At 36.6% G+C, this 51,058-nt stretch overlaps 2 protein-coding genes across 5 annotated transcripts; one reads left to right on the plus strand and one right to left on the minus strand.

Annotated features, from left to right (window-relative positions):
• Positions 1-5,693: 5,693 nt before the first annotated feature.
• Positions 5,694-30,523, minus strand: C1H12orf4 (chromosome 1 C12orf4 homolog). Of its 4 annotated transcripts, none has more exons than XM_032187620.1 (14): positions 30,473-30,523; positions 29,977-30,174; positions 29,553-29,698; positions 28,146-28,327; positions 25,090-25,189; positions 24,875-24,996; positions 23,373-23,479; positions 22,559-22,756; positions 18,897-19,004; positions 17,691-17,759; positions 15,949-16,151; positions 10,805-10,862; positions 9,515-9,582; positions 5,694-8,490 (listed from the first exon to the last, which is right to left on the minus strand). In XM_032187620.1, the coding sequence occupies exons 2-14, from the start codon at positions 30,152-30,154 to the stop codon at positions 8,398-8,400; spliced, it is 1,632 nt and encodes a 543-aa protein (XP_032043511.1). In that variant the 5' UTR covers positions 30,155-30,174; positions 30,473-30,523; the 3' UTR covers positions 5,694-8,397. The 4 variants fall into 4 exon arrangements, with proteins under 4 accessions (XP_032043511.1, XP_032043491.1, XP_032043501.1 ...); XM_032187600.1 differs by having other exon boundaries at positions 18,876-19,004; XM_032187610.1 differs by lacking the exon at positions 30,473-30,523 and adding an exon at positions 30,389-30,433 and having other exon boundaries at positions 18,876-19,004.
• Positions 30,523-39,699, plus strand: RAD51AP1 (RAD51 associated protein 1). Its single transcript, XM_032187641.1, has 9 exons — positions 30,523-30,624; positions 31,042-31,085; positions 32,522-32,663; positions 33,453-33,562; positions 33,884-33,964; positions 35,413-35,565; positions 36,891-37,046; positions 37,968-38,108; positions 39,014-39,699. The coding sequence occupies exons 1-9, from the start codon at positions 30,593-30,595 to the stop codon at positions 39,139-39,141; spliced, it is 987 nt and encodes a 328-aa protein (XP_032043532.1). The 5' UTR covers positions 30,523-30,592; the 3' UTR covers positions 39,142-39,699.
• Positions 39,700-51,058: the final 11,359 nt, after the last annotated feature.

The following is a 51,058-nucleotide window of genomic DNA, read 5'->3' on the forward strand; positions in this document are numbered from 1 at the left end:
CCTACACCAATACACCATAAAAGGGAACGTAGTGAAGTATATACTTGAATGGTGAGGAGCTGTATATATTGTTACCAGAAAACCATGTGTCTACATGACCTTTAAGTATATTATGACATTCATCCAGCAAGCTTTTGCTGTGTATCTCCGTTTTGCATTGCTGAGTTTCATAACTCATAGTTTTAAAATGAAGGAGCTGAAAGGGGATATGTTCGCAAAATATGCCATGAGGCACTGGTGACACTGAGGTCTCCAGTCCAGATTTCGAGCTGTTAGATTTGGCTTCTAGACATCTTTTGTTTAGAAGAGTCACAAATATTTGATGTATTACACATTTTGCACCCATTCCTCTTACTTAACCACTGTGTGTTTCTAGAGCTATATTGGGAAGTGACATTCTGGCCTTACTGAAGTCAATACCAAAACTTTGTCAAAGTTCATCAAGGCAAGGATTTAACATTACTGTTGCATATGAAAGCCCTAAATTTGACTTGAGCATGCAACTGAGTGGAGAAGACTAACTGCAAACTCAGCATGTACAATGCATCCAGCAAAGATCCATCATGTGAAGGCTTTGTGCTTTAGCTTTCCAAATTCTGTGGTTTCAGTGTAAACAGCTTTGATAGTGCTCTTTACAGAGGAACGAAATTTAAACAGATTTTCTAGGAATAGTCGGGTAAGATTGTTCTCTGACTTCATCACCCCACATTAAGTAAAGGCTACTTGAAAGTCTTCCCTTAGCATTTTGAGTCATCCTCTTGAACATAGTATTTTATTTTTTATATGCATTATTCAGCTGATCAGCAATCAGCAGAGAATTTTCATGTCTTCACAAGGTTTTTTTTTAAGAGGGAAATTAATCTTAAATTAAACTCCCCTTTTAAATTCCCCTAGATTGTATTTCATGTATGTCAGAATTAAGACAGGCTCATGAACTGAACTGTAGTTAATCTGGTAGGTCAGAGATAATAGTCATGACAGCAAAAATAAGCAATTCAGGTTCAAATCTTGCTCTTTCTAGGGGGAGAGAGAATGGCTGCTTAAGTACATGGTTTGACTGGAAGTCTCTTGCAAAGGTCTTGCTTCTGGTATGGGACTGCAATTATATGTAATTAGCTTAATTTGTCCTGTAGGTGCTACTATTCTTTTCTGAGGCCTTATCAGAGTTTGGACATGTTACTTACTCTACTGCAGGCCACAATGGCCTAAACACCAGTGATAGCTGTTGCTTTTTGCTACACAGGCATAAAGGCCAAGGTTGTGAGGAAAGTTTGGCTAGACTGAAATGTATTTATTAATAAAGGTATGCTATTTCTCTACTGAGAATTTTGATTTTGCTCTGGAGTCATTGGCTTTTCATTTTCACTAATTCCAGTGCCCTTTGAGTGAGTACTTTGGTGTCCCAGAACATGTAATGGACTCTACTGTCACAGAATGTGGTGTCCAGCAGACAGTGAATTAAACATTAGAAACAACCAACTAACCAACCAACCAACCAATCCAGAAGCAACAGGCAAGCTTCCTTCCTGCTCAGAGTACCTGCGATGTGGTTGACATGAATGTAAGGCTCATGAGAAGGCTGTGGAAATGAGGAATGGCCTCTAAGTTTCACAGAGAGGAAAATGCTCTTATCTCTGTATGACATCTAGTCCATTGGCTATGTGATTTTTAATGCCCAGGTGATTTTAAATAATTTTAACTTTTCTATAGCCTGATAGTATTCCCAGGCAGTAAAGTTTTCCTGGTAGGCTACATTTTGTCCTCAAATAATTTATTCTACCATTACCTGGCACACAGTATGTAGTTTCAGTGCCAAAAATGAACCCTTAAAGTCTGCTGCCTGTCTTCTGTGTGACTGTCAACTAAATATCATTCAATCACTTGAGTCCTCATTTAAAAAAAAAAAAAAATCAATTTAGTAGAATAATTTGCTTGACCCAAGCTTTACAAGGAGTAGATAATTTGACATGTAGGGAGTTTGACTTCCCTGGGTCTACATCCATCACTTAGCTTTGCTTGCACACCATCATCTTGGTTGGGATTCATGATAACTTCCAGCTATCAAGTGACTCGCAGGCAGGAAGGACACAGGACTTTGCCTTTCATGAGGACTCCAGGTAGTGCCCGTTATTAAAGGCAGAAATGAAGAATCAGTAGACTGATCTGCACAGTAATTCCATCTGCTGAAGCACAGCAGAAACTGACACTAGTAAAAGCATGTGCACCAAGGAAAGTTAAATATCCTGTATTTTTAGGTGGCACTTCCCTGAATTATTGTGAAGGTTTAGAAATCAAGTGAATCTTGGAGAGATGCAGCAATTGTCAACAATTTTTATCTGCATATTTTATCTCTTAACGGGAAAGTTCAGTAAACAGAGCTGAACAGGGCTACCTATCAACACAAGGGTGGTATGTACCATTTTCTATTTAGTAACATGAGTTTGCAAGACTTGCCCATGATTTATGGACTGCTTAAAAGAAAGAACAACTTCCACAGGCAGGGAGAATTGCCCAAAATTGCTAAAAACATATCCAAGATAACAACTGGTTGTCAGACAGCGGTTTCCAAACAACTACTCAACAGAAGCACTGACATCCTCTTGTATAGCTTGTCAAGCTTGAGGGAAAGCTCATGTCATTGACCCACTGCAATTTCCACCTTATATTGTTGAATGAGGAAAGATTCATTTCTCAAAAAAGGAGGCTTGGCTGGCTTGTGCTGGTAGGGTTTCCGCTTTGGAAATAGGCATGCAGAAGACTGATAATGTGGATGCTGCACACAAAGCATGGCGGAAGGAAGCGGGCCCCTGTTTGTGGAGTGATGCTATTTCTGCCTGGATTTAAAAGTGTTCATTGGAACAAAGTCGAAACAGTCACTATAAATTACTTGTATGAGTGAGTACAGAGCATTTTGGAGGATTATAATTTATGCCGGGCAGATGCTGTTATGGTTCAGTTTAAGGCACTTAAAATAAGACTTTTGGGAGCCAACCAAACCAGCTTCAAGTCTGGTAACTTCCCAGTTCAAGACACTAAATTTATACGTACAGGGTCCATTCCTGCACAAGGGCCATAAGCCCTGAACTCCTATTGAAACTACCAGGTTTCAAAGATGCTCTGACAATATTTGACGCAAATGAACTAATGCCCATTATGAAAGAGCCAACAACGTCATGTAGCATGTGACTTTTCTTGTCTGAACCTGAATTAATCCAACTAAGTGATTTGCTCTCCAGCGTTTTGTCTTTCACAGGAAGTATGTCTTGAAAGAGTGGGGAATTTTTCTCCATGGCATGCTTCTTCACACACATTTGAAATGAGCTGGCATATTCAGCCAACTGGGACCAGACAATATCTGCTGGATCCAGATGGTTATGCATGTGTTTCCCAAAGATGGAATGGCAGGAGGAAGAAATTGGTTTCATCTGAGCAGTCAGAAAGGCAGACATGAAGCCCCATTTTGGCCTCTCACAGGCAGCTTAAGAGTACATTTTAACATAACAGCATAGCTGCAGCCTCACGTCATTTTGTAAATTATAGTGGATGTCACTCCATTCACTGACAAATTTTTATAAATTATGAGACTGATGTCTAAGTTTTTTAGAAATATTACTTCCACAATTCTTATGTATTTTTCTTTGCTCAATTTTATCCCTGTAGGCTAAGTTAAAACCCTTCTTGGAATACGTAGTACAACCCCGCCTCCTCTTTAATCTTTGCACCCGTTAAATATTTACAGATGGTTTTCATATTCCCCTTCAGTTGTCATTTAGACAGTGTTACTCTGTATCTGCTCAAACTTAGCACCCTTGGAAGGGCACACAAGGCCAAATTCTGCTCTCAGTTGCATCTGTGTAATTTTGGAGTAAGTCAGTGAACTTTAGTAGACTTAATTTACACCAGGAAAACACAGAGCAGAGGGTGACTCCTAAATAAAGGTGACTGCTAAATAAAAACTACGAAGAATATTAAAGTTAACATCATATCCAGGCCCTCCCTGGACTGCAGCAGCTTTTGTATGACAATAACTTTTGCTGTATTTCCAGTGATTGGAATGAAGATTTAGGAGACATGAACTGCAACAGCCATCTGAAAGATGTCAGTACCAACTATAGCTCTTCAAAGTGCAGATATAGTGCATTAGTAGATTAGTAGTCTGTTTTGAGTTATTTCATGATTTAGTGCTGCTAGCTTTTTTTTTTTTTTTTTTTTTTTTTTTTTTTTTTTTTTTTGTGTTGCAGATAATATTTAATACTAGTTATATCCATAGCTATATGTTACAAATATGACACAAGAACCTTGTTTTGTTCTGGGACTTATTTTCCCCAGGGGGTATTGATACTTATGCACACTAGAGAAAATTTATCAGACTTTTCTCAAAATTGTATAAGACTCGTTGAATGCACTGTTCCATGTCCATTCTGAAAGTCAAGAAACTGATGACACAAAACCCATGTATCACATACTTTAGTCATTTTCTGATTTAAAATAAATAAATATTAAAATATTATATTAAAATAAATAAATGAACATATATATAAATCTACATGGGGAGAATGTACCCAGAGGAAGATTGGCTTGCTAACTTGTTTTTTGTTTGTTTGTTTTTCATCCATAGCTTATAGAGGTAATATCTGTAGGTTCACCTTTCTTTTCCCAGAATCTGGACTAATCTCCAGGACGTAATCTTGGAAAGAGCTTTGGAGGCTTCTTATGGGTTCCTCTATAACCTAAAGTCACCAGGGCAGCCTGGACCACGTGCAAAGTTAGTACATTCCAACTTGGAAATAAGTTGTAATATATATGCCTGCTTCAGAAGATGAGACTCTACCATCCATGCTTAGCTGCTACCCATCTACAGAAATATTTGGGAATGTAAATTTTACCAGGAACTTAAAAGCACCACTTATGAGTATTCATAAATCAATCTTAATTTCAAGAATAACAAGCTCGTAGTCTATTGGTTATCTCTGAGCTGATTCACATCATCAGCTGGGTTGTCTTCACCACACATGCTCTCTGGGGCCCAATCTGGTTCATGTGGTGAGACTTCGACAAAGATCCTGACAAACATGGTCACTGTTTAAAGATTCCCACAAAATATAAAAGCACTTGCTTGCCCTGTTCAAGACTCAATTCATTTTTTGTTTATTAATATCATTTATTTATTGTCTGTAGGAATTCAAAGTCACATTTCCTATCAAGCTACAGACTTCACCAATCTAGGGGTATTACCCCATTCTTCTTGTTGGAACTGTTTGTTGCTAAAAATGAGTAAGGTTCTTTTGCCAACAGAACGCAGCTTATGACAGATGAACTGAACCCACCTGCCTGATGCTGCTAACTGTAATTACAATGCTTCTTTGCTTTCAGGGTTTAGCTGAGCTTTCCAAAGTATTGAACTATTGTAGAAGGAAAGACCTCTGATGTAATTCTTATCCCTCCGGGCAGTACCAACACTTACATCTCTAGCAGTGTGAAAAATATATATATTTTACAGCAGTGTAAAAGAAGTCTGGTCTGAATTACAACTCTAAATCTGTTCCTCAACTGCCTGCATTCTTTGCCTTGATTGTCATCAGTGATCTTGTAAGCAAACTGCTCCAGATTGTATAGCTGAAGACAATGGATATGAAAGTCAGCTAGGGATGTTCTTGACAAACTAAGACTTTAAACCTCAGTTCAGATTTTGCTAAGGGTATCTGCAGTTTATTTCAACCACCATAAGCACATTCAAATATCTGTACAATGTCATGTCTTCCACATTTCTCTTCAAAGCAATTTACTTAATACAAGCACAGCCACATACACAATTTTATACAACATCTTTAAGGTATTCAGCACTGTCATCCTTCCAAGGAATGCTGCTGTGCATATACAAATAGAAAACCTCATGCTGATTGAGTCATTTTCCTCTTAATCTCAAATAGCTTCTCACAGCCCCAGTAGGATTTCTCAGATGGCTTTATTTCATAAATTGCAGTCTGTATACTACTGGTCTGTACAGTTGCCAGGTACAGATCAAATAGAAAGGACAGCCAAGGTCATCTCAGCTCTGTATTCTGTTTTTCTACAAAGAATGACAGCTAAAACTTGCTGTTAACACTACTTCCTGGAAACAGATATGAAAAGCAGGAATAATAGATGATGTATCAAGAATTCTTTTGACAAAGTCTGGCAAGCCCATTCAGTGCTTATTAGGGCCAAGCTTCAGAACAAGTTAATCATAAATAATAGTTTAGTACCATTTCTTCCCTTTATACTTTCCAAAACCTCACCCCTGGAGTTTATTTGCTCATTTTTGTATCAAAGAGGAACTGGTTATTAGGGTGAAAAGCTCATATATAATCCACTTTCTGAGGACTGAAAAAACACAGCCTCAGAAAATGAAAGGCAGCAGGACTTACCACAAAAAGTAAATAATTATTTTTTTTTTGACATTATTTGCAGTTTTACACAAGTGTTACTAAATTAGATATGTCCTGAGGTTTTGTCATAATAAAAGTATTTGTGTGGAATTTTTATTAAAAGTCTGAAAGTATCAGACAGATAACTTGCTCAAGGATTTTTGGTGTTCCACGGGTTACTTCGTGGTAGATGTACTGACTGGGGGGGCAGGGGGAGGAGGCAATTATGTAACACACATCTCTCTTATAAAACAGATCGAGTCTTACAACTCACAAAAAGGAGTACTTGGGCTACCACATCTTTCACAAACAGAATCTTGGTTAGAGCACTTGATTTTCTAGGACTAGAGTTTAACTTCATCTTAGGAGTAGCAATGAGCTTTAACAGGATTAATCCAGATCATTCTAGATTAATTTACATCCTTCTATTCTGGAACACCAAACAAGGTCACATTGCTTTCATGATTCTTCTTTAGAAGCTGCTGGCACAGGAAAAGAAAGCATTGGACAGTTCAGCAATAGATAGTTGCTGTGTCACTTAGGTGGATTCCGTACAGCATGAAGGATTCAGTAAAAGTATTAACTTCAGAGTTTATGCCATTTATAAACATCACGAGTTATTAATATTGATTCTCCACGAATTTTATAGTTATAATTCATATTTATTTTTTATATAAATTATAGCTATAATTTTTAAATTAGAGTTTCCCCAATACAAAGCTTTACACTCTTCGCATTCATCAAACTAAATAAAACAATAATAAAGTCACAATGAAGCTAGTAAATCATCTAATTTTTAGCTGTTTTTCAAGCGCAGAACTTGGGCAATCTCTAGAAAGATATAGAGTCAAACCCATCTCTGCCAGGATCCCAGTGTATCCTACAGAACAGAACTGTGGGCTTCAAAAAGCTTCCTGGGACTTTCACTACCTCAGCTACTTTCTCGTGAGCCTAACTCTCCTGGGAACACCGAGAATACCAGCTTCAGACAGGACTTTCCCTGTGACTGGTCTCTACACTGATTGCTTACAGCCTCTTGTGCCCACAGACATGTTCAAAAAGCTTGACTGTCCAAGATGGGATAAAAGCAGTTTCTTTCCTAGTTTCCCATCAGTAGGAGGCAGAAGGTTATGAGATTTGAGTGGATTCAAGTTTGGCCTAAGAAATTTCACACAAGCATCTTGATTACTGATAAAGACCCTTTAGCGATAAAACATTTTGACAATAAGCAGCAAAATATACCTGTGCATCAGATTTCAGAACATTGTAACGTTCCTACTAAGTTGTACATGAGACTTGTCAATGTGAAATCTTCAAAGAAAGCAGAAAGATAACATAGTAAAAAGGTAGTAATTAGAAGAACACCTAATCATTTTCACAGATACATTAGCTTGATTCTTTTTCAATACTTCCAGTGGTTTACAAAATGCAATATGCTTAAGGATTCTCTCATGTTTTTCATTTTATTACAGTTAATTGGTAAAACGAGGCATTATTACATTTTATTTTGCAGTCACTGTGAGCTTGGAAAGACAACTGAGAATAATTTTGATATAATTTGTCAAAGAAGACATGTAACATCTTTTTCTTTTTTCCTTTAAATGTCACCAAGCCAATTCAGAAAATGTTTCTAAAACATAAGCAATCTGAAGCCCCTCACTCCCCCCGATCCTAATTCTACTGTAAGTCTTATTCCTACCAAACTATGTGAATCATTTCTGTGGATTACATAAGACTAGTTACATTTCATGTCTTTCAGAAAAAGATGAGGAATTCAACATAAATGCTGTGCTGAAACAGAGAGAGACAAAAATAAAATGCTAACAACCAAATGCAGACAGCATGTATCTTTTATTAAGATGACATTATTCTTGAAATTGCAACAAATGCCAACTCAGGGTCATCAGGCCTTGGAAAAGAGACATTTCCATAAAGAATCTCCATAGCTTCTTCCTCTGTCAACAAGGTATGTCTTACTGCTGCACAGAATTCAGTGCTTAGAGGTTAGAGTCAATGTAGAGGACACTCGGAAGATTTGGGGAAGCATGTTACTCAGTTGGTAAAACATTTCCTCAGAAATTGTCTGGGGGGAGGAGAGAAAAAGAAAACAATAAAGAGATACACCAGTAAGCTTTAGCTTTTTGCTGTAGTTTGGAAGAACTAAATCTGTTTAAACTGTGTTTTTTAACATTTAAAAGAGTGTTGCAGTTTTTCAGAAGGCCAAGAAGATTGTTTTCAAAATGTACATTATAATTCTATTTAATTCAATCAAAAGAAAAAGATTGACCTAAAAATCATGTTTGTATATTTATGGGATATATCTCTTTCCAGTACATTTCCTGTTCTAATAATTGATCAGTTCTGGTAAGCAGAATCAGGACAGTGCTGTTCATTATCTACAGGACTTCTGCTGTCTGAATTCCAACGTTAGAGTCATCTTCAATTTATTTATTCTTTGCTTCCTCCCTGCTCAGCAGTTTAGTACTTTGTCAACAAGTATTTGCTATTTCTTTCATACCACAATTCTGATTTTTTACAGAACTTCTAGCACCACTTTTTAGAATAAAAACAAACCAAAAAAATAACAGCACAAAAACCACCTCAGTGTTGGTTACATTTGCAAAATTTCCTGTTTCTGCAAATCAGTTAGAACTCCAAGTTAAATCATTCCAGAATCTTTATTACAATTAACTTGAAACATCTAGAGTAATCAATTGTTTTGTGGAAGCATGACTGAACTCAGTACATTGCAATTTTCCAAGATGCTCAACAGTATGACTAACAAAAAACTAATGTTATATAATGCAATGTTAGTCCCAACTCTTCAGAGAAAATAGGAGAAAAAGAAAGAGTATCTTCTTTTAAGGTTATGTATTAACCATTCATAAAGGTGAACTTCCCAGTTTGCATTTTCAGCATCCTCAGAAGATATTACAGGATACCCAAAAATATAAAACCCTTTTATTCCTGTTTTGTAAGCAAGGGATGAAACTAACAGCAATTAGGTTTAAGCTCAAACTAAAAAACAGGGCACAAATCTAGATCTGCTGACATTTAACTTCTTGTTCCCAGTCTCCCAGTTTAGATACAAACTTGATTTAACCTACCTGCGGTACCAAGAATTGTACAGTCCGAGAAATTCCTCCATCCCATGAAGCCATTTCCATCATGAAACCTAAAAACCAGCACTCATATTATATTCATTATATACGTACACTCCTCCCTCAATTACACTGTTATCAAGCAATGAGGAAGTTTTCACATACAATTAGGATTTTAACCGCCTGAACTAGGGATATCGTTAGTCACATTTAAATCAGACTTGACTGATCGACTGAAATCTGATTTAACTGGAAAATCTAATGAGGAATTATTGAGAAAATTGGAATACCCTTAAAGAGCAAAATAACCAGGTCTATGGTACAGCAGAGTACTAGCCAGCGGAAGTGAGAACTTTCTCCGAATATGATTATTAGGAGTTTTTTCAATAGCTTGCTTTCATTGAGAAGCAGCTTTTTTCTTTTGCTCTGATGTGATCACATCCAGATGAATGAGTGCAAGACAATATCCAGTTGCCAAAAGGGTTTTGGCCATCTGGCAGGGACAGAAACTACTTGGACTTACTTACATAGAAAATGCTTAATGCTCAGTGCTCAACTTATCATCATTTGGCATTTTTATGCTAGCATTTCCTAACTATAACCAATGAACTACAAGGTCCACAGAAATACATTAGTGACAAATAAAGATGCTTGGAAAAATACTTGTATAATGAAAATGGTTACATGGATGATATTTCATCGTGAACCGCTGAAGTTCACAACAGCAAGAGGTTTCTTAAGTAGGTGGTAGAAAGAACATAACTACTAGCATTTTAAATACTCTAAATGACTGTTGCGAGTGTTTAAGTGCAGGACACAAGAATGCAGTAAGCAGTAACACAGTTGGGAAATATAGGAAATGACAGTCAAATCATGATGACTTTCAAGCAAAAAGGCGAATTAGTGTATAAACTAGCCTTGAAAACGTATAGGGAATTGTCACTGAGGAAATTAAAATACAACAGACACTGGGAAGTATACTGTAGGGAACCACCTTCTCCTGCCCTCCTTCAGAGATTGCTCAAATGCAGTAAGGGCTTTTTCTTTCACTGTCTTTGTAACAGTTGTGAAGATACTTTCAAAACACTTTTAGTTTTCATTCTAGTGTGAGATTATTTCCTGATGCTTAAAATAGTCCCACAATAATAGTTAATATTTTTAAAGAGAAAGCATAAGTGTTTTAACAAGTAGTAAGTTACTAAAATGACTTGTTTTGGGGAAAACATACAGCTTGATTTAAGACTGGATGTCATCAAATGCAACACTGGAAATGAGCTGAAGCATTTACTAACATACCTTTAACACACTTGAACACAAGCTCTGCTCTCTTTAAGCACCATGGAATGGTCATTTCCTAAAAATAAATAAATAAATGAAAAAGGTCCAATGCCCATGGATCTACCATCAAGAGAAAAAAGGAAAATTATTAAAAATAATAAGTTATTACCATAAAACCATATTTTTCCACCAGGTATCCACGCAGCATTACAGGCCATGATGAGGGATTCAGTTTTCTGAAGTACTCTAGACAGGTGGTGTGTGTATATGTGTATGGATACATAAACACACGACCCATATATACAAATATATTTTTTATATATATATTTATATACATGTATATGAGACCATAAAAGCACAGCCACTGCTTATTGGTATGAGAGCCTAGTGTCTGAACAGCCTATATATTTTTGAGATCTTGAAAAACAAACACACACCATCATACTGTTGATAATAATCCTATTAATGTCACTGGAAAATGGGTCTACTTAATTCCTCTGTGGAACTTCAGAAAAATGTGCAATAACCAATTGTAACTATCAGATTTGTGCTTCAGTTAGCTGAAGAGAGGCTCCTGACCATGTCTTAACAGCAGTAGCTGATGATTAACAGCTATTTTTGATGACTCTGGTTTAGGCTTATTGGCATACCCATACACCTTCAGTAAAATATCTCTAATACTGAAATTGGTAGAAATAATTTTATCCTAGAGGTGCATTTTTATTAAGAACTAAAACAAACAAAATCCGGCTTCATCCGATGGGACAGGTTTCAGATATGACCAGACAGCAAATTCTTACCTGAAGTTAAACACCAAGATGGTATATGAAAAGCACCTGTATAAACTACCTTACTGTATGGCAAACAGGCCCTGGTCTAAAGAATTTAAGTAACAGTTCAAATGCATTAGTACATCAAGCATTCTTCAGCTGTAAACTATAAAATGAATTATATTAAGATGAACATTCCTAGTTAGAGGCAGAAGGAATGTCATTGTAAACACTTCTCAGGAAGAAAATAAAATTTGTTCTGATGTGCCCTCCAACATCAAAAAGTGCACTTTCTAGTATGAACATAGGAATATACACATGGAATCAAATTTATCATTCCATGTACCTTTTAAAATTTATGCTTTACATAATTTTGTATTCAGTAAAGCCAGCATTTATTTTGCTATGTCAAGCAGTGTGCAAGCTGTCATTTTCAAAAAGCTTAATTTCAGGATTTAACAAGATTATTTGAGAAGCAAGGTTGTCCAAGAATGCTGACTGATAATGTTGAGTCAATATATTGAATGTCTCTACACTAAGCAACAACTAAAAGCTTAATTTTTTTCTTAGGTGGGAGCATCTCCCTATATTCTCCCATACCTGAAATAGTAACAGCCTTATAGTAACATAAAAACAGCCTAAGTTAGAATAACTTTACAGACCTTTTTTTTTTTTCATGAGGTAAATTCTTGCATCAATAGATGCTGCTTTTAGACTATACAACATGTGAATCAGAAACAACAATATTGGACAATTTATTTTTTTTATTTTCTAACCTTTCTGGAAGAAATAGCTGGTCTTTGTTATAATTTATCTGCCCACATTTGCATTCTGTCACAAGCAATGTAGGAGTTTATTGCTACTTTTGATCACTGTTTTGGCTTAGGTTAAAAATGAATACCTAAAAAGAACGGTCCTGTTGCTCTGAAGGCAACTTACGAGCACATTATATAATCAATAAAAGAAACTAGCCTTAAAAGGACTGATTGAGACAGCAGGATATGACTCTACTCCTCAGACTATTTCAGAGAAACATAGATGTTAAATCTTGTGGTCACTCAAGGAAATAACAGGTTGAATCTACAATGTCAGTGCATGCAAGCCACAAGAACAGAGAATGACGCAGTAATGATTTGATTTTAATTCATCTTTAAAAACTTAAGTTATCATGATCTTGACACGTTGTCAGGACTTTTCCCTATATGTAAATTAAGTAACAGTTGTGGAAATTAATAGCCAGATAAGTGCCAATTCAAAACACAGCACAGGAGACAGGAAAATAACAAACACCTCATCAGATATGGTAAGTTTTCATTAACAGCATTCTAGCAAGTAAAAAAAGCGTCTGGGACTTTTGGTTTCTATTCACTACAGAAAGCACACACCATTCCTTTTCAGGATGAATAGATCTTTTGTTAGATTAACATTCCTTTAGCTGATAAAAATAAAAAAAGGCCAATCACTGAAATTTGTGACAGAGTCACTGCATGGAGTTGCTGCTTTTTTGAATCTAGAAGACCATCCTTAAGTCTCTGCAGAACCGTGTCATAACCAGGTAATGAAAACACTAAGTCCATACACTTCTTATGGGACAAAGGTTTCAAACCGAAATTCAATGGTTAATTTCAGTAAGTTAAGAATTAGCAAGGTGTTTATTTAAAGTATATCTATGCATGTTTCACGGTATGAAACAGTAAGAGAAAAACTGAAGGTTAATACACTCTTTGATAATCTCTCTACAAGTATAAATGGCATTCACAAATATTTGCTGCACACCTTATATTCCCTTAATATCAACTTTTTTCAAACATTTTTTTCTTAACTTATCATCACATAGGCAGCTGCCTGAGAGCTCTCAAGAGGTCTGTTTTCTTCCACATTGCTATATGGATGGCAGCATACGATACCCCTTATGTTGAAACTACCAAGGAAGTATGCCAACTCCAGCATTTTTAATGATTCCATGTAACCATTTCATTCCCCAGTTCAGTTTATGTTAGATTCAGTGCAATGATCAGACATTAGGACCTCAGTTGTCCTAAATTTGAACTTGTCTATTTTTGTCTTTCTCAAATATCAAACACAGTTTCCTTCCTTTACTGAAATTAATGATCAGAACAGGAAAAAAGAAAAAACAACAAACACAAAACTGTTGTTGTTGTTGTTGAAGTAACAAGAAAAAACAAGGAAAACAGAATTCTTTATTTTTTTTCTTGGGGGAGAGGGCCAGGAGGAAAGAGTAGCTTAATACGAAGGCTAAATGATAACAAAGGGTAACAGCTTCACTGAGACTGATACACTCATCATTTTTGTGGGGTTATAAACACTACTCTTCCATCCATAAAAGAAAACCTTTGGGAAATACACAAAGCAAACTCATGATGAATGCTTGCCACAGCGAAGCACGCAAACATCTCTGCAGCTGTGCTCCTGGTTAACCACTTTACAAAAATGTTTTTTTATGTAGGTGGTAAACGCAGATTCAAAACTGGAGTTGCTGAAGGCACCAAGTTCAGGTTAACCTTCGGAAATCTGTTGTTATTCACTCTTCCCTCAACAACAAGTTACAGACTTGTGTGTTTCAAATGAGGTCAGCCAGCTGCAAAACACCGTAATAAGTGATGCTGCTAATGCAATTCATGCAGTTCAGTTTTGGCTCAGTCTATGCTTATCATACAGGTCACTTTCAGCTTACTCCACAGATACTTAAAAAGCTTAATATTAAAGATGAATCATTTTACCAGGACTTTTAAGAATTCAGCATCAGACAAGTAGATGGTTCTTCAGTTTCACACATTTCAGCAACAACACCTTTCTAAAAGCATGGTGAACACCTGGTCTTGTGCTCTATTTGTATTTTAAACATGTTATTTTTAGCTTTCATTGTATGTATGTATTTCAAAGGGAAAAAAAAAAAAAGTTTAATGGGGTCACTTGCCAACTTGATTAAGAGAAGAGCTCTATAAACTTCTGAAACACAGTAATTGGGTCCCATTAATAACTCAGGTTGCTGTCCTGCAAGTTGATTACTTGCATTTGCATACAAAAAGTGTTAATACCAAAGATGTAAAAATATATTTCTGAAATAAAATCTATTACTAAAAGTTCACATTTTTGGGGCACATCCTTTAGAATCTTCATTATTGGATATTTTTAACATTGCTTGAACTGTATAGACCCCTATCTTGCAAAAGGGATCCAGTTCTACATGGTGTTCAGATAAAATTATGTAAAAAAAAACAACAACAACAAAAAAACAGTTATTCCACCTATTAAAAGCAATCCAATGATGAGCCTCTTTCTTGCTATGAGTCAGGCACTTTCAAAGGAGAGGCAGTCTTGAAATTGGTGCCAATTTTTTTAAAAGAAAAACAACAACATAACAGATTGCAAGTAAACATATGCAAAGATATAATTAATAGCAGTGTTATCTTATTCTCCTAATTTCTTTTAGTTTGTAAGTTTGTCACCTAAGGAAGTGTGGCATGTGGCTGTACTTTCTGTCTGCTGGATCTCTCCACACCTCCATTTTCTTCCCTGCCAGTTATCTTTTGAAGCTGATCTGACAGAGGAAAGATTGTAAATGGTATTAAATTATAAGTTTACTATGCACTGTAAAAAAAAATACAGTTGAGTAAGAGAAAAGTTCTACACACTAGTGTCCCACTGAAGAAAAAAATACAGCAGTTCTGCAGAATAAGCACACTTATGTCACCAATGGATGTGACATATCACTTGAGTCTCAGCAGTATGCTACTTCTTCTCCAGCTGGTATGTGGGGGGCTCTGGGGCAGAAACTAAACATGCAAGTAATTAGGGCATGAAGGAGACCATTCAGAGCAAAGGTAAAATTTTGTTACTGCTGCACAGGGCTGAGGTGATAAAGAATGGTGTTTAGGGGTACAGAATTCAAATTTTCTAAGAAAACAGGCTTTGCTAGTTCTGCTGCTCATAAAAAGTTAGTTTTAATTTTTTCTAGCTAGAAGCAATTATAATTTGCATCTGCTATTACTATTATATCAGCATCTTACAAACTATAGTTTCTAAGCAAGAACTGCTGCCACAAAACATCTTTTTAACATCTAAATATGTAGTCCTATCACCTCTTTCATTAATACCTCTGTAACCGTGCACTGAGCTGGATCAAGGAGAGATGGAAATAAAAATGAAGAGGTTCAGCTGACTGAAAAGCTTATAACTGATTCAGTTCCTTAACTCACGTCACTATACAGATACCAATGGTAGCACAATGATGTGGCAGGAGCATGTGACTAGGATAAATTGCTCCATTTGTCTTAAACAAGACTGAGACATATCCTTTCCAGAAAAAAAAAATAAATAATTGTTGCACCTTAGAAGCTAAGAAGAAAACAAAACTTTAAATTTACTTACTTCTGACATATCATGTACCAACAGGAGAGGAATGCTAATGGTAGTAATGTCATGCGTGCAGCAAACTTTGAGAATGTTTCTGAGTCCCATGATCGCAGGATCCCGAGCAGTTATGTTTCCAGATCTTACATTATCATCCACACAAAGGTGAAACGCAACATGAATTTCAGAAAGATTTGAATGGCGTGTTATGTAGAATTCCCCTACAGGATTACATAAACCAAAAAGGCAAGGTATCACAGTAGTGACCTATACTGAAACACAATTGTTATGAAATGTAAGAATAGGGTCAGTAAGTTAAGACAAAAGGTAATACAAGCAGACAACAGATCAGAACACGTACATAAGGAGATACATAAAAGTTAGAAACGAACTGATCTAAAATCTCTTGGAGTATGATTGTTTTACATTCATCCTACACACACTTCCCTGCTTTGATGAGTTTCACAAGCATCAGGGACACCTGGTGTAATAAGATGTAACAGTGCCAGAACAAGCGGATACGATCTATATATAGCATGAAACAAAAAAGCAAACACAGAGGAGGTGTAATACTCAAAATATATAATGTAAGCACTGAATTGCAGACAGATGTGGGAGGCGGAAATACCAAAAATGGATGCATTAAAATAAAGTATGCAAAAAGTCTGTGGAAAAGGATAGTGGGTTATGCAATAACAGATACATTCTAGAAGACAGAGGTATAAACGATCTTTAGAATTTAAAACAATTCATAACAATGGGAAGATTAGTTACAAAGCTGCTTTCAAGAAGACATCTTGCCAGAGAGATTTTTAGGCTTAGTTTTCATTTATCAAAGATAAAGAAGCAGTAAATGGGCAGTGAAATGCAGGTCTCTGCACCTTACCTTTCTGCTGGAGAGCAAAACATCTATACTGGAGTCAACAAAAAAGCAGGTATACAATACCACTACTGTTCCAGTCAACAGATAAGCATCTTCCTTCAAACCTATTTTCACTGGCAATTCCAGTTAAGACTTCCTTTGCACTGGATTATCTGAAGAATGGGTATGTACTCCTTCCTGATGATGGCTAAGGTAATCCCCAGCAATGTCCATCTAATAATAATGATACGCTTGCCACTGCAGCAAGATTTTACTGGGATTTATCTATTAAGGATCAAAGCGGATTTATAATCCACTTATATGACCAAGATCTAAGACAATCTTGAAAGCAATTTTAAGAAGCCCTCCTATCACCCATGGGTTGTATGAATTTGTCTCCTTCCCCTACACCTCCAACTGTGCATTCATCTTCAGACTCCACAGCAGCTTTCCATGGTAAAAATCAGAGATTCCCTCTTTTAGAGAAATGCATTCTTACATTCTCAAAGTTAAAATACATTCTAAAATGCTTTACTGGATCAGCACAGTGACATATATAGTTATTTTCACAAAGTTATTTGATATTATTTATGTTTCATTTTTCTTCCTAGAATCCTCAGAGATCTTTTTATCTCCCCTCAAACTCTGAAGAGAAATTTTAGGCATAGAGAAGTGATTTGCCCCACAGTCATATGACGTGGTGGCAAAGCTGGGAATAGAAACCAGATGTCCTGACACCCAGTTCTCTGCCTTAGCCACAAGAACATCCTTCTCCTCTGATTGAGGTCAACTTAGGTTTAGTTTATAATTTATGTTCTGAATTTAGAGCTAAAAATGTGCATCTATAAAACAAAATTTCTTCTAAGAAGAGGGGGGAAACCTCTTCAGTGGAACTCACCTGGTAAAATATTTGACTGGTTTCGTTCAATATTCTTGGATTTGTCTTCAGTTCCACTTTCTTTATTTCCTGTATATAAACAAATACCACAAGTATGAAACATAACATGTATTAATCATGCTTTGTCATATAAAATGTACTGAGATGATATCCAGCTTGAATTTTCACCATAAAGTTGGATAAATGTGAGGGTTGGACAAGAATTGCTTCTGCCGACTTCAATAAACGCTGAACCGATTATGAAATCATAAATGAACTTATCAAATCATAAGCTTTCTTTTTTGATCATCCTATGATACCTCTTTACTCAGACAAACGGAAACACAATGTTCTCAAATGGAATGCTAAACTTTCTGAATTACCCTCACAACTGCATAGTACCTTGCTATTGCTTTTTAAATAATGCATATATTTAAAGCAAGTTTGTTCCTAGTATTGCAAGGAAAATTTTAACAGAAATTTACATAAATCACCAATATAAAAACAGCTTTCAGAATTCTCCTTAAGACTACAGCAATATGCAGATTCCTAAGAAAACTTGTTTCGCCATGTACTCTTATGTATCTATTCATGTTACTGATGTATTTAAACCACACAAGTAGTTGTCTGCAAGAAAAACAAAGCTTCATGATGTACAAGTACTGCCTTAACACCACGTGGTCAGAAAATTTCTATGCCATTTGTAAAAATAACTGCGAAGTAAACCATTCACAAGGATTTGGTCAATACTAAAGAGTATACACATACAGTCAATTTATTACTCCATTTTTAGTACTTATTTATATGGAGGGGAATAAGTTGTAACACATCTGCAATTTTTAAGGCTTTGACTTTCATTTTCTATATAAATACAAGTCAGGTAAGTCCATGTTGTCACCAGCAGTTTAAGCTGCAGAGGAAAGTATAATTACCCTACATATTTCCCATGCTGCTAAAGTGCGATCAGAACTTAAGGACTTTTTTTCTCTAAATTTATGTCTGTTATGGAATCAAAGACATCATGTGGACATACTGTCAGTGAACACAGGATTTCATGCAGATCTCTCTGAGTTAACTGACAAACCAGAACATCACATTTTATTGATTTGTAGATATGAAGAAGAGTGAAATCAAGTCACCCCTAACCATAAACATTCTACTGACCACTATGCTATTTCAAGGAAAGTAATTTTGGTTGTCACTGACCATGATGTCTTTTCGACTTACTGCTACGCTGTGCTCTGGCCTTAAGTACAACCTTCTGGACAATTTCAAGTTGTTCTTGAATTCCAGGAAAATGAAAATCTGTGCATTCTTGGCAAACAGTTGCAAAATCTAGGAAAAAAATAAAGATTTAAATCCACGTCATAAGGATGTGCTTAGTAACATTACATAATGCTGTTATACAGTTTAAGCAAAGACAGATACAACAGCAAAACTAAAACAAAACAAACAAAAAAGCCCTGCTGCATTTCACCTTAAGTCCTAAAAAAAGCATTACATCAGAAACAAAGTTGTTTGTTGTTTTTTTTTTTTTTTTTTTTAAATAAATGAATTCCTTGGAAAAAAACAACTTGAAACAGTGCTGTTATTCTTCAGACAAAATAATCCATGCAAAAAATAAACCTGAAAATAACAGCAAGAATCACAGGATCACAGAATTCTAGGTGTTGTAAAGGACCTCAAGAGATCATTGGGTCCACACCCCCCTGCCAAAGCAGGTAAAACATACATGCATTAAATGTTACCATCCTTAAAGTGTTGATGCCTTATTAATAACAGTCCCTTGATCTGTGATGCTTTATTGAAGCATATATAGTAGATATTTCCAAGAGCAGCTATGGCACCCCAGTGTGTTTTGCAAAACAAGAGCTATTACATTCATAAACAGCATATCTGGAAAGTTGGGATTACAGTTGTTTCCTCTTAGTTCTCAAAACAGAGATCTGAAAGCTAAAGAAAAGTGCCATCAGCTGAAAAGAGCTGCCAGTTTATTTTCCTGATAAGCAATGTCAGACTTGGAAAAATTAAATTAATAATTAGGATCATAACATACTGCCCCTGTAATGCATATTCTAAGCGCAGTATCCTGATGTCCAGCCTTTTCTCCGTTTTTAAAAAATGCATGGTTATCACTGCCAATGTTAAGTTAATGGCCGCCAAAACAAGCAATTATCAAGAAGATGAACTATACTAACCAATCGTGACTTACTTCTGAGGAACCTACCTGGATTAGATCCCAAAGTACTTAATGTATTTTGATTATCTGAGGATCACCATGTAATCCTGTGAACAGGCTATAACAGGAATAGGCAGGATATAAAGAAAACCTTAATATCCTTTATCTTTTTACATCCTCTGTATCATGAAGTCTATTTTCAAAATGCTTTATTAAGTTCTGGTTTCCAAAATCAAGGGAAGAAGCAGCTCATATTCTAAAAGATTGTGTTTTCTGTGTTTATCAAGATAAACTAAGGCCAGGAAATGTTTTATTTGAAACAAAAAAAAAAGGAAAAGTCTCTTATTTAAATCAAAATTAAAGTTAGTTTTAGTTTACCATTTGAGTGTGCTATACCTACTTAAAATCTGAGTCATAGTAGCCCTACAAAGTCCTAACGTAAGAGGCTCATGCTAGGTAATGCATAAATACAAAATACATGAGAAGACTATTCCTCTAGCTTACAAAAAGGAACCTGAATTAAATCTGGACATTGGAAGATCATAAAAAGTTCAACTTCCTGTTGAAAGCTGTTTTCCAGAGATGGGTCCAAATCCAATTTCAAAGGTATATTTTACTAGTCATTGTTTAGATATCGTAAGAGATAGTGTACCCAGAAAACACTGCAGTCATGTTTTTCAGTCTTGCAAATACCTCACATATCCTGAACTTTGAGGCAAACTGAACCATCTTTGGATAATAGATTCACCAAAGATGCAACATCAAAATGTTTGTAAGACAACTGAGCTAGCAAAATATATACTAAACAAGAAGGACATTCACTAGGGTCCTCAAGATGGATCTAAACAAATTAGGTCAAACAAGTAAGTTGCAAGACTTTGTAGGACTGTACCCACTTTCCATTTAGCGTTTGCTGAGTGATTGGTCTTGCTCAAAACAACGCAAAATACTTGAATAAACAGCATACTCACATGAAGCTCATCTATATCAACCTTTGCTAATCTCGAGATTAGAGAGTGATTCTAGTCCATTGCCAAACAACAGCTATTAGGTTTGTGTTTTTCCATTTTAGGACAGAAGCACTTCTACACTTTTGTAACCCAGAAATTTAGACTACACATGACATTACCTCCCTATTTAAACACAAACATAAACGTATTATTTAAATATCTTCTATTATAACATTTTTTGCAAATGTTATGAACCTTTGAAGCCCCTAGCACATTTACATGTATTTTTCTTTAACAGGCCTTTTCGTACGGAGAATGGTTTCTGTGTAGTGCTCTTGCAACAGATTTAACAATTTTAAAGCAAATTTTCTTCTCAAAGGTATTTAGTACTGACCTTTGCCAGAAGGTATCACTCTCACCAGACAGTAGATATAAAGAAATGTACCCAAACCTCTGTTGCTGCCTCTAGTAGTTTGAGGTCTTAGCACAACCAGATGTTCATTGGTGGTTTAAAGTAGCATATTTGATTCAGTTGGAGGAACAGAGACAATTTAAATACAACATTTTAAAAAAGAATGGAGGCACAGACAGCTGTGGAAAGTGCTCACAGTTAAGTTTGCCAAAGTCTGTTTGGAATTAAGAGGAATCAAAATTTACTAAGGATTATATTTTATAGATTATCCTATAGTCCCTTAGTTCCCCCCTCTACTTTCCCCTTTGCTGAGGCTGCAGTATCTAATTTTGTGTTTAGTGGTATTATCTGTATGTCCATTTTCTCTTGATCATCTAAGATTTATGCACAAATTTTCACCGTTAATTTAAATATTTAAGCAGTAATAACAAAAAGCAATGGAAAATGAGTGCAAGAGTGAAATAATACTGTTAGAATTAAACTTGGAAACTATATACAGAACAAACAGAACTGGAATTTTAATAGATACACTTCCCTCTCCTTATTACAAGCCTGATTCCACACTATTTTCAGAGTGCACCAAAGCCTACTTTCCTCCCCTTTCCAAGAAAATGCATATTAGAATGATGAAAAGTAATACTGTCTCTAGTCAAAAAGACATTTCATATGTAAATATTTAGGTATTAAATTTCAAGAGGAAGATGGCAAAGTCTACAAAGTTGTTCACAGAGAGCCTGGGTGGCCAAAATTCGAACAAGAACAAGCACATGTGTCGTTGGTTAGGCTTAGAACACCCTCACAGAGACCAGTTAATCAAAAGATGTGCACTTAAAATGTCTATTAATTAAACTTTCCAAGAGTAGGCAATTAATACTCCTATTATACTCCCATTGTTCCCTGTTAATGGAAGTTATGGTGATACAGATATTTAAAGTAAATGTATAAATATGCTACATGCTTATCAATTTTAAAACTTCAGTTTGAGTATTTAATTGTATGGCAAATTAACATTAGAGAGTTAGAAGACCCTACTGATTATCAGCTTGTGTAAGGCAGGCAAATTAACATTAAAGTGTCCACCCTAACACCTTACTTACTCAAATGCAAAACCTAGTACAGAGATACAAAAGTTAACAGCATATCAGAGTTCAAGTTACTTAGCACAGCTCTGTCCCCCATTCTTATCCATTTCTTTTTGCTTTTCCTACCCTTCTGTAATACCACTTGCAAAACATTTACTCTAGTAAATTTTAATTTTACTGTGAATACTTTTTGTGAGAGAAGACAGCAAGTCTCCAAGAGCGATGCTGGCTTTCACTGACCTGATATACTCCATCAGAGGACTCACCTCTTTTGATGCCACTGTATGAACTGACACGATTATCTACCAGTAATACCAGGCCACAGAGGGAAGTTGAGTAGAGGGACATCGCGGTTTGAAGCCTGTGAAGCTTTACTCCACTTCGATGATTACGCTTATGTTTACAAAAATCCAGCATATCAGCTCTCAGTAATCTCAAGTTATGCATGGTCTTCAACTGAGCTCCTGTACCAGATATAAACGATACAAACAGTATCATTAAATACAGTAGTATTTAATACAAACAGCAAAAGATGAAACTCATGATTATTATTAAACTGACCAAAATGTTCCCCTAAGCTTTGTGAAAAAGATATAAGGAAAGTATAACCAATAATACTTGCACAAAGTAAGTTCTTAACCATATATGCAATTTATATGCATATCAGCAAATTACAAAATAAAGAGTACTTGAGTGCAGTCAAAACAGACAGCATAAGAAATCTCTACTACATAAACAATACTAAAAGAAAAAAAAAATCCATTTTTCTGTTAAGTTTTCTTGGGAACTAAATAAACACCCACATTTTAATTTATTAATCGCTATGTGTATTGATGTTAACATGTTTTTCTATATTAGTCACCTTGCTAAAGTGGATACAAATTTGTTTTTAAAATGTTTTCCATTGAGTATTTTTCAGGTAGGTAGACACTGTTTGATACAGTTTATGCTGTATTGTACTTCTCTCCCAAACTGGGAAAAATAAATATATTATTAGTTAAGTACTGTAAATAAAACACGGTTAGATGCATAATTTATTAGTTACAATCTTTGGATTTACTGTGAGTTTATTTTACTTACCCAAGTGAATAGTAAAACTTTCTTCTAAAAGTCTTTGCTCTTCATAAATTCTTCCATTTCCTTCCACAGATTCTCTCAATTGACTGGGCTGAACCTTAATTTCATCACTAAAATAATGAGAAACCTACTGAAAAGTTTATACTAGCTTTTGCTGACAATGAACAACGTATTGCAAACTCTATCCAAAATTTCCTCAGCTAGTCTGTGGAAGCCAAGAAACTAAAACTATTTGAATGAACTCTACTCCTCTGAAGTTCTGCCTTTCTGGTACGTAACACTTCATCCTTATACCAGCAGGAAGAGTAAACTTCACTATTAGACTTACATCATCAGGCTTCTTTGTAAAGCATTTTGCGATTGAGCAATAAGAACCACAATACCTAGTTATAATGAAATGAACATATAAATAAATGGGAAAAAATCTCAGTCTATTTAGAACACAAAACTTTATTCATGAAGGTCCTGGATATAATATTCTTTCTACCTGCCTCCCCCCCACACACAAAATGGGAGGTTAAAAAAAACAGTCAAGCTAAGTTTGCCACACTGTACAAGCTCAGAAGCTATGCAGTCCTAGGAACATATTCTGGGACTAACCTGAAAACTGCAAAAGACTTCCAAAACACAGAAATTCAGACACAATCGTGAGGAAAGTAGTGAGAAATCTACATGTATATTATCTTCTAACATATTTCCCCTCCTCTCTGTCTCTTCCCTCATGTTCCATACACTCTGCTTTCTTATACCAAAAGTGAACACTTAAGAGGAAGTGAAGTATTTTATACTTTATGTTCCATGTCATTTTCATCTTATCACTCACATCCATTTTAAGCAAAGGTGTCATTTTCCCCATAAATCCTTTCTGTATACATCTAAACAATCTACTCAGGCTCTTCTACTAACGAGACATGAAAAAGCACCAGGTTTTGCTCCTTTCATTTTCCAAATAGTAACGAAGGTGGTAGACACTAATGATACAGCATAGGGCTCTCGTCAAGTTACAGATTTCAGTTTCCCTACTATATCCTCAATAAGAAAACAACTCTCACTATAAGTGGACAGACTGAAAGACTCCAAATATTTTAGCTGTACAGCGATGTCTATATAAAACATTAAAAAAAAGGCTTGTTATTCAAAATGTGTTACAGTTCTACCACTTATTAAACTTTAATTATTCTGTGTAATATAATTATGTGATAACAGAAAGCATTATGAAAAAGCGTTTAAAAAAAGACAATGTAAATAAGGCAAAACAGGAGGAAGCTCCATACTGCTCAGACTCTAATTCAGTGTATGAGAACATTTTTTTGTACAGAACGGTTGTAAAATGTCACACAAAGAAAAAAGGTCTAAAAATGTAGATATTTAATTATGATGGTTTATTTGCCTTTGATTCTCTTGGATTATGTTGTTTAAGCAGCTATTTTGAAAGAAAGAGTACATAAAACCACGTCTTTTGAATTAATAGAGACAGCAGTAAACGTCACCATGGAACTAAATACCTGATTGAGCTATTGTTGGGATTCTTAAGGTCCTGGTGAAGTTTTATCACCCATTCCTGATATTCCTGCTTCTGGATAGCACTGGACTGTTTTAATTCATTGGTCCATTTGTTCTCCAAATCCTAACAAGAAGACAGACATAATTTGAATGTTTTGGGTTCTCTTTTTAAGCAATTATTTGCATAATGTGTTCTAGTTCAACGCATTAAGATTACCTGCTGAGATTCAAAATGCTGAGCCGCTAATGAATTTACATCTTGGTCTGTTAGAGATTTCCCTAGCTCCTGCATCACCTTATCCATTTCTGCTCCTTGTCTGAAAGGAAAGGAAATGCAGATTTACAAATAACATTTTCAATAAACTGGCAGAGGATGTGCCGTCAATGTGCGCTTGCAACCCAGAAAGCCAACAGTACCCTGGGCTTTCTCAAAAGAAGTATGGTCAGCAGGCTGAGGAAGGTGACTCTTCCCTTCTACTCTGCTGTCATGAGACCCCACCTGGAGCACTGTGCTTAGCTCTGGGACTTCCACCACAAGAAAGATATGGACCTGTTGGAGAGTCCAGAGGAGGGCCAAAGATAATCAGAGGGCTAGAACACCTCCCTTATGAAGGCAGACTGAGGGTGTTGGGGTTGTTCAGTCCAGAGAAGAGAAGGCTCCAGGGAAATAATACAGAAGCCTTCCAGTACTTTAAGGGAAAGCTGGGGATGGCCTCTTTATCAGAAAGTGCACTGGTAAGACAAAAAGCAATGGTTCTAAAGTAAAAGATTTAGCTTTAACATTAGGATGAAATTCTCTGCTTTGCAGGTGGCTAGGCATTGGAACAGGTTGCCCAGAGAGTTTGTGGATACCCCATCCCTGGAAGCATTCAAGGCCAGGTTGGATGGGGCTTTGAGCAACCTGGTCTACTGGAAGTTGCCCCTGCCCATAGCAGGGAGATTGGAACTAGGTGATCTTTAAGGTCCCTTCCAACCCCAACCATTCCACGGTTCTATAGAAAATTCAGCAAATAGCTGAAAGATATGTCATGCAGTACTTTATCCTTCTGCTTTTTTTTTTTGGAATCAGAATCCATACATTTCAAGTCTTTCTGCAGAGATGTCCACAAGATAAGACAGTTTCTCTAGATACTCTAATATCTGGATCACTTCACTGTCCTTATTATTTGAAGAATTTTAACTAATATGTGGTCTGAACTGTCCTTGCTGAAATTCAATTACTGTGTTTTTTGTCTATTTTTCTACCAGGACACAGAAAAATCAACAGCTCTTCTCAACAGAAGCATTCCTTTATGCAGGATGGACTGGGGGAGGGATTTAGAAGACCTTACAAGGGGAACATTCTGAAGAGTCTGATAGGGAGTAAAGTATATGACAGTGCAATGGATGAACTGCATTTTACAACAGCTATTTAGTCAGACACTTAATGCTGGCAATGTTAGAGCGGAGTTCTTTATTTTACTCCTTTGAGTTAACAATTTGATCCAAAAATAATGGAACAGTCACCAGACAAAGTAAAAAAAGCAGTAAGTTTTCAGTCCCAGAACCTGAAGAATAGTTTTCTTTTACTGAAAGCAATTACGAACTAGATCTCTCAACTTTTATGCTAAAAACATACATATTTTCAATTTATTTTCAATTTAAAAATATTTTCAATTTAAAATAGCTATTATTTTTAAAAAGCACGTCCTGTTGTGTTTTCTTTTTTCCTTTCGATTAAGAATTAAGAGTCCATAAGATGTATCAAATAAAATTTCTAGATACTAAAGCCTGTTAAGAACAAAAAGACCAATACAATTTTTTAACTCTTGCCCAGGCTAGATACCATAATCCAGAGACAACTGTTATTTTGAAATGGACTTACTCTATCCCTTGTTTTTTTTTGCCACCAAGCACAAATGATGCAGACATGGTAACCACCAGGACGTAGGCTAAACACACTTATTTTTAACAGCCAGATGAGTTTCCAAATCAAGCTACATTCGAAAAGGGGAGCTGTAATTGCTAGGCTGTCCTGCTATCATCAATTCATCCAAATATCTCGTCTCTCCTTTGTCTTCCTCAGTGTCCCTGGCTTCATTTGTCTTTTTGTATTCACCCCACCTTTAACAATGAATTGATATACTTTAACAAAAACTTAGTAATTAATATCCACTAAACAAATTTGATGGTAAGGGATTCCAAATCAACTCCTGTGCAAACAGGACATTATCTTCACTCAAGTGGGTTAGTCTCAGCTGTCATCAAAATACAAACTTTCACAATTACAGCAAGCAGATACAATAAATTCCACTGAAGTCAATACACAGCTCTATCACACTGGAGCTGTACAAGATTACTGCTCTTAATACTAAGTGCTCTTTTTTCTATATACGTAGTTGAGAAGAGTCAGTATGCAGCAAAAACCATTATGCTTACATTACTGCAACTTTTATCCCCAGATTAGAGATATGCAAGATTCAGAAGTGTTAGAAAGAAACTACAAATATGTAAAATTCATTCTGGAAGTACACTAGAAAGAACCTATATAAACAGGTGTATACCGTAAGCTTAAAAACAAAGAGTACTACCCCTTAGAAAACACACCTACTAAGGATATTTTGGCATCTCACAAGCATTGCCAGGATTCGTTGCTAGTACCTATACTATACATTCGTGTCCATTTATTTTTTGGAACCTATTTAGTTCACCTGGGGGGTGGGGGGGAAAGAAAGTAAAACACACAATGCACGTGCTCCTCCTCGTGGACAAAGCAGCCACCTGCAGCTTTGCAAGCTTCCTGGGGAGACCACAGGGACTTTTACAAACTTCCTCCTTCAGAAGTTTCTGAATTAAAGTTTGTTCAAATCTTTTCCTCATCATTTCATCTTGTGGAACTTTCAATTTCTTATTTGAATTATATTACAATAAAGGCAAAGCATGATACATACTTAACCTAAGCACTCAAAACATCGATAGGAATGGAAATGAAACAGCAGTGGAAATTAAAATGGAATTTGAATGGAAAGTTTAAAAAAAAAAAAAATCAAACCTTGTACTAATCAGATGACCTTTGCTTGTATAATTTTCAGTGCCTGAGGAGAGTGGAAGATAGCTGAGCCTAACAATATAAATGAAGCATTATATGACTAAGTTTAAAGAGGGAAACACGACACTAAAATAGGGCTTTACACTGACAAATATAAATTGACAAGCATTATCATACAAGTTGTATACATCCATTAGTATGCACCTGTATTTTGTAAGACAACTGAAGAAAAGAATGCAGAATACCTTTCCCGAAGCTTTTTCAATTCCACATCTCTTTCACTTATTAATTCCGAGATGCTAACAAAATAATTGTGTTCCAGGTTTAACAGTGTTTCAGAAGCTGGAGAATGTATCAGATCATGATAAACATCTGCAAAATCTTCATCCCAGCTGGTTTCTTCAGGTTTTGCGTACTCTAATGTTGTCTAAAAATTATAAGAGAGAAGTCTTTAAAGTCACCATATAATATAAAACAATGATCTCTCATAATGGGGAGGCAAAACCAACTGGGCATTCACACTGATGCATGTCCTTCAACATACATGAATTATCTCCTTGATTTGAGCTGTCTGTATTCTGCTTTAGCTTTTATCGTTTTCTCTCTTCTCATATTCTCTTTCAAAGCAACTAGCAGCAGAAGTATTATGGTTTTGCCAACAGTGAAGAATCATCAATTTTCACCACCAGCGTGAAAAGAAGAATAATTTAGCACTTACTATTTTAAGTATTTAAGGTGCTGTCAAAAAAATAAATCTGCACAACATCATTTGCATTTGATGAAGTTTAGATAGGGTCCAAAACATCATCTGCGCAAAGAAAAACATCTTACTAGAAAGGAGGACCAAACTCTGATGTCACTACAATGTGATCAACAACAATGACTTAAGAAAAGCAATTTTTCATTAACAAAGAATGACTCAGAGATAGATGCCAGTTCAGCAGGCTCTTCTATACTGAAACAATCCTTGTATTTGCTGTGATTCCCACCAGATTCAGATGATAAATTTAGATGGTAACATTGAAGAAATGTCAAGAGATGATAAAATCATAATCCTTGCACTGAGGCAAGATTTTAAATAAATTTTTAAAGAGTTTGCCTAACCTATTCATAGTAACCTTCAGAGCAGAAGAGGGTAAACTCTTTCAATGATTTGAAACATTCCTGTGCCCACCCAATGCAGATTTTTCCTTCTTAAAGGTAAATTCATTTTTCTTCTTAGGCTAATTTCATTTTATTCATGTTCATCAAGGCATACAATTTGTTCACAGTTTTCTTTAGGAGACTTCATTGGTATTTTTGACGTTCTGGATGGGATCAACGCAAATCTTATTCTTTGAATCTAATGTATTATAACTCCTAGATCTAATTTTGTTTGACAGTCACTATCTATTTTACTTCTCCGTTTTGTTTTTTTAACTCTACTAAATTTTTGCCAGTAATGAGGTAAATTCAGGAAGAAACTTACTGATAAGTTCCAGGGTGAATACCTAATAATCACTTTGGAATAAAAGGAAAAAAATCATAACAATTGTAAAAATGAATTTCCATGTAATTTTGTACTTTCACAGAATTGATTATGTCTGCATACATGTGCATACACATACACATAAATCAAATTCTGAACATTAATTTTTCAGCCTTAGTCTTACCTCTTTATAAGCTTTAGACCAAGCATCTGCCAGCTGGTTTATGTCTACTTTTCCTGATTTCACTGCTTCCAGAGCCATTTCAGCTTCTCTATCATAATCTTTTATAGTTTCCTCTTCTATGAACTTACTAAGAGATTGCTTCAGGTCTATTATAACAAACAGAGAATGGCCCATCAACAAAACCATCTAAGTGGAAGTATCAGCAATCAACTAGGAAACATAGATTTTTTTTTTCTGAAAACCTTTTACTTAGGCACTTTCCTTCTAGTACTGATAGCCATTTTCTTAAATGTTTAGCTATTAAAAAAAAATAAAACATTTCTACTAAGTACCTTTCTTTTGGTTTCTTCAAGTGTGGTGTAAGGGATTTATGGGCATGAGTATGTGACATTAAAAATTCAAAATTTAAAAATTCAAGTCTTACCATTTTCTATAAAACATGGCAGATTGTGCAGAAGCATTAGACGTCCATGCAGATGACTAACATTTTCTTGCACAGGAAATTTAAGGGGCACTGTCAGCACTAGATGCTGATTTCCAGCATTGAATTCGTACACATAGTCTCTCTCCCTAATGCAGACGTTTCCTTTATCAGGCTTCATCTTCGAGCTGATTTCCTGAACTAGCAATAAAACGTGCATGAGTTAAATTCTAGTAAAACCATAAACAAATATGCTAACAAAAAGCGTGTTCTGTTAACAATTAACAACTTCTAGTTTTTAAAACTTTAAAACCTGCATTTTTCACAAATATTAATCTCATTTTTGGCAAACCCAGCCCCAGCCATTCTGCGATTTTAAACCAAGCCCAAGCCGCTTACCCCCACCACCACGTACCCCAAAGCCGAGCCGAGGCCGGGCCGAGCGACCCCGCTCCCCGAGCCGCCCGCCCCCGCCCCCAGCCCCCAGCCCCGGCCTCACCTCCGCGCCCCGCCGCCCCCCGCTGCCGAGCGGCCGGCGCCAGCTTCGCGTCCGCAGGCGCAGATTCGCCACCAGCCGCCCCGTGGCGAATGTGCGGGGCGGGGCGCGGACGGTGTCGTCATGGCCGCGGGCACGGCGCGGCCGGTGCGGAGGTGAGGGCTGGGGGGGGGCGTTTCCTAGAAAGCCGGCGGCCGTTGGCGGCCGTTACCCGCCCGTTACCCGCCCGCGGCTGAGGGGGCCCGGCCAGGGCCCCGACCCTTTGCTATAAGGACAGCAAGGCCCTGGATCGGGTTGCCCAGAGAAGCTGTGGGTGCCCCATCCGTGGAGGTGTTGAGGGCCAGGCTGGGTAACCTGGTCTGGTGGGAGGTGTCCCTGCAGGGTAGTGGGGCTGGGTGGCTTTAAGGCAGAGCTCAAACGCTTCTGTGGCTCTGTAGGTCTTAATAACGTTACAGTAAAACATCTGAACGCGCGTTATTTTTTTCCTTAAAATCTTGAGTTACCCGAAGTCAAGTATTAGCAAGTCAGGATTCTCACTCCCGAATGACTAACTCTGTGCGGTTTTGCCACAGGAGCAAGAAAGTTGTTGATTATTCGGAATTTGGTGAAGATGATGGTAAGTGATGTATTCTTGTATGTAACAAAAATGCCAAACACTAATGCCACTACCCAAAGCATCAGTGGAGTGTTTGTAATGAATCACTTCAGCAACAAGACCTACTGCTTTTAGTGGAAGTAAACTGTGCACACCGTTAAAAGTCCTGATTCAACAGGAATATGATGACCGTAAGCCAGGATATACGAACAGTTTATTAGGGAGCTAGTGAATCCACTGTGTTATTGCAAGAATATTGTTTCTTTCCCTGCCTTAGTTTTCAGAGAGAATTGTTTGTTCCATGTCCTCCCAAAGATCAGTTCGCAGGACTGTAAACCAGAATATTGTCAGGAGTTGTGGATTGTCTGTACATAGACCTAACATTCCTATTGCAGCTCTGTACCTTGATGGGTTCTGGGTAAGAACTTAACAGTCAAATGTTGAGATTCATTGATAAGAAATAGATTGCAGGCTATTTATTTTCACGACAGTCCTTTCCTCTGAGCCCCAATTGGTGTCACATATTTTCGGTACTGAATTTGGGTTTCCTTACTTTCATGGATTTGGACTATGAATTTTTTGTTGCTATTGGTTTTTTGTTTTCCTGCTTGCTCTTCATCTGTTTGTGAGATGAACTGAATAGTGTGAAGTGATGGGAAGGAGAAGGTAAAGTAAATAATGTTGATGGTCCCTTGCAAGTCCTGCAGGTTAATGCAGAGCTTTAATATTATGAGTTTAAATGTGCATGACTTTTCTTAGTCTTTAAGTGACCGTTTGTAATATTTAAACAAAAGTTAAGTCACTTTTATTCTGTTCCTCATGGTTTGTTTTTGTTTGTTTGTTTGTTTCCTCAGAATTGATCATATATATATATATATGTATGTATATGTTCTCTCTCATTTAGAGAGCACTGAAGACCATTATACTTTTTTCCTTATTTTGTACTGTGAACTGCAGTGTCTTCAGTTGGAAGAAAGGTGGTTTCTATGCCTTCTAATTTTCTTGGAAAACTGAAGAAAATATATTGTATTTGCTAAGAGGCAATATGAGAAAGCTAGAAAAAGGGAAGCAGGAACATTTCTAATGAACAGGAGTCATTAATGGGAACAATTCACAAAACCTCAAGACTAAAACTGATTAATGACAATGATTGATATTATAAAAATTATTGTTCTGTATATGAAAAGGTGAAACTTTAGTTATTGAAATTCTGGTAACAAATGATCACCATTAAAACAGGTGTGAAAGAAGTCACGTTAAATTTTCATTAAAAATACTTTTAAGAACAGTACTGTTACACTTTTTTTTTTTTTTTTCTAATAGTGTTGATGTCAAAAAGGCTATGTTTGGTGTATTTTCAGTGTATGATGAAATTGGGTTGAGTGACTTCTTTTTGGCCACATGGAAGAATATATTGGAGGATACCTAATTACTATTTGTTGTTATTTCTTAAATAGATGAAGACTTTGCATGTATAGCTGCACCTTTAAGCAAAAAATCCAGAACACAGCTGAAGGAACCAAAGAAGGAGAAAAAAGAGAAGCAAAAAATAACACACAAAGAATTAACTCAATTTCAAAAGCAGGCACCTAGTAAAAGGTGAGAAGTGTTGAAACGTGGTTAACTGTGTTTGAAAAAAGAAGCTGTATTTCAATAGTAGTATTTGTGGTGGTTTTCGTTGTTGTTGTTTTTTTTTTTTTTTTTCTAGAGTTTTAAACAGCTGAGAGTAAAAATACAACATATTAGTGTGGTAATTGTTTTCAGCTTTAATGGTGTAGTTGCAAAACAATGGTATAATAACTTTACATAGGGTCAGAAAAAGTTGCCTGAGGTCAGTAGTGAACTATGTCTATTGTTTTTTACAGCTTTAAACTACAGCAATCTACCTGCATAGGTGCAGAAACAGATTTAAGTGTCTGATCTTGTCTTGATATTTCTACAATGCAAATTAATTGTAAGAATTCTATATTACTTAAGGACTTGAATAACTGATAACTACAAAGACAAGTTTGACTCCTTAGAAAAAAACATATTTAAAGTTTAATAGAAAATAGAGAGTCAGTGCCAATAAAAAAAACTGATTATTTTGATGGTAAAGTATTGTATCAATGTTCTGTTTCAATGCAGTATTTCAAGCAAATGTTATTCGCCTTTCCTGTGATAATACCAATTATTAGGTCTTATACTACAATGTTCCAACACCATCGTACTTTTAAGTATAGTGTGCTTTAAATATTAGTTTCTACTTTATTGAAGTCTCTTCAGGAAGTAATTCATAGTATGATGATAATTTCTTGACAAACACCAGAACTCAAAGTTTAGTAAGTCAGAGATAGATCTGTAACACTCATTTCATTGTATTATTACTTAGCCTGTTTGTTTTTTCAGAATATCCTTGGATGACAAACTCTATCAAAGAGATCTGGAAGTTGCCTTAGCCTTATCTGTCAAAGAAAAACCAACAAATATCCTTGAGGTGCAAAATTCAGAAGAACAAGGTTATTTTACAGTTCAATGCAACACTGTATTTATATGTAGCGAATTTTGACATGACTGAATTTATTTTGCAAAGAAATAGCTTGAAAGTCATGTTTTATTTCAAGATGTCATTATGAAGAAATGAGAATTTCTAGCTTGTGCCTGTCTTCTTACATTCAAGTTTTTTTTTCTGTGAGAAAAGTAACTTTTCTATAAGACTTTTCAAACAGATTGTTTACAGACAGATAAAAATGCTCATTTCACTTCTTAATATCTTTACTTTTTAAAACATAATTTTCAAATATTATTGTTTAATATATTTTTTTAATTTTATTTTCTAGATCCTAAAACAGGTAAGAAAATTGAATCAGAAAATAGGAGACCTGTTTTTACCAACTGCAGTGTAGACAGTGAACTTTTAGGTAAGTTGTTCTCATATTATGTCTTTCCAAAAATAGCATTTAAATTTACATTTAAATATGTTTTTCTCTTATTTCTGATGGATTTTGTTTTTCACCTATGTGGAAAAAAATCTTACTTATTTTAAAATATTCTTAACTTTGAGGGATGCATTCATTTTTTTGTTAAAATGTCTTAAAATTGGAAAAACGCTGCTCCTTAATGTGTCCAAAATGTCAAAGCAACAAGTAGATGTGACCAAAACATATGCTGTGCCACTGGGAGCTTTTTCATATTCCTGATTTTATTTTTGTGCTTCTCTACTTTCATTAGTTTGATTACAGATAAATACTGATAACTTTCATTCCTAGATAGAACAGTTTTGCCAGTTAAGTGGCATTGAGTACACCTGCAGCAAGTTTGCCAGCAACACCAAGCTGTGTGGTGTGGTTGGCACAGTGGAGAGAAGAGATGCCATACAGGGGGACCTTCACAGGCTCAAGAGTTGAGCCTGCGTGGACCTCATGGAGTTCAACAAGGATAAGTAGAAGGTGCTGCATCTGGGCTGGGGCAATCCCAAACACAAATACAGGCTGGGTGGAGAATGGATTGAGAGCAGCCCTGAGAAGGACCCGGGGGTGCTGGTGGATGAAAACAATGTGAGCCAGCAATGTATGCTTGCATCCCAGAAAGCCAACTGTACTGCATCAAAAGAAGCATGGCCAGCAGGTCAGATGAGGTGACTCTCCCTCTCTACTCTGCTTTCATGAGACCCCACCTGGAGTACTGTGTTCAGCTCTGGGGCCTCCAGCACAAGGAAGACCTGCTGGAGTGAGTCCGGAGGAGGACCATGAGGCTGATCAGAGGGCTGGAGCACCTCTCCTGTGAGGAAAGTCTGAGAAAGTCGGAGTTATTCAGCATTGAGAAGAGAAGGCTTTGGGAAGACATTACAGTGGCCTTCCAGTACTTTAAGTGGTGCTACAGAAAAGATGGGAAAGGACTCTTTTTCAGGGATTGTACTGATAGGACAAGAAATAGTGGTTTTAAGCTAAAAGAGGGTAGACTTAATGAGGTACATATAATGAAGAAATTCTTCACTAAGGGTGGTGAGGCACTGAAACAGATCGCCTGGAGAAGGTGTGGATGCCCCATGCCCAGAAGGTTTCAAGGCCAGGCTGGATGGGGCTTTGAGCAACCTGGTCTAATGGGAGGTATCCCTGCCCATGGCAGGGGGCTTGGAACTAGATGATGTTTAAGGTTCCTTCCAACCCAAACCATTCCATGATTGTGTGATTCTATAAAATGAGAACCATGTGAAAACATGTGTAGATAACCTGCTAGTCTAACAGTGTACTTCAAAAACCAAAAACAAGTTCCTGGCCCTAAGACTCAAAACCTGCTTCTTTTTGACATAGAGAGAGAGCAGAGTTACTGTGAATTTGGATTAATTAGATCACCTTCTGTTTTTTAGGTCTTGATCAGGTTCTACACGATGACATACCTAGGAGTGGCTGTAGGCAAGGGACGGCAGCATCTAAAGCTCTGTCACATCAGAAGAAGTCACTGACTGTTGACAGTGATGACAGAGAGCATGATACTGACTCTGAGCGAGAGTCTGTACCAGGTAGGCTGTAGAAACCGTCTGCTTAAGAGTTCTTTTAATGTGATTACTTACACTGAGGTTATATATGCAGGAAAGTGTGTACTGCTTCTAATGTATCTTTCCTTCCCTCTTACCAAAGCATTATATTTTAATTGTAGTGCTTGTTTTTGCAGTTGTATTCTGAGGTTTGCATCAAAACTGAATCTGGAGAACTGTCAGGTGTTCAGTGCTTTCAGTACTGGCTTTCTTTAAGCTTATTGAAGACATAGCCTCCCTTCTTTCCTTCTTCCAATTCTCATCTGTCTGAAAACCTTTCTGCGTCTGATTGGATGCCAGTCTAGCCCATTGCTGTAATTCTGGTAGGAGCCAACTATTGAATGCCTAGAAAACGTGATAGACACCTCTCTTTGTTATGCCCCAGTTGTTAACATGTCTCTATCCAATCTTTTGTCCTGTACTGCAAGTCTTATTGGAAAATACTTCCAAAATTACCAGTGGAAATATCTGGGGGATAGTCTAGATACTGCTGTCAGAAAGCTATTTCTAAGACTTGCCAGTGTCTGTTACTTTCTTAAATAATAAAGCTATAAGACTTATGCAGCTGAATTTTGACAAAGTATTTTTCCATTTTTTCCATATCTTCATATTTCCATTTTTTCCAAATTTCCATATTGCTTTCTACAACTACCTGAAAGGAAGCTGTGGGGAGCTGGGGGTTGGCCTCTTCTCACAGGTAACTTGTGACAGGACTAGAGGGAATAGCCTCAAATTGCGCTGGGGGTGGGGGATAGGTTGGAAATTAGGAGACATTTCTTGGAAGGGGTTGACCAGGGAGGTGGTGAAGTCACCACCATTCCTAGGGGCGTTTGTTTAAGGAAAGGTTGGATGTGGTGCTTAGGGACTTGGTTTAGTGGGTGACAATGGTGGTAGGGGATGGTTGGACCAGATGATCTTGAAGATCTTTTCCAACCTTAATGATTCTATGATTACACATTAGAGCAAGAATATGTAAAAATTCAAAGAACTGTCAAATAATTTTAACTCTTTCATCTTGCACATGTGGGATATTTTTACTTGATAATTAAACAGTTTAAAGCATTATTATTTGCAGTTTATATCAGGGTGTGCTGACTTCAAAAAAAAAAAAAAAAAAAAAAAAAAAGAAATCTGTAAATACCGAATATATTATGACAGCTATTTCTTTCTCAGTTCATCATATAAATATGTGCAAAACTGTGTGCTTAAGATACACTGGTTCTTTACATTCAGAGTGAGATTAGAAGATCCTGGAGTAATAATAAATTATATTTCCTGTAAAGAGATGAAATCCCTTTTCGTTGCTATAGATGAGGAAGCAGAAGACGATTCAGATTATAATGAAGATGATGATGAAGACTTTGCTATGGAAAAGAAGAAAACCAAAGGAAATAAAAAAGAAACCAAACAAAAGAGGCAGGGTGAAAAAGAAAAAAAGACTCCAACATCCAAGATTAATATTACAGGTAAGTTTCTACTAGGAATTTGAAATGAAAAGTTCCTTTTGTATACAAGAAACAACGTCTGTACCTTTGACAGGGTTTTTGTTTGATGCTTATCCTTGTTTTTCTTATTAAAAAACAAGTATTTTAAAAGACCTGAAGTAACAAATACGACTAGCTGACAAACTGACTTCAGAGTTATGATGAATAAGGCTATATGCAGAGTAAAAGGGAAATGGTGATGAGAAAAAAATCCAGGAAGAAAAAAGGCTTTATAGTAAACAAACATTGCTTACTATAAAAATAGTTTTTCTTTTTAAAACTAGCTTTTAATAAAAGGTTAAATAATATTATGTGATCTGAGGATTTTAAAAAATAAATGAATATAATATCAGGGCATGTTCTTGCATTTACATATATGAATCTTTAATTCAAGGGTAGCCAAACAATGCTAGTACTAATAACTGTTGGATGAAAGTGTTAAATATGCAACTTTTTCAGACTTAAGTTGTTCACTGTATTTACTTTCTTCTAAATAGCTTAAGAAAATTTTTACCCTTGTGTTCATCTTGTGTCTGACTTGATAATGTCTTTTAATTTCAATACTGAGTTTACAATACATAATTTAATTTTTAGTTTTATTTATGACAGGGAATAGTTTGCTTTGAATAGCTGACTGAAGAATCTTAGCTCTTAGCAATCTAGCATCTGGAACATCTTTAACAAGAAATTCTTGTAGTGCTTATTTACAAACTAGTATTGAAATTCCAGCATGTAACAGGACTGACTGTTTAAATCTATATTGCTGTTTGGAAGACAAGGCATTACTAACATATTCGTTTCACTCAATTCAGAGAAGTCTTGCTGTAAAGGGATCTATCATCTTATACAGTGTGACAATTTCTCTGTAAAAGTATTATTCTAAGGCTGCTTTTATTTTCTAAGTATCGCCTGTAGTTCCTCCTTCACTGGTAACGGAACTAAAATCTGAGCCAACACAGATGTCCAGTTCTTCAGAACCAATTGGAAGGCCTTTACATGCATCAAGTCCTGTAACAGAGAAGAAGCCTAAATGGATACCACCAGGTACCTGTGAGATTGTAACTATAAAAAGATACATTGGTTGTTTTTAGTAAAGAATTCCAGACACTTAAAGTAGACAAACAAACAAACAGCATTTTGGAACAACTACTGCCCTCTTAAAATGCAAGGTATTCTTTTAACCTTAGGTTAAAAAAGAAAAAGAAAAAAACAAACAAACAAACAAAAAAAAGCTATCTTCATGCTTCTTTTCCTCTTACGGCATTATCCTTAACTCCTTTATGTGGGAAGGATAATGAAATATTTTCCAGAGTGTGAAGCAGATCTTAATCAAGAGATTGTCTTGTGGCCTCTTCTCTCTTATACCAGAGATAAAGAAAGCTCTTAATATGCTGTATTGTTATATATTCTAAACAAATAATAATAATGTGCTGAAGTGTTCTAACTGCTTTAGTAAAGTAAATACTTAAAAGCTTTAGGTTATCAGAATGTTTAAGCTGCTGCTGCTGAGTCTTAACTATTACTTTGTTTTTCCTTAATAGTTGATTTCCTTTAATGCACACATTAATTTTCTGTTTGACTTGTTTCTCTCAAGCCTTCTTTTGTCACTTGATTTTGTATTTGATTCTGTGATTGTCTGTGGTGCACCTGAAAATGCTCAGTAGACCAGGAACAATGTTTTTGTGCTTGTCCAGTGCCACATGGTGGTGTTTCTCTGTTGTGTTGCTTGTTACTTAAAACTGTGTGCCATACCTGCTGCACTGGCTCCCAAATAGATTGATTCCCTGCAAGTATGCTGATTTTCATGTGCTTTTGTGGTATGTTGTTCTATCCTTATTACAATGTCTTTATAATACTTTTTTGTTCTGCTTTGAATGCATAAAAAGACAGGAGTTAGGCTTTCTTTTCTTAAAACTGCTTACACCTTTTTGTTTTAAAATTATTTTCAGCTGCATCGGGAAGCACTAATAACATTGGGAAATATGCTTCGGTTAAGTCACCTACTCATGGTCTTAGACTTGGCCTCTCCAGACTAGCAAGAGTCAAACCACTGCATCCCAGCGCTACCAGTGGTTAACTGGTCGTTGACAAGGCATCATGTGAAGAACTGTGTTCACAAAAGACTTTGGAAAGCATTTTGCTTATAAGTAGAGAGTAGAAAACCAGCGGGCAGCAAAAGCTTCGTGGCATCATCTGTTTTGCGGGACAGTTATTATGTACATTTCTAATACTACAGAGTTTTTATTCTGTAAAATGCAAGGCATCCCTAAGTGCTATTGAATAATATTATTTAATCATGGTGACATCTGATCTGGTCACCAGTTCTTTTATGTGTTATACTCTGAGATAGTTTATAATAATTGTCATTCTTTTATCTGAATGTGGCAATAGTCAGAAATACTATGTAAATTATGGATTTTTATATCTCAAATGGATTGTTAACACAAGTGAAAGTTACAGTTTAAAAAAATATTTATGGGAAGAGACATCACTTCTACCCCTTCGTTCTTGGAAAGTTTCTCTTCACTCAAAATCTGTTAGTGTTTGCATAATTTATGTGTTTGTTAATTTTTTTTTAATATAGATATGAATGGTATTTAGAATGCTATAATAAAAAAAAAAAGTTAAAATAAAATACTTTAATAAAACAAATTACTAAGACTAGATTATATAATTTTGAAGTTCATTTCCAAATTTTGGCTACAGTCCTGCAAATATTTTTGCGAGTGAAAAATTTACTTGAAGTCAATAACATTTCTTAAATTCAGACAATAAGGTTTTTGCTTTGGGCTCCTTGATCTTTGGTGAAGACTCTGATATCCTGCATATTTATTGAATTTTATAAAACTTGAAGTGACAGTTACTTTGTTATGACTGAGCTTTTAGACATAAATAGTCCACAAATGTAAACAATTTTCAGTGTAAGCATATTGGTTATTCCAGATGCCACAGTAGATGCTTTTGGTCCTGTATTACTTAAAGGATTTGGTCATGAACAAGTGAGTTGTATTCACATAACTGAAGATTCCAGGTTGTTTAACATACAAGATATTGTTAAAAGAATATATGGGCCTGTTGTTCACAGTAATTATGCAGGTAAAACCATGATGTTGCTTAGAGTAAAAATATGGTATGATACTAATTTTTAAATGTATAGTGTTTAAATGATTAAAACAAGATACTAACAAATACTTATGTATTAAAAATAATAGGCACGTTGCCTTATGGAAGGACTTAAAAAGAATCTGTGGATCAAAGTGCGTCTCTCAGAAACAAGGAAACTCATTGTTCTGACTTATAATTGCACTTTATCCACATTTTGGATGCCTGACTCCTGGCATGAAATCACATAACTATGAGTGAGTTAGGGCCTGGTAAACTGGACTAAGGGAGTTTAGGGATGGCATTTGCCTGATGTCTCTGGTGCCTGTCTGCCTCATTTGTGAGTTGTCATTGCTTGCTAAAATGGTGCATCAGAAAAATAGAACTTCACAGCAGATTATCAGCAGATGAGCTTGAGACTTCTTTTTCAACTTTGGAAGCAGTACCCACAGGAAAAGGTAGGTATCTAAGAACAATGCTTGTGACAACTAGGAGGTGAATGTTGCGTTATTCCTCTCCTTGATTGACTTCTTGTGCTTATTTAACTAGCCCCCTTCTGAGATGTATGGTGGATAAGCAGCTGTAGCAGAACAGAGGAAGCATGGGGAGTCCAGGGCCCCAGGGTGGTTCAATGCAGCATCCCAATCTGCTACCCTCCACTCATGCTTCAGTCATTTTCTTTCCAGAAGAAAGAAATGGTCACGCAAAAGAACGTCTGTATGGTCCCTCACTGCATCACAGTCACCAGGTTTCTTTTTATTGAAATTAAACTGTCATTAATTGTTTTGCTTTTATGTTTTGTCTTGTTTTGTTTTTCAGGATAAATTAAGATCTCATGATGTTATATGTTTTCTTGCTATGCAGGGAAATGTACATAACAATGGAAAATACTTCCTCAATATTAATGCTTTTGAAAGATATTCCTGCAATTAGTAGATTTAGGAATCCCAGGTTTCACTGACCTTCCATTCATCCTGTTTTGGTATCTTTTGTTATTTTTTTCCATTAAACATACAGTTGAGACTTGCATAGCTCAGGTCTCGGTGTTGGCATTTTCATACTTTCAGAAATGACATAGCAGTCTGCCTTGGGACCCGTGGGTTTGTATGTGTTTCCAGTTCATGAGGATTTTCCAGTTGTTTCTATGCTTTTTTATATATATATATTTTTTTTTCACTGAATGCAGGTTGGTCAAGTTCCATATAGGCAATTAGAGGAAAAAAAGTGCCTTTGCAAGGTAAAAGTTAAATGTTCCTATTTGTGTTTCAAGGCCACTCTGTACCCAACCTGAATAAAACAGGTCTTGCCAGTAGGTGGGATTATTTACAAAGATTTTCTTTTCTGTCCTGAGTTATTAAAGAGTATGGTCAGAAGTGGTCACATTGATTTGGATGCTGTAATTGTTACAATAACTAGTTTGGTCTTTTATTTGTTTGTACTCCTGGTAGTAACAGGAGTTGTTTGTGTTACTCCAGCTAGTTTCAGCCTTGGGAAACTTGCTTTTTTTTTTCTCTGAAAAGTACTTTTAATTTACAGTTGTCTTACTGCTCTAAATATTAAACAGCATTACACAGAAATCTCTATGTATCATTCCTCTAGCGGTTGCATGGTGGTGTGATGTGGAATGCATATGATTTCAGTTTGTAAAGCAATCAGAAAGATAGTGCATCCCTTAACAAGTCAGAGTCCAGTTTTCACATATCTGCTCTTTCTGAAGTGAATCTGTATTAGTAACAGAGTGACAACATGGTTGTTAAAGAATAGATCACTACTTTTAGATGTAAACTTTGCTGCCAAGTCCTTCCAGTTGCAAGTGACTCCAGTAGATAATCTGCCTGATCTAGAGATCACCTCTTACTTCAGAACAACAGTTCCTTTCAAGTGTTGATGGCGGCTCCAGATGTACTGTGTTCCTAGAGGTGGAATCAACAACAACATAGGTGAAAGCTGTCTCTGCGTTGCTGTGTGGTTCAGTTGCTATGACCACAGGAATGCAGGTTGGTCATGCAGAACAGGGCTGCATCACAGACACACTTCAGAATTCTGGCAGCCTGGAGACATTATGCTCCAAGACGGATAAATAAGCTTATTCTGAAACAAGCATTAAAGTTAAAAATGCCTAAAATTCAGGGACATAAAAGTGTGAAATTGCTCTGAATATTTATAAAGCATTTTTATGTACCTACAGACCTTCTATGTCATCAGTGCATTTCTCACTTCCTACTCTCTTTGAGAGTAGTGATAATGCCAGAAAAAAAGAGGAAGAAATTGCCAGGCAAGCAAGACCAGAATGAACCTACAAAGCAGCAGTTAAAGTTAAGTACTGCTGATTGGTGGTATAAATCTGTGTGTTGGGGTACAACTATTGCACCCGCTCATGCTTTGAGCCTCAAACTTTTGAGTCCTGTAAATCCTGTTTTTAGACGATGGTGGTTCACATGGAAGACATGTCTTGCTGTGTTAAGATCTATCAACAACAACATGACAATTAACATTGATGCTTTGGAGCAGAGCTCAGCCTTCCTGATGTGGATGAACACAGGATTTCAGAAGATGCTGAACAGGCTTGTTGTTCATGGGTGTTTGAAAACTCCAGCATCATAATGGAAACCGAGCTCTTAGATCCAGGCTCCTCATATATGTTCACTGACTTAAGCTTGCTCAAGAGCTCTCCATTTGCAATCTGTAAAGTACTTTCATCTGTTTTCTGTAGGAGTTTTGCTTTAATTAGATTAAAAGTGTGCTAAAGTAATCTTTATTGTGTATGTGAGGCCTGGATTTTGCAATGAATTTGAATTTGTGGCGTACAGAGAATAGTTGATGTAATGTGGTCAGAGGTAACTATTTCTATGGTGTTGAAATACCACAGTACAGAAAAGGAGTTAGACATTTTGATTTGGAAGAATAACATGTCTTCGTTAAAACACTTTATTTGGTTTTGAGAACATGTTTTTTCTTCATAGTGATTTTCTAGTCTGTGTACAAAGGTGAATAATTTAATGATATAAAATAATAAACAGCATTAAGAAAAATATAATTGTATACAATGACTTTGTTTTATTTATAATTGATGTTGGGGTTAGATAAAAAGTTGTAACTGATGAATAGTAAATTAAAGGAATAGTTTATATGAGTAATCTTTGTGAGAAAAGTTACATAGTTTTGGATATGCTTAGAGAAAATATTTTTCTACTGGGAAGTTCTTGAAAATAATGTGTTTAGGGTTTATTTCTATGCTTAGACTCAGCCCTGCACTGGACTTTTTGTATGTCTAATTTCACCAAGAGATATGTAAGAACTTGTAATAGAAACTACCTGTGAAATTTCACTTCCTGGGGATAAGAGGAGATTGCGGAAGAGATTCCGAGCAATGAATCCTCAGCATGGAAGCAGAATTCATTAATCCTATCCTGAGAGAGGCTTTCATTATTTCTGGGGGAAAAAAAAAAAGATTCAGAAGTTCTCAACTTGTGGATAATTCATTATATGGTTCATTTCTGAAATTCAGCCCTCATTCTGCCTTGTCTGTATTGGCTATACTTAAATAGAACATTTCACACATTATCTTTTGAGTAGATCAACAAGAAGGGTGGGTGAGCCATGGAATATAATAGGGAAACAACCCTTGTCTCATTAGTTTTGTAATATGAACAAAAATGCCAAAATGTCATTTCCTGAGACCAATTGTATCAGAAATTCCATACAATTCTAAAGGTTGCTGTTGGTTAAACTGCTCTTGAATTTTAGGCAGGGGCTTTGAGTGTAATTTGGAAGATGCCGTATCTCTAAGGAGTTAAATATCACCTGTCTTTCATATTTGATCACTTCTATTGTTTCAGCTTTCTTTTACCAAGTATATCAGTGCAAACCACAAAGATGAAAAACCAATGTTACCACATCCTGTGATCCCCTGTGCAGAAACCTGCTCTTTGCATTATAAAATAGTTTGTCCCACAGTTTCAAAGAACTGTTTGTTGGTCTGTCTCCACTCATGTGTGACATCATTCTTGTGAGAGGAAGTGAGAAGCTGTGAAAAAAACAGATCTTATTTGAATTAAGATTATTTTCTGCTGTGCTGAATCTTTCTACTCCCCATACACCCAATATTCAGGATGTGTGTACACATTTTAAACAAAGACTTTGGGCACATTTTTCCACACACGCTTGGTTAGTGGGATAATGAAAATCTGAAATTATATTTTCTTCTCTTTTTTCCTCCCCATTTTTTCTATAATTAGTTTTGGATATGAGTCTAATTTTTTAATAGCTAAAGATTAGTTTTTTTCTGGCTTAACTGAATAATACCCTGAAAAGACTTACAAGCTTGACTAACTGGCAGTCTACAAAATCTATATCTTTCTTAGTATATATAAAATTCTCTCTATGTAGCGTCCAGGTATCTCAATCACCCAACCTCTTTTCCATGATTGTAGTCCTTGAGGCCAAGGTAATCATATTTATGGTGTCATTAAAAATTCCTAGACTCTTAAGAACAAAGAAATCACCTGAATATGAGGCAATAGAACTGATCAAACATGAAAGATGGATAATGTTTATCTGCATGAAGCATCTTATAAAGTAGAACCAAAGATAACAGAATTATCTTTCTCTTTCCTTTCATGAACAGATGAGAGAATTTACCTGGGTATCCCATAGCTTTTTACATCCAACAAATCTGTATGAATCTTGCTTTAATTATGGTAATTTTGAAGGATTTTGGAAAAATTGTTTAAATCCTGTTTCAACAGAAACTGTAAAAGATAAGTACATAGTCCTTAGCATACAAACAGAAGTTTGTAACAGCATACAGGAAATCAACATTAGAGGGCAGTACATTGTTATTATTTTAGTACAGTAGGGTTAACATCTGTATTTCCAAAGCATATACTTATTAAACAGTCAAGACATGTGAACACCAGAGGACATGAATGGAAATAGTGCATAACAATAAATTTTTAGAAAGGGATATAACTAGACAGTCAGTGAGACTGAGGTAATTGTTGCCAGTGTTGTTAACTGTTCTTTAGATCTGCTGTAGATTTATTGACTGTAGTATTTCAGCAGAAAGCACAACAAGCATGAGAACGTTCAGATAAACACATCATACTTGCATCGGCAGTGACTGGCACCCCTCAGTTATCAACAGCCTACAATTAGATTTTTCTAGACTGGAGTCTTAGCAAAGTGGGATTCTAATGTAATTCCTGTAGTAAACATCAATGCACTGACTTGATGATGATCAATAAATCGTTCCTGTATTTGATGTCTATGATTCTTTGAAAATAAGTGTTTTATATATATATATATAAAACAAAAAACAAAACAAAAAAACCACACAACTATTATCACTAATTAAATAAAATATTACAGTACAGTATTGGTGCCCTAACGTGTAGTGCAGCCCTTTAAATGCATAATAGGTTTTACTGAACAGGAAAAAAAAGCAGCAATTGGCAGGCATTCTAAGGTTATATTGTACAACTATCTCTTTTAAATCCAAAATGAATAGAAAAACAAATACAAATTTAATAAGCGTTAATCATTTTAACTTCCATCGAAGTATATCAAGAATTCAATTTTAGTCTAATATTTTTCATAGATGAATTAATTCAGGAAATACCTACAATTACTTATAACTGAATGAAACAATTATATAAGTTTAAAATGTAATTATTTTCCAAATGTTTGGTATAATTTTCTGAAGCATAATAATTCAACCCCTACCTGGGAAGAAACATGGTGTGATTTATGAGTGGGGTCTGACTGATGCAGTTTCTCTGTCACCATTTCGTAGGAACAAACTTATCACCTACAAGTCAGAAAATGTAAGAAAAAGCAGATCTGTCATCTTCCCCAACGTAGTTACATCAGGAAAAGGAATGCAGCCAACACATCCACAGGTAAGAAAACTGTAGAACTCAGAAGTCAGAGGCATTAACTTACCAATAGTTCAAAATGCTATAGTGCTTCACTGTATTAAAATTAGGTAACAATAGGCAGCAATCGATCAGGGCTAGATGGTATATAATCAACCAAACCCTCCTTCTTTTTCTGTGTTCCTTATGAAGGCCAATACAAATACGATCTTGTACTCGAAGCAGCGCAGGAAAATCTGACCTCCTGCACATTAAACCAAACCTTCCTCTAAGGAGTGGGAGAGCATCCCTAAGGTTGCAGGGTGTGCAGTACCAGCTTGGTTTGCTCAGTTTCTATTACATATTTGATTGCTGTGTCAAGAAGTTGCTTCTTTCCTGATTTTGCCTGCATAGGCTGTTCAGGAGAGAAAAGCAGCTGGATCCCACCTTCTTCTGCAGCCTGGTACCTCATATTCAGTGCGTTGCACCTCCCATCTTCCTCTAACAGGAAGAGCTGCTGTTGTTATTCAGCCCTAATGTTAAAAAAAGGCATAACTTCTGTGACATAGCCAACATATTCTTGACCACCTACTGCTGTTGTTGGCAAAGATTGTCCAGACATTTCTGAGGTGTGTTGGTCTGTCTCCTTGATGGCTGAAGGAGACCCTAAGGTTTATTGACTGGGGACCTGCTACTGTGGGTTCTCTGAGTGGAAACAAAAATTCATAGTCATAATGCAAGATTTTTAATCCCGATTCTCACATAATCCTCTCTTCCTGTTTTTTTTTTTTTTTTTTTTTTTTTTTTCCTGATCCAGGCTTATACAAATAATACAAAACAAAGTTGTCATTCTATGTAATCGTTCATATATTTTAAACACCACTAGTAGGTAAACTGTGTTGTGCTGCATTACACATCTTGAATTACAAAATGGATTGGAAGGATTTTGGTGAAGGACCAGAACAGTGATGATCCAATGTGATGGAAGTAGGTTTTTTTGTTTTGTTTTGTTTGTTTTGCTAAATGGCATTGAAAGCGAAAGAATCAGTAGTTGAGAGAATTGTAGAGGTGGCAATAGGATATGAGTGAGAGAAAAATTCAAAATGGTATAAATTTTGTACTAAATCTGACATGAAGGACAACTTCCTCATATCAATAGTTTCACAGGTGTCTAGAATCCTGAGAGTGCAGAATGGAGGCTTCGATCTTAAATGAGCTCTTTTAGTTAATGGCAGTATTCCTGATGTTGTCAATACATTCTTGTTCATAAGTCTTTAAATACAGAATTCATAGCTGATTTCACAATACCGTTGATTTCTGTTGAGTGATACTTGTGATTTTCACTTTTGCCAGATTAGTCAAGCCCTCCTGAATTATCCAAATTGTGATCATGATCATTCTAAGCAGTAAAAATCTCTGCTTTAGTGTTGACAATTATTCTTTTACTTATTGTCAGGATTTTGGTATTGTTTTTAATCTGCTGTTCTCATGTTCCTGGGGAAAATCAGTGATCCAATGAATTGGCTGCTGGAAGTATTAATGCTTGTTGAACCTTCCTATTGAATAGCTGCACCCTGTGGAATGTGAAAAGAACAGGATGTAAACTAGAGGTTAAACAAGTTCCTGCTACTTACAACAAGTTCTCTTGTGCCTTGTCTGGCTGCCCCCATCCATTTCATCTGCCTCTGTGACAGAGCCATACAGTGAGTGTTATGCAAACAGGATGGACTTACGGAAGAAGGTTCAGGTGTGGTTGTAAAGCAAAGGCAGAATTTACTAAGAGCTGGCTGAATTTAGGCCATCTGCAAAGGAACTGTAAATGTGAAGTGGGAAGTTTCTGGGAACGTTTAAATCAGTACGATACAGATTTAGCACTGAATAGTTTTGAAACCATCATTTAAAGAAAAAACATGATCTGTGTGGGATATATTTTCCATCTTTAATTTATATGCTTGTATACAGAAAGTCTGATTCTCCTCATTCATCAGCTTTGTGCATTGTATCTTCATTAGCCCCAGTGAAGCTATAATAAAAAATAAGTGATTATAGTTTTCACATTCTCTCCTGATCTATGTATGCTTTGGAACATGAGTGAGCTCATCTCCTCTGAGATCAGATCCTGCTCCCCTTTTTGGTTTGCTTTGATTCATAGTTCTTGCCAAAGAAATCTGGAGGCAGATTTTTCCAGCTGCTCTTGAAAGGGTGGGGATGTATGTTATTAAAGAGATGTGAAGCATTCTGTCCTTCACTTATCACAGCCAGCCTGTTCCGAAGTGGGAGCTGTGCCTAGCTCCCATATTTTGATCTGTATAATTCCTGAGCTGTATTACCCATCATATACTGCAGTAACTCCTCTGTACACTCTTCATGTTTTCTGTGCATCTCCCTGTAAGGGGAAAAAGAGTTTATGACCAAATTTTAGTTTTGCTAACATGTAATATGACATATTACTGTTCTGATTATCATATTGTTACTCTGTTGTTGAATTTGCAGGGGATATCTTTGACAGAGGGTAAGAAAATGAGTGTTATTGTCCAAAAACGGAGACAACTGTGGTAATACCAGTAAAAAGATAGATAAGCACAACCTCTGTGTATATCATAGAATCATAGAATAGCTCAGGTAGGAAGGGATCTTAAATATCATCTAGTTCCAGCCCCCCTGCCATGGGCAGGGACACCTCTCACTAAACCAGGCTGCTCAAAGCCCCATCCAACTTGCCTTGAACACTTTCAGGGATGGGGCATCCACAACCTCTCTGGGCAATCCGTTTCAGTGCCTCACCACCCTCTGAATTAAAAATTTCCTCCTAACCTCTAATTTAAATCTATCCTCTTTTAGTTTAAAGTTATTCCATCTTGTTCTGTCATTATCTGATAGAACAAAAAGTTGCTCTCTGTCTTTTTCATAAGCCCCCTTTTAGTATTGAAAAGCTGCAATGAAGTCACCCTAGAACCTTCTCTTCTTCAGGCTGAACAGCCCCAGCTCTCTGTCTTTCTTTATAGGAGAAGTGCACCAGCCCTTTGATCATCTTTGTGGCCCTCCTCTGGACCTGTTCTAACAGATCCACATCCTTCTTGTGCTGGGTGCTCCGTACTGGGATGCAGCATTTGGAGTGAGGCCTCAAAAGGGCAGAGCAGAGGATGACAATCACCTCCCTCGACCTGCTGACCACTCCTCTCTTGATGCAGCCCAGGATGCAGTTGGCTTTCTGGGCTGTAAGTGCACACTATAGGCTCATGTTGAGCTTTTTGTCCACCAGAACCCCCAAGTCCTTCTCTGCAGGGCTGCCCACAATGAGATCTTCTTCCAGTCTGTACTCATTTTGGAATTGCCCCAATTCACGTGCAGCACCTTGAACTTGGACCTGTTGAATGTCCACGTGGTCCCACTTCTCAAGCTTGTCCAGGTCCCTTTGGATGGCATCCCTTCCTTCTGTTGTATCAACTACATCACTCAGCTTGGTGTCATCTGCAGACTTACTGAGGGTGCGCTCAATTCCTTCTTCTATGTCACTGATAAAGATATTAAACAGTACTGGTCCCAGGACAGACTCCTGAGGGACACCACTCATCACTGGCCTCCACCTGGACATGGAGCCATTGACCACCACTCTCTGGGTGCAGCCTTCAAACTAATTCCTCATCCAATGAATGGTCCCCCCATCAAATCCATCTCTCTCCAATTTGGAGATGAGGATGTCTTGTGAGACTATGTCAAAGGCCTTGCAGAAGTCCAGTCCAGGTAGATGATATCAGTCAGTCTTTCCCTGTCAACTGATGCAGTTGTAAGAAGTGATATTGCAGTTGCGATACAGAAGTGTTTAGGTTGGAAGAAACCTCCTGAAATCATCTAGTTCAAATTAAAGTATTCATTGCACAGCAACATGTAACAGCTAATTTAATAGTTCTTCTTAGAAATCTCCCTAATATTCTGTGTCTTGATAATGTGCATTAAGATGGTATTACTAAAATATTTCCTCTAAATCATAGGGAAGCTTCTTAATTAGATATATATTTCTCCTGAAATACCACTGGGACATAGTTTCTAGCATATTCCTCATTTCCAAGAAAAAGTGAGGCAAAATGTGTACTTAATTTTTTCTTAAATTTAAGCTAACAGTAGCAATGCTTATGTGGTAGGTATGGACTTCTTGGCACACCATCTTTAGTACAGTGAGATTGAGATTGATGTATTAAAACTGAGCATGTATACTGAGATACAGTACACATACTGGGAGGTAGCGGTCAACTGGTGGCTAGCAAACGTGGCGCCCATCTACAAGAGGGGCCAGAGGGTGGAGCTGGGAAACTACAGTCAGTCTGATTTTGGTGCTGGGGAAGCTCATGGAGCAGATTATCTTGAGTGCCATCACGCAATGCTTGTAGGGCAACAAGGCAATCAGGCCCAGTCAGTATGGGTTTATGAAAGGCAGGTCCTGCTTGATGAAACTGATCTCTTTCTGTGACAAAGTGACGTGCTTAGTGGATGTGGGAAAGGCTGGGGATGTGGTCTACCTTGACTTCAGTAAGGCTTTTGACACTGTTTCCCCCAGAATTTTCCTGAAGGAACTGGCTGCTCATAGCTTGGACTGGTATACGATTTGTTTGGTTAAAAACTGGCTGGATAGCTGGGCACAAAGAGTTGTGGTGAATGGAGTCAAATCCAGTTGGAGGCTAGTCACTAGTGGCATTCCCCAGGGCTCAATATTGGGGCCAGTTCTCTTTAGTATCTTTATCAATGACCTGGATGAAGGGATCGAGTGAGAATTTGATAACAGCACACAAAATGCAGGCAGCAGCCTGAATCCCAGGGGTTTCCTGTGGTATCCAGGTACTGAAAAATCTCTCTCTAGGCTGGTGGTTGCCAGCTGATGACACACATCAACATCAGGGTGAATCAATATGGTCTCCCAGGCTTGCTCACTTTTCCCTTTTGTCAAATGTTGCCAGGAGCTGTTATCACCCTGAGGAGATGCAGCAGGGATGGTAGTGCTGCTACTATCGGAAACAGCTCAGACCCTTCTTGTGCCTTATG

Source organism: Aythya fuligula, chromosome 1 (assembly GCF_009819795.1).
Source record: "Aythya fuligula isolate bAytFul2 chromosome 1, bAytFul2.pri, whole genome shotgun sequence".
NCBI classification, from domain to species: Eukaryota; Metazoa; Chordata; class Aves; order Anseriformes; family Anatidae; genus Aythya; species Aythya fuligula.

Excerpts from the sequence above, each read along its gene's own strand:
- C1H12orf4 (XM_032187600.1), bottom strand. The coding sequence starts at position 30,154 with ATGAAGCCTGATAAAGGAAACGTCTGCATTAGGGAGAGAGACTATGTG. Across the intron at positions 28,328-29,552 it reads GGTCTAAAGCTTATAAAGAG|ACAACATTAGAGTACGCAAA; the intron begins GTAAGACTAAGG and ends TATAATTTTTAG. Across the intron at positions 10,863-15,948 it reads TGGTACATGATATGTCAGAA|GAAATGACCATTCCATGGTG; the intron begins GTAAGTAAATTT and ends ATTTATTTTTAG.
- RAD51AP1 (XM_032187641.1), top strand. The coding sequence starts at position 30,593 with ATGGCCGCGGGCACGGCGCGGCCGGTGCGGAG. Across the intron at positions 33,563-33,883 it reads GCAAAATTCAGAAGAACAAG|ATCCTAAAACAGGTAAGAAA; the intron begins GTTATTTTACAG and ends TTTATTTTCTAG. Across the intron at positions 38,109-39,013 it reads GCCTAAATGGATACCACCAG|CTGCATCGGGAAGCACTAAT; the intron begins GTACCTGTGAGA and ends AATTATTTTCAG.